General features: G+C 52.1%; 1 protein-coding gene and 2 pseudogenes across 6 annotated transcripts; 1 reads left to right on the forward strand and 2 right to left on the reverse strand.

Annotated features, from left to right (window-relative positions):
- Window positions 1–1,145: 1,145 nt before the first annotated feature.
- On the reverse strand, window positions 1,146–22,019 carry ZNF467 (zinc finger protein 467). 6 transcript variants are annotated; one of them, XR_009551258.1, is made up of 6 exons: window positions 21,795–21,816; window positions 20,138–20,216; window positions 19,290–19,406; window positions 18,581–18,694; window positions 7,753–11,226; window positions 1,146–7,666 (listed from the first exon to the last, which is right to left on the reverse strand). XR_009551258.1 is itself a non-coding variant. In XM_060196775.1 (5 exons), the coding sequence occupies exons 2-5, from the start codon at window positions 20,169–20,171 to the stop codon at window positions 9,767–9,769; spliced, it is 1,725 nt and encodes a 574-aa protein (XP_060052758.1). In that variant the 5' UTR covers window positions 20,172–20,216; window positions 21,862–22,019; the 3' UTR covers window positions 1,146–9,766. The 6 variants fall into 6 exon arrangements, 5 of the variants coding, with proteins under 5 accessions (XP_060052758.1, XP_060052757.1, XP_060052756.1 ...); XM_060196775.1 differs by lacking the exon at window positions 21,795–21,816 and adding an exon at window positions 21,862–22,019 and having other exon boundaries at window positions 1,146–11,226; XM_060196774.1 differs by having other exon boundaries at window positions 1,146–11,226; window positions 19,302–19,406.
- Window positions 22,020–28,981: 6,962 nt separating this feature from the next.
- Window positions 28,982–52,035, forward strand: LOC103125044 (SCO-spondin-like; annotated as a pseudogene).
- LOC132540042 (U6 spliceosomal RNA) lies at window positions 34,711–34,803 on the reverse strand (annotated as a pseudogene).
- Window positions 52,036–70,268: the final 18,233 nt, after the last annotated feature.

The raw sequence follows: 70,268 nt of genomic DNA on the forward strand, positions 1-70,268 counted from the left end.
TTTTGTTGTTGTTGTTGTAGTTATTATTGTCGTCGTTGTTAGATAGGACAGAGAGAAATGGAGAGAGGAGGGGAATACAGAGAGGGGGAGAGAAAGACAGACACCTGCAGACCTGCTTCACCGCCTATGAAGCGACTCCCCTGCAAGTGGGGAGCCGGGGGCTCAAACCAGGATCCTTAGTCGGTCCATGTGCTTAGCGCCACCTGCACTTAACCCACTGCGCTACCACCCAACTCCCCTGGAGGCTATTTTTTCCCCTTTTGTTGCCCTTGTTGTTTATCGTTGTTGTTGTTACTATTATTGTTGTTATTGCTGTCGTTGTTGGATAGGACAGAGAGAAATGGAGGAGGGGAAGACAGAGGGGGAGAGAAAGACAGACACCTGCAGACTTGTCTCACCCCTTGTGAAGCAAACCCCCTGCAGGCGGGGAGCCGGAGGCTCGAACCAGGATCTCGAACCGGGATCCTTGTGCCAGTCCTTGTGCGCTTAACCTGCTGTGTTACCGCCCCGCCCCCGAAGTCACACTTCTAACTACCTGCTGTGTGATGTCTCCCAGCCTGTGATCTTGGTGCCAGATGCCAAGGCTTGATGCTGATTGCTCAGAAATCAATACCCAAGAAACAAAAGTTGATAAGAGGAAAGTGGGTTTATAGGGGGTGAGAGGGGGAGTAGCCACCTGAAAAAATGAAAGACTTGTGCCCCCAATACCACCTCACTCTCAGACTGAGCTTTTGGAAGTTACAGGGAGGGGGTGGGGCTGACACCATCCAGTGGAATAAAGAAGGTTTCATCAACAAATGGTGCTGGCCAAAGTGGACAGCCTCGGGTAGGAAAGGTGAACTAGAGCATGACCTACCACCACTCACCAAAATCAAACCAGATGGATCAGAGACCTGGGTCGTAGATCAGAAACTACATAGGGAGCCAGGCGGTGGCGCAAAGCACAGGGACCAGTGTAGGGGTCCCGGTTCGAGCCCCTGGCTCCCCACCTGCAGGGAAGTCGCTTCACAGGTGGTGAAGCAGGTCTGCAGGTGTCTGTCTTTCGCTCCCCCTCTCTGTCTTCCTCTCCTCTCTCCATTTCTCTCTGTCCTAACAACAACGACATCAACAACAACAACAATGATAAACAACAAGGGCAACGAAAAGGCGGAAAAAAGCATTTATTTATTTTTTTTAAAAGAAACTACATAAAAGAAAACATCAGTGAAACATTGCAAGATCTTCACATCAAAGATGTGTTTGGAGACTCAGCCCCGTGGGCGTGGGAAATGGAAACAACAGTAAAGAAATGGGATTCTGTCACACTAAAAAGCTTCAATAAGGCTGGGGGATGGCGCACTTGATAGAACACACATATTACTATAGGCAAGGAGTCAGGTTCAAGCCCCTGGTCCCCACATGCAGGGAGAAAAATGCAGTGGAGCTGTGTTGCAGGTTCCCTCCATATCATCTATCTATCTATTTATAATCTATCTATCTATCTATCTATCTATCTATCTATCTATCTCCTTTTTCCCTTTCTATTTCCATCTTAAAAATAAATAAATGTGGTCCGGAAGGTGGTTCAGTGATAAAGCTTTGGACTCTCAAGCATGAGGTCCCAAGTTCGATCCCCGGCAGCACATGTAACAGAGTGATGTCTGGTTCTTTCTCTCTCCTCCTGTCTTCCTCATAAATTAAAAAAAAAAAAATTAAAAACACGGGGAGTCAGGCGGTAGTGCAGCGGGTTAAGCACAAGGACCCGCGTAAGGATCCTATTTTGAGCCCCCAGCTCCCCACCTGCAGGGGAGTCACTTCACAGGCGGTGAAGCAGGTCTGCAGGTGTCTGTCTTTCTCTCCCCCTCTCTGTCTTCCCCTCCTCTCTCCATTTCTATCTAACAACGATGACATCAATAACAACAGCAATAATAACTACAACAACAATAAAAAACAAGGGCAAAAAGGAAAATAAATAAATACATATAAATTTTTTTTAAAAAGCCCTGCATGCAAACTACACAAGGATAAGCAGGCATCCCAATACTTGGGAAAAGATATTTGCACATCACACATCTGACAATCGACTGACATCAAATATCTATAAAGAACTGATACAGCTCAACAGAAGAAATAAATATAACCCAATAAAAAATGTAACGGGCTGAGCAATGACACGGCAGGTTGAGCACACATGTTGTTGTGTGCAAGGACCCGGGTTCATGCCCCAGGTGCCACCTATAAGGAGAAAGCTTCATGAGCAGTGATGCAATGCTGTCTGTGTCATCTTCCTCTCTCTCTCTTTTTAAATTCTATTTATTTATTAATAGATAGAGACAGAAAATTTGAGAGGGGAGGTGGAGGAAGAGAGGGAGAAAGACAGAGAAACACCTGCAGCCCTGCTTCACCACTCATGAAGCTTTCCCCCTGCAAGTGAGGACCAGGGGCTTGAACCCAGTTCCTTGCGCACTGTAGTGTGTGTGCACTTAAACAGATGCACCACTGCCTGGCCCCTCTCTCCTTCTCTACCTCTCCCTTTCCTCTCAGTTTCTGTCTCTACTGTAAGTGAATAAAATACTTTTCTAAGTGGGTCAAAGAACTAGACTTTGTTGTTGTTGTTGTTGTTTTTATCAGAGCACTGCTCAGCTCTGGCTTGTGATGGTGTGTGGGGGTTAAACCTGGGAGTGTCTGCCTCCACTAAAGAGACAGTTTTTTCAAGAAGAGATACACATGGCCTGTAGACATATGAATAAATACTCTACTTATCATTAGAGAAATGAAAAATTAAAGCTACACTCGGATTCCATCTCACGCTTGTGAGAATGGCCTATATAAAAAAATAAAAGGGAGTCAGTGGTAGCACAGCGGGTTAAGCACAGGTGGCGCATAGCGCAAGGACCGGCTTAAGGATCCCGGTTCAAGGCCCCTGCTCCCCACCTGCAGGGGAGTCGCTTCACAAGCGGTGAAGCAGGTCTGCAGGTGTCTGTCTCTCTCTCCCCCTCTCTGTCTTCCCCTCCTCTCTCCATTTCTCTCTGTTCTATGCAACAACGGCGACATCAATAAGAACAATAAAAATTTAAAAAATAAAATAAAAACTGGAAATGACAGGAGTTGGAGAAAAAGGTGTGGTCTGGGAGATGGTGCAGTGGATAAAGCACTAGACTCACAAGCATGAGGTGCTAAGTTCAATCCCCTGCAGCACACACACCAGAATGATGTCTGGTTATTTCTCTCTCTCCTCCTATCATCTCTCATGAATAAATAAATAAAATTTAAAAGAAAGAGAGAGAAAGGAACTCTTCTGCTGGTGGGAATGCAAATTGGTGAACCCTTTTTAGAAGACTATAGAAAGAATCCTTAAACAAATAAAAGTGGAATTATCGGGGGTGGGAACACAGCTGGTTAAGCGCATGTGGCACAAAGCGCAAGGACTGGCGTAAGGATCCCGGTTTGAGCCCCCGGCTCCCCTCCTGCAGGGGGGTCGCTTCACAGGCGGTGAAGCAGATCTGCAGGTGTCTATCTTTCTCTCCCCCTCGGCCTTCCCCTCCTCTCTCCATTTCTCTGTCCTCTCCAAAAACAACGACAACACCAACAACAATAACTATAACAACAATAAAAAAAAAAAGGGCAACAAAAGGGAAAATAAATAAAGTGAAAAATGGAGTCTCTCCCACTCACTTACAGGCCTCTGTGAGGAAGCCCCAGGAAAGGAGCAGAGAGCTTTGGGGAAGCATTTGCATCTTGATGCCCCTCCCAACCTCTACCCACTACTTTGTGCACAGGGGGCATTCTCAGACCGGAGGTGGGCCAAGGCTGGGCCACTGTCAGGCTCTGAGAAGCAAAGGCTTTCTCCCAGATTTCCATCCATTTGCTTCAGAAACACAACCCCAGGTGCTGCCAGCCCCTGCCACTTTCTCCTGGCAGCTGGGTGTGTGTGGGGCAGGCGGAGGGGGGGGGGGATTAGCAGACTCTGTGAATTACCAGCCTGGGCATGTTCCCTCTACCAGTGATGCCTGCTTCAGATGCCACAGTCCGCCCTTACTGAGGAAAGGAGGTTTCACTCTGCCTGGAAAGCCCTGAACCATTAAAAATGCCAGTTAGTTGAGAAGCCAGGAAAAGAACTAATAGAACTCAGGACGAGGATGCTTATTTAAAGTTCCTGGTTCAATCCCTTGTACCATGTGCCAGAGTGGTGCTCAGGCTTCTTTCTCTGTCCCTCTCTCTGTTTGTCCTCTCTCTCTCTCTCCCCTTTACTTCTTATATAAAATAAACTGAAGCGTGGCCAGGTGATGGCACACCTGGTTGAAGGCACGGTTTTAGCGTGCAAGGACCTGAGTTCCAGTCCCCAGTCCCCACCTGCAGGGGGAACGCTTTGTGAATGGTGAAGCAGGGATGCAAATGTCTCTCCATCTCTCTTCCTCTCTACCTCCCCCTCCTCAATTTCTAAAAGTTCCTATCCAATAAATAAAGATTAAAAAATCAAATCAAATAAACCCAAGCAAGATCTTTAAATGACACCCAACAGTGCCCTTCGCACAGAGTGACTACAGAGTGACCCAGTGTGCCAGCCACCTCTGGAATATTCCGCATCAAGTACCCAAGTCCCCTTTCAGACAGTCTGTGCTGTTTCTCAAGACTCAGCCGCCCACAAGTATGACTGACTCTCTCAGGCACTGGGGTGGGAGTCTCTAATCCTTTCCTCTGAGATGGACAAGAATCAGTCCGGTGAGCAAACATGACCACTGGGGCCCGGCTGGTGGAGAGCCGCACCCTGGGGGGTGAGGTCTTGGCAAATCACCTCACCTGCTCAGAGACACCCCCTTCCCACACCTCTGCGGGTGAGATTCAGTATTCTCCATCCTTCCTCGCCAGGAGGCTCCTCTTTATAAAGGGACAGGCTCTGGTGAAACGCATGTCAAAACCACAGCGGGGGAGTCGGGCCAGAGCACAGCAGGTTAAGCGCACGGGGCACCAAGCGCAAGGACCAGTGTAAGGATCCCGGTTCGAGCCCCCGGCTCCCCACCTACAGGGAGTCGCTTCACAGGCGGTGAAGCAGGTCTGCAGGTGTCTGTCTTTCTCTCCCCCTCTGTCTTCGCCTCCTCTCTCCATTTTTCTCTGTCCTATCCAACGATGAAATCAATAATACCTACACCAATAAAACAACAAGGGCAACAAAAGGGAATAAATAAATATAAATATTTAAAAAAAAAACCACACCGGGAGGCCACCCCACACCTGTGGGCATGGTGAGGACTGGAGAGACTGGAGTCCATGTGCACTGCTGGCAGGGCGTTGAGTGATGCAAGCCCAGTGGGAAACAGTATGGGACTGACTCCGAACATTAAAAATCAAACTGCCATTGGGCCACGGGATAGTTTGCCCAGTAGAGTGCAGGCTTTGCCATGCACCAGACCCTGAATTTGAGTCCTGGCATATGGGAGCACCAGGGACAGCACCAAGAAGAGTCGTAAAGGGAGGAGCAGTGCTATGGTCTCTCTCCATCTCTCTTTTCCTCTCTCAAAAGAAATGGAGTCTGGCGGCAGCACAGCGGCTTAAGCCCAGGTGGTGCAAAGCGCAGGGACCGGCGTAAGGATCCCGGTTCGAGCCCCCGGCTCCCCACCTGCAGGGGAGTCGCTTCACAGGCGGTGAAGCAGGTCTGCAGGTGTCTGTCTTTCTCTCCCCCTCTCTGTCTTCCCCTCCTCTCTCCATTTCTCTCTGTCCTGTCCAACAACGAGTGTCATCAACAACAATAATAATAACCACAAGGCTACAACAACAAGGGCAACAAAAGGGGGAAAATTTGGGAGTCCGGCTGTAGTGCAGTGGTTAAGTGCGTATGACACAAACTGCAAGGACCGACGGAAGGATCCCAGTTCGAGCCCCCGGCTCCCCACCTGCATAGGCAGTGAAGCAGGTCTGCAGGTGTCTGTCTCTCCCCCCTCTGTCTTCCCCTCCTCCCTCCATTTCTCTGTCCTATCCAACAACGGCGACAATAATCTAACAACAACAATAACTACAACAACAATGAAAAACAACAAGGGCAACAAAAAGGGAAAATAAAATTTAAAAATTAAAAAAAAAAGAAATGAAGGAGAATGTTGGACAGGGAAGGCTGTTCAGTGTATTGTTTATGTGTGATGTCCTGGGTACACTTCCTGGTGCCGCATTAGAAAAAAAAGTACCACCTTATCACCAGGTTAGAACTGCCACAATTGGAGTTCAGAGAATGGGAGTACACTGGGCATGGCTTCATCAACAGAGATGCTTCAGGAAACCTTGGGTGGCAGAGGGGGTGATCCCCAAGTAGACAGGAGACGCTGTCTTTTCTTTTGCTGCTGCTGATTTGAATTCTCCTCCTCCTTCCACCACTTCCTCCCACCTCCTTCATTTTTGCATGACATAAAAAAGTTCTTTGAGATAAGTCATAACAAGAAGAAGTATACACCACCCCACCCCCACCCAGCATTGTTATCAGCTGAAAAAAAAGCATTCGGTGAAACCAGTGTGTTTAAAATAACACAGAAAGACTACACACTTCAAAAGGCTTATAGAACTTTGGGCTTCATGTGGCAGGGGAGTCAAGGGTGGGCATCCACCATCCACCCCACCCACCCCCTGCACTGAGATGCTCTCAATGCAATGTGACAGGTACTGCCACACCCAGCTGGCAAGATGCTGTCTTTTGTTCACCAACATGCTTCAGTACCAGAAGGCAACAGATTCCTGGTCTCTTTGAACCTTCCATCCCCACAAAAGCCTTGTAGCTGGGCTCCATCCATGAATTCCCAGGTCTTGGGGACTGAAGCAAAGCTAACCCAGCAGAGACTGTACCTTACCAGGAGTGAAGCCCTAGGTTTGGGCTCCAGCATCAAAGAGCACCATGGACAGCACCAAAGAAAATTCTGAGTGGTGAAGGAGAACTGGGAATTGTCTCACCCTCCACCTTTCTATCCTCTCTGCCCCCCCCTCCAAAAAAAAAAAGACAAAACCAAGAATGAAACAGCTGAGCTGTGGAAACTGCTCAGTGGAGACTGTGGCATGCATGTACAAGACCATGGGTTTATTCCTTGGTGAAGCACGAAATAAACAATGTATCCCCCCCCAAATAATAATAAAATAAATTTTTAATTGGGACCAGGTGGTGTCACACCTGGTAGAGCACAGATGTCACAATGTGCAAAGACCCAGGTTCAAACCCTTGGTTCCCACCTATTAGGGGGAACTTCACTAGCTGTGAAGCAAAGCTGCAGATGTCTAACTCTCTCCTTCTCTATCTCCCCTTCCCTCACAGTTTTTTTCCTCCAAAACATGACATAAAACAGATCCTCTAAAATAAGTAAATGAATTAAAATAAAAATGTATCTCCCATATGTAGACATAGCAAATGGATGCTTTACTTCTGAGAGCGTTTTTACACACCTCTCTGTGGTTCCAAGGGGGAAATGGTGGCAGTGCTTTGACACAGGTAACTGTACCTGGGGCAGCTCACAGGGGAAGAGTGGGGGGGGGGGGCATGGAGACGGCAATGATCAGAGAGACGACCGCTGCCCTGCTCCCAAGCTCCACCGTGGGAACAGTCCTCGGTCTCCCACTCCACACACTACATTTTCAGCATCGTCATCTGTTTAGATTACAACCAGCTTTCACTTTTTCGTTCCTTGCAAGCAAGCTCAGAAGACAAGGATGTGCCCTGGAGAGGAGGCAAGAGAATGTGGAAATCCTGGCACGTGGCAGTGCTCCCCCAGGTCCACTGCAGAAGCTAAAAGTTGTTCTTACCGGTGAATTCCAGACTGTTTCTGTTTCAACAGAAACACTGGTGTGGCCTTTTGCGCATTTGATTTTCAGAATCTGGAGTCGCAGTCTCTGTGTCTTAAGAGGTAGAGTAGGTGACTTCAGAGTGAAGAGGGGGAGGGCTGCTAGACAGAGCTACTGGCTGTTAAGACTGACAACAAACTCTCCGCTGCAAATTCAAAAGGACTTGGACATTCTCTTTTTAGAGAAAGGAGGCGTGACAGAGAAGACACTCTGACACTGCTCTATGATGCACAGAGCTCTGCCCCTGCGCTGTCCATGGTGCTGCGAGAGGAGCCGCTCCCACAGCCCTGTCCTACCTATCTATGGGGCAAGTTTTCCCTGGGTGCTGTCCACGGTGCTGAAAGACCCCATGGCCCTGCCCTACCACCCCTAGGACTCTGGGTGCTATCCATGGTGCTGAGGAGTGGGCCATTATATAGCTCAGTGGCAGCACACTGGACTTGCATGCAAGACTGACTCAGCTAAGTGGTGCCCTTGTTGGAAAAAGGGCGAGTCAGCGGGCTCAGCAGGTGTTTTGCCACCTGTGGGGCCCAGCCAGGTCCAAGCCCTGGCACCACATGGGAGGTGCTATAGCAGGGCAGGCAGCTTCAGAGGTGTGGTCCATCTGCTCTCTCTCTCTCTCTCTGAATGAAAAAGTGACACCAAGTGGTGGAATTGTGGTGATGCATGAAGCCCCGATTATACACATACATACACACATACACACACACACACACACACACACACACACACACACGAGAGGCAAACCTTGCCGGTCCAAGCCCAGCAGCCTAACTCTCCCACTTTTGCTGCCAGGCACCTCTCCCACTACTGCTAAAAGTTTCTGAATTAAGTGTCCAACAGAAAGATGGGACTGACTGGAAAGTGCAGTGGGAATGTCAGCTTCCTCTGCCAGGAAGGTGTTTCCGCAGGCAGGCAGGCAGGCAGAGCTGCCCTTGGGGGAGCCACAGAGAGGCAGAGGCACACAGCACCGGAGTCCTCTGAGACAGGGTCTCCATGGAAGTGGCCAAAGGGCTCCCGCACAATTCTAGCCTCCCCCACGCTGCAGGGGACACCGATTTCTGAGCCAGAGCAGGAACTAGGGGCAGTAGTAGTTTGGCAAATAGCTGAACTATGAACCTTCCAATGGTATGGTGTGACAATCTTGGAATGCACGGTAACACTGAACATCACAAGGCTCACCAGTTATGAACATCACACACTGTATCACTGACGAAGAAGGAAACATTGACCACGTCGACGCTCTATTTAGGGGCTGGGAGCGGGTCCAGCAGGCAGAGTTCATTCCCTTGCAGTGCCCGAGTCCTGTGGCGCACCGCATGGCAGCACCACAGACAGCACCAAGGGGGGGGGTGGCTCTATGGATGGTGGAGAGGTGCTGTGGACCCCTCTGCCTCTCTCCACCCCCTCAGCACCGCATAAACCTCACCCTTTTAGAGTGGACCCCCTTTTCGAAGAATGTGTGGATGCCCGTGAGAGCTTTGGGTGTTGTATTGTATTTGGACTCGGCAGAGTCGCTGACCAGCAGCTGGCTAAGTGTCACTCACTCAGGACACCAGGGGTATGGGCGTCTGTGTGCTAATGGAGGTGGGACAGTGGGAGACAAACATCAAGGGACATACTCCCCCTGACCCTTCCCCCCCCAAGAAAAAAATCATAGCTCTGGATCAAATTCTAACCGAACCTGGAGAGCTCAGACAACCTCTCTCAACCTGGGGCCTGGAGAAGTCCAGGGAATGTCTGCTGAGTCCTGGGGTCTCTGAGGAGAGGGGTCTTCCAAGGGTTCAGGTCTGAACGATGAGCATCACAGGTGCCCTCTCTGCACGGTCTTTGTCACTGAATGTTACTGCTGGCTTTCTTTCTTTCCTTCTTTCTTCCTTCCCCCAGCAAAAGAGAAGGAAATTGGTCAGCCTGGGTAGCCGTTAGGTGACCAAGGCCCAGGTGTTGGGTCACGAGGGTCCGTGGAGGATGAGGCTTAGAAGAAGAGAGAGGTGGTCGTTGTCACCTCGGTGGTGGCAGCCCAGCTGGGGCCTAGGAGGTCTGGGCCGTGGACACGCTGGTGGCGAAGGAGGTGCGTCTTGCGGCTGAAGCTCTTGGTGCAGTGTGCACAGGCGAAGGGCCTTGAGCCGGTGTGGGTGGCCTGGTGGCGTGCCAGGTTGGTCTTGGAGCTGAAGCTGCGGGCGCACACTGCGCAGGTGTGGGGCCGGCTGCCCGTGTGCACCGCCTGGTGGCGGCCCAGGTGCGACTTGCGGCTGAAGCGGCGGCCGCACTGCGCGCAGACGAAGGGCCTGGCTCCTCCGGGCCCCCCCGGGTGCGCCCCCAGGCCTGGCCTTGGGCCCAGGAGGAGGAGGCGGTGGCCACACTGCGCACAGGGGAAGGGCCGCTCGTCGGGGGGCACCCGCCGGGGGCGAGTCACCTGCTGCCCGAGTGCCGAGCTCCGTCCACACCGAGGGCAGCAGGTGGAGGCGCGCCCAGTGGCCGGAGCGCCCTGGGACGCCGTGGGGGCCGAGCCGGGGCCGCAGCCCGAGTCTGGGGGGGCCTCGGTGGGCTCCAGGGCCGCTCCCAGGGCGCACTCGCCGCAGCCCAGGGCCGGGTCCAGGCCGCACTCGCCCAGGGCGCTGTCCGGACTCACCTTCCAGCCGAAGCAGCTCCCGCAGTGCGCGCAGGTGAAGGGCTGGGGCGCGGATGCTGCGGGGCTCCCCGGCGTTGCGGGGGCGCGCAGGCCAGCCTCGTGGACCCTCTGGTGCCTTAGCAGGTGCTGCTTGTGCGTAAAGCTGCGGGCGCAGAGCACGCACTGGAAGGGCCGCTCGCCGGTGTGGATGCGCTGGTGGCGCACCAGGTGAGTCTTCTTGCGGAAGCGGCGGCCGCACTCGGCGCAGGGGAAGGGGCGCTCGCCCGTGTGCGTGTTGAGGTGCGCGCCCAGGTGGATCTTCTGGCTGAAGCGCTTGCCGCAGTGCGCGCAAGGGAAGGGCCGCTCGCCCGTGTGGGTGCGCAGGTGGCGGGTCAGGTGCGCCTTCTTGCGGAAGCGGCGGCCGCACTCGGCACAGGGGAAGGGGCGCTCGGCCGTGTGCGCCCGCAGGTGCAGCAGCAGGTGGGCGCGCTGGGCGAAGCTGCGGCCGCAGTCGGGGCAGGCGCCCGGGCCCTCGCCGCGGTGCAGGCGCTGGTGGAGCCGGAGGGTTAGCTGGTCCCGGAAGCGCCGCTCGCAGTCCCCGCAGCCGAAGGGCTTCTCCGGGGGGGACGGCAGGGGGGGACCCCACTCGTCCAATGGCCCGGGGCTCCCCGGCTCCAGCTTGTAGGTGGCAGCTGGAGACCCCAGGTCTGGCGCGGGGAAGGGACCGCTGGGCAGTGCGGGCAGGTGCTGGGGCCACTCCATGTCCTCCTCGGCCTGGGGGTCCTCCTCCTCCACCTTCACCTTCCGAATCATCCATTCCTCCCCTGGAAAGGCCAAACCAGACACGTCCACCACGTGTCACGCTGGCTACTGCAGTCTTTACTATTATTGTTGTCTTAGTTTTCCTTTCTATTAGACTTGATAGGATAGAGAGAAATTGAGAGGGGAGGGAGAAACAGGGAGACAGACACCTGCAGACCCATGCCTCACTGCTTGTGAAGAGTCTGCCCTGCAGGTGGGGAGTGGGGGCTGCAGGTCTTTGCACGTGGTATTACATGTGCCACCGCCCAGCCCCCTATTATATTTCACCAGACCACTCACTGCTCTGCTCTGGCTGATGGCAGTGCTGGGGATTGAACCTGGGAATCCAGAACCTCAGGCATGAACATTTTTTGCAGAACCATGAAGCTGTCTTCCCAGCCCTGCTTTCTTTTCTCTCTCTCTCTCTTTTTCGCCTCCAGGGTTATCACTGGGGCTTGGTGCCTGCACTAAGCATCCACTGCTCCTGGAGGCTATTTCTTCCGTTTTATTGGACAAGACAGAAAGAAATTGGGGGCGGGGGGGGGGGAGGAGATAGACAGGTAGAGAGTCCTGTAGACTTGTTTCACTATTTGTGAAGCAACCCCCTGCAGGCTCGAACCTGGATCGCTTCGGGGCTCCTTTTGCTTGTACCATGGGCAATTAACCTGGTGTGCCACCTACCGACCCCCTTATTTGTTTTCCTTTTTAAAAAATCTTATTTTTTAATTTATTTATTGAATAGACAGCCAGAAATCAAGAAGGAAGGGGGAGAGAGAGAGAGAGGGAGAGAGACAGAGAGACACCTGCAGCCCTGCTTCACCACTCGAAAAGCGTTCCCCCCGCAGGTGGGGACCAGGCTCCAACTTGGGTCCTTGCTCATTTTAACACTTGGCTTCTTCTGCTTGTTTTGTTTTTTTTAAAATATTTATTTATTTATTCCCTTTTGTTGCCCTTGTTTTCTAATGCAGCTCTGGGGAATGAAACCATACCTAATACCTCCAAGTGGCCTCCCTGAGCACATTTTTTAATTCTGTTTCCTTGGAGAGAGAAAGAGATGAGGGAGAGACAGAGGAAGAGAGAGATCAAAGCATGGCTCCACCATCCCTGGAGCTCCTTGGAGCTGTCTGTCCATGGTGCTCTTTCTTCCCTGTGGTGTTGGGGATTGAACCCAGGGCCTCAGTGCTATGTAAGGTCTGTGCCACCATCCCGCTGAGCTGTCACCCAACCCTGTGCCAGGCCTATCTGCCAACATGAACACCACTTCCTGGATCCAGGCACTGTGTGCTCTGCAGCCAGGAGGGAGAAAGCCATCCCTTCTTCTCCTCCCCTCCCTCCTTCCCTTATCCTCCCCTCCCTCCTTCCCTTATCCTCCCCTCCTTCTACCCCCCTCCTCCTTTTTCTTCTTTCCCTACTCCTCCCCCCCTTCCTCTTCCTTCTCTTCCTCCTCTCCCAGGAATTCCTCCCAGGCTGGCCTGAGGCCTCCCCTCCCCCCTCCTCTGTGAGCCTAGCTTCCTCTTCCACCCTCTGCATAGCGGCGGGAGGCTCTAGGGAGGATCCTGACTCTCTCCTGGGGTGACAGGCCTAGGGTGGGGGCCCCAGTGCAGCCTGTCCTGGCAGCCTCCTTCCTCAGTCCCCGTGGAGAGTGGAGCGGTCTCCCCTCTTGTCTCACAAAGCAAGGCAGCAACACCAAGTTCTGCAAACACCAGAAGCTGAGCTTCCCAGGCCCACCTGTCTCTTCCACATCCGGCTGAGCCTCCTCCCACCCACTGCTGGCCTTGGAGCCGGCACTCACTTCTCCCACTTCCCTTGCTATTTAATCCCTGCGGCTGTCAGCCTGGAGGCCTAGACTCCTTCCTGCTCCCCGGAAGCTCCCCTGGTCTGCTATTGTTGTTGTTGCTGTTGCTATTATTATTCACAGAGCCCTGCTCAGCTCTGGCTTATGATGATACAGGGGACTGAACCTCAGGCATGAGGATCTCATCATGTTTCTTGCTTCTGCAGCCAGGCTGGAATTCTACTGTGAGGAAGGGGAAGATGGGAGTTCACAGAACTTGGGAGACCAGTGAATGAAGCCAGCCTGGGGGAGACAAGGGGGGGGTCCTCTGGGGGAGCAGCTTAGACTTGGGGTGCTGGGGAGTTTCGCCCCCTTGGACACTGCACACCCACTGGGGTCCTCCTCTGCCACTGACCAGCTAACGTGGCTTAGGCGTAGTCACTTGGGCTCTTTGGAACTAAGTCAGGTCCTCTGCTTAGCTCTAAGGGCTGGTCTGGTCTGTGGCTCCTGACCCTCGCACTGCATCACAAAAGCTCTGAATACACTTTGCAAAATGCACCTGTAGGAACAGACAGATCTACGAATCTAATCCATGAGTCTATTCCCTGCTTGAGAGCTTCCAAAGTGACTCTTCTCTGCCCACCCACCCCCTCCTTTTTTTTTTTTCTTTTTTAGAGATTTAACATTGATTTACAAAATTACAAGATAACAAAGGTTCAATTCCACACCATTCCCACCACCAGAGTTCTGTGTCCCCAGTCCCTCCATTGGAAACTGCAGTGGTTCTCCCAAGGTCACAGATGGTGAGCTGCCTATGATTTCTGTAACTATCTGCATGTCTATTTACATAGATTTTGGTTCTGCCCCCTTTTCCCCTATGGTCTTACTTTCTCTTCCTTTCTAAGCCATACCAACACCCATTACTGCTTCTGAATGTCCTTCTTTTTTTCCCCCTCTTCTCTCTCTGCATCCTGATGGAATTGGGAGTTGAGAGCCCTCTGGTCATCTTCCTCTGGCATTTCTCCCCCTCAAGCTGTATGGACCCAAATTCCCATAATGACTCTTGCCTGAGAACAACTAAACCAGGTTGTGAGAATCCCTTGGCGGGCTCGAAGTCTGCCTGGCACTTAAGATTTGTTCCTAGAGCCTTTTCCCAACCACCAGCTCCAAAAGACCACTTGTCACATGGGGAAATGGTGCCCCTTTCCATCCTGAGAGCCTTCGACTCAAGAACCACCCAGAGCTCTGGGACTTTATAGGAGAGGCTTGCCCCTGCCTGACAAGCCCAGGTGTGCCTGCCCTTCTCATCAGCCTTGAAGCTTTTTCCTTACTGATCTAATTTTATTTTTCTAATGTTTCTATAGGTGTTAATGGTTTACTATGTAGTGAAAGGGTAAAACTTCTTATTTCTCTGAAAGTTCTCTGCAGAACACTCGAACCCACAAGCTGGGTGCTTTTACATACCTCTCCCTCTCTTCAACACACACACAACAGGACAGAGAGAAATTGAGAAGGAAAGGGGAGTTAGAGAGAGAGAGAGACACCTGCAGCACTGTTTCACCATTTGTAAAACATCCCCCTGCAGGTGGGGAACAGGGGCTTGAGCCTGGGTCCTTATACATGGTGACTTGGGTGCCCAAGCAGGTACATTACTGCCTGGCCCTCCACACGTCTCTTTCTCTCTTTTTTTTTTAACATTATTTTATTTATTTTAGTTTTGAGAGAGATGCAGAGCGAGAAAGACAAGAGAGAAATACCAGAGCACTGCTCAGCTCTGGCTTACAGTGGTGTGGGGGTGGGGGATTGAACCTGGGACTTTGGAGCATGAGAGTCTCTTTGCATAACCATTATGCTATCTACACCCCCACACACACACACCGCCCTCACAGGTCTCTTCTAACCCCACTGCCACATCAGCTTTCCTGCCACCAAAATATTCTCAGCCTCAAATGTCTCCCTACCCACCATGAACCCTCTTCAAAAAAAAAAAAAATCCCAATGCATAAGGACCTCTTAGGTAGACACTTCACTGTCACCTGCTTTTCTTTTAAAAATTTATTTTACTTCATCTTAATGAGAAAAAGAGATACACAGAGACCAGAGCTCTGCTCAGCTCTGGCTGATGATGGTGCTGGGGATTGAACCTGGGATCAGAGCCTCAGGCAGGAGAGCCTTTTGCAGAACAATTATGCCTACTTTTAGTTCTTTATTCTAGTTCATATCAGCATCATCTCAATTGGACTTTAGCTTCTGGACAGCAGGCAACTGTTTTTTATTTTTCCTAAGATTTTATCTATTTATAAGAAAGATAGGAGGAGAGAAAGAACCAGACATCACTCAGGTACATTGGTTGCCGGGGATTGAACTCAAGACCTCGCACTTGAGAGTCCACTGCTTTATCCACTGTGCCATTTCCCAACTATGACATCTGTGTTCTATTTCTTATTTGTCATATAAAAACAACAACTGCAGGGAGTCAGGTGGTAGCGCAGTGGGTTAAGCGCACATGGCGCGAAGTGCAAGGACCAGGGTAAGGATCCTGGTTTGAACCCCCGGCTGGCTCCCCACCTGCAGGGGAGTCACTTCACAGGCAGTGAAGCAGGTCTGCAGGTGTCTGTCTTTCTCTCCCCTTCTCTGTCTTCCCCTCCTCTCTCCATTTCTCTCTGTCCTATCCAACAACAATGACATCAACAACAATAATAACTACAACAATAAAACAACAAGGACAACAAAAGGAATAAATAAATAAATGTATTTTTAAAAGCTGCCGGGAGTTGGGTGGTAGCTCAGCGGGTTAAGTGCAGGTGGCACAAAGCACAAGGGCCCACATAAGGATCCTGGTTCGAGCCCCCAGCTCCCCACCTGCAGGGGAGTTGCTCCACAAGCGGTGAAGCAGGTCTGCAGGTGTCTGTCTTTCTCTCCCCCTCTCTGTCTTCCCTTCCTCTCTCCATTTCTCTGTCCTATCCAACAACAACGATATCAATCATAATACAACAATAAAACAAGGGCAACAAAAGGGAGTAAATAATAAAGATTAAAAAAAAAAAAACTGCCACCATCTACTGTGCACAGGTAGACACACAGCCTCTCCACAGTCAAGAAAGAAGAGACTCTCGGAGCCCAGGCAGTGGCACACCTGGTTAAGCGCACAAACTTGCGGTGTACAAGGACCTGGCTTTGGGCTCCTGGCTCCCCACCTGCAGCGGGAAATGCTTCACGAGCGGTGAAGCGGGTCTTCAGGTGCCTCTCTTTTTCTCTCCCTCTGTATCTTCCCTTCCCCTTCAATTTCTCTCTTTCCAATCAAATAAAAAAAATAGGAAAGGAAAAAAAAAAGAATAAAAAAGCTATTGGGAGTAGTGGATTCATAGTGCTGGCACGAGCCCCATCAGTAACCCTGGTAGCGCGCACACACACACACACACACACACATACACACACACACACTTCTTGATTACAAGTAATCCTGGAGTTGAAGCTTGAGTTCAAGGTGACCCAGCTAGAAAGTAAAAGCGCCAAGCCCCACACCCCCACACCCCCACACACTACCTGTCACAGCCCAGACCCACGGTACGAAGACACATGAACACACACACACACACACATAAATAAATGAGCCTGTGATCAATGACGCCACTCAGGCCAAAGGAGAAGAGGGTGATGGCCGTGGAAGGAGGTGATGATGGCACTGTGGACACAGAACCCTGTCTGCTTGCCCTGTGTGATGGGTGTAGGTTGGAGGGGGTCAGTTAGTACAGCAGGTTTAGAACACTGATGGGGGAGAGTCAAAGTCACTGGAGACTCTGGGAGGAGAGGAGTGTTTGGGGGAAGACACCAGGAACAGGACGGTCTACACCCCATGTCTACAGGGAGATCGTAATGAAGGTATCACCAGCCATGTCCTCAGAGTGGGTGGGGGAGAGGAGGGAAATGCTGGGAAGGTCTAGAAGGTGCTGAGGTGAGGGCCAGCCCTTCCTCCTCCCCTTGTCTACAGGCCTGAAGCCAAAAGGTGTCGGCCTCTGGTGGGGCTGCCTCAGCACATCAGCAGACACACAGACAGACATGCCTCACCAGACAGGCCGACATGCAGAGATACCTCCTCACACAGGCAGGCGATCACTGAACATACAAACGTGTCCGTCAGGACGTGGTGAACAGTTCACTGTATGTATAGATGACGTTCTTCAAGTTTGGGAGCTACTCTCTGCCCTGGTCCAGCTTTCTAGTCCTCTCCTTTTTTCATTTTATTAGTGACTTAATATTGGTTCACCGAATTATAAAACAACAGGAGTCTAATTCTGCACCGTTCCCAACACCAGACTTCTGTGATCCCCACTCCCTCCACTGGAAGCTCCAGCATTCCTCCCAGGACTGCAGATATGGGTTAACTGTTATTTCTATAATTATTCACCTAGATTTGTATATATTTGCACAGTTATTTCCACCACCCCATCTCCTCTTCCTTTCTTTTTTCTTTTTTTTTAAAAATATTTATTTATTTATTCCCTTTTGTTGCCCTTGTTATTTTATTGTAGTAATTTTTGTTGTTGTCATTGTTGGATAGGACAGAGAGAAACGGAGAGAGAAGGGGAAGACAGAGAGGGGGAGAGAAAGACAAGACACCTGCAGACGTGCTTCACCGCCTGTGAAGCGACTCCCCTGCAGGTGGGGAGCCGGGGTTCGAACCGGGATCCTGACGCCGGTCCTTGCGCTTTGCGCCACGTGTGCTTAACCCGCTGTTCTCTCTCTCTCTCTCTTTTTTTAATTTTCCATTGTATTATTCTTTTTTTTAATTTATTCCCTTTTGTTGCCCTTGTTGCTTTATTGTTGTAGTTATTATTATTGCCATTGTATTATTCATCTCTTCTTTCCTAAGTCACACCTACACCTATTACTACTTCTGAATGCCCTTCCTTTTTCCCTCTCCTCTCTCTGGGTCCTGATGGAATGGGGATTCAGAGTCCTCTGGTCATCCTCCCCCCATCATTTCTCCCCCACTGGGAAAAATAAACCAAAATTCCTTTTTGGGGTACAGAAGATGGGAGTTCTGTAACTGAGTCTCTGCTGGACATGGGTATTGGCATGTGGATCCATGACCTCAGCCTGTGACCTTGGGAGAACTACTGCGGTTTCCAATCGAGGGGACTGGGACACAGAACTCTGGTGGCGTGAACATTGTGGACTTGTCCCTGTTACCTTAGGATTCTGTGAATCTATATTAAATCACTAATAAAACATTATGCCCCTCGAGACAGGCAGATACGCAGCTCTGTCTAATCACATGGTGTAGCTCTGTCTAATCACATGCTGCAGATATGCAACCTCGACTCAACAGACAGAACACGGACATGCCCTCGTCACACGTGCCTCTGCAGGGAGGCCTGGGAGGTGGCACAGTGGCTAGCGCCCTGGATGGGGGAGCCTGGGCTCCTGAGTTCAATCCCTGCCTCACATGTGCCAGAGTGAAGTTCTGGTACCATCTGTCTCTCACTCCCCCAGTCCCTCTAGTACATCAAGACTTATTTTTAGAAATGTAGCTTGCAGGGCCTCTGCTGACTCTCCCCAAACCTCCGACCTCCAGGGGGATGAGCCCGGGGAAGCCTCACCTGGGCAGGAGTCTGCAGGCTCTGTCTTCTGTGGTAGGTGCACCTGGTCATCTTTGCAGGGAGCCCCGGCTTGCTCTGAGGGCGTTCCTTCCTCCGATCCAGGGACCTCGGAGCCTGGGAAGAGAAGAGGCACCCTCAAGATGTCTGCAGATACCTCTGGGAGACAGACCTCTGGGAGGCAGGGACCTTAGGACCTGCAGCCCCACCTGGGACCCCGTCCCAATTTGCACCTGCAAGGACTGAGCTCCTAGCTGCCAAGGGCAGCCTCTCCTGCTGGATCCACAACTAAAGAGCTGAGGCTGGGGTGGGGGGGCGCTGCTCTGGGGACACCGGTGCCAAGGCAAAAGCCACCAGGCCAGACACACACCTGCCTTGGGCATCTTTCCTGGGAAGGGGGGGCTGCTTAGTGGCCTTCTCTGGAGTTTTGTCTGAATTGCCAGTGAGAGAATCAGATTCCCTGCACCCCTGCACGCTGAGTATGCCCCACCCCACCCTGCCTCCACCCCCATTATATGCTAAGACTGTCACGTGTTTGTGACTTTGTTCCCACCCGGCTGAAGCCCCTGGAAGGCAGGGATCTTTGTTCAGACACTGAAGCAATCCAGATGCCAAGGACAGCAATGGACACTGAGAAGGCACTCCCACAGCCGGTGATGAAAAGCAGGGAGACTCCACCCTGAGTCTCTCTCTCACTCACTCACTCACTCACCTGAGCACGCACCCAGCACTGTCTCTCCCCTGGGCAGGGACGCCGGATCCTGGGCATGATGGGAGTCTGACTTCGGTTCACTTTGGGGGGCCATCTCCGGCTGCCCCACAGACAGACCTGCAGCAGCAGAGGGAGGGTTCCAGAAAGGCATGCAGCACAGCGCAGGTTGGCTTTGACCCCATCAGGGAATAGGGAACAGAGGTCTTTTCTCACGTGCTCTGCAAGGAAGTGCTCCTGGCAGCATGTGGACAGGGGACAGCCAGGCTCCCCAGTGTGCAGCCAGGTCTCAGCCTCAGCCTCACACCCCCAGGAGGAGGGGTCCGGTGGTGGCACACCTGATTGAGTGCACACTTTACAGTGCACAAAGACCCAGGTTTGAGCCCCCTTCCCCACCTGTAGGGGGAAGGGCTCTTCATGAGTGGTGAAGCAGGGCTGCAGGGGTCTCTCTCTTTATTCCTGTCTCCCTCCTCCCTCTCATTTTCTGTCTGTCCAAAACCAAATTAATACAAACAAGTAGCCTAAACATAGGTAAATAAGTAAATCAAAAGAAAGGAGGCGAAAGAAACAGGCCCTAGGGCTCTTGGGTCTGCAGGTGGGCAGTCTGGGAGCAGCCCCAACCTGGACCAGGTCTGGCACGCCTCCCCTCCCCCCAGGAAGAACCTTCCAAAGGGGCTGCTCTCAAGGGGGGGGGCGGGGCGGGGGCGGGGTGGGTTCAGGGTTGCATCCCTGTGTGGCCAGAGGATGCTCCATTGTCTGCAGGGTAAGGGGGTCTAGCCCGAACCCAGAAACCACCCTTGGAGCCCCAAGTTCCTTTACGACTCCCACTACCCCCATTGCCCTCCACTCACCCAGAGAGCGGATGGCCTCCAGAGTCTCTCTCATGGCGATGCGGGGGCTCCTCGGGAGAAGGGGGCTGGGACCCGGACCCTAAGGAAAAAGTACACCCGGGTTCAGATGACAGCTTCCAGCGGCCCACCCCCAAGCACAGCGCGCCCCCAGACTCAGAGGAGCGGCGGGCTCAGAATGCAAAGCGTCCTTTGAAGGTGGCACATGGAGGAGGTCTCAAAGCCTCTGCTGCCGGCTCGGAAAAACTGGGGCGCCCCCCCCCCCCTTATACTCACACACACCTGGCAGGCTTCTCCTAGCCAGCCCCGCCCATCGCGCCCCGCCCCTCCCCTCCCCTTTGAATTTCCCGGGGTGGGGGTGGGGGGTGCTGGGGAGGAACCCGGGAGATTGTGCAGGGGGAGGTGGGGAACTTCTTTCCCCCAGGCCTAGCAGCTGTCACCGGCTCAGACCCGAAACTGGAGCCCCTGGGGGAGGGGGGAGGGGAGAGGGCAGTGTCACTCTTGGGTGACCGGAGGGGGAAGGCCGGTGGCAGAGGGCTCCTGCAGCGAGTTGGGAGCCGCTCTGCCCCCCCCCCGGCAACGCACCCCGAAATCCCGGCCCCCAAATCCTCAGTCTTCTGCGCTGGGCTTCCAAGCAGGACTCCCCTCCCCTCCCTGGCCCCTCCCGCGGGATCCCTGCCTCTCCCCCTCCCCCCACCGTCCGGGCCGCCGGCCCCTGCCTTCCGCACTCCGCACCCGCCTAAGCTGGCAGGCACCCCAACTCCTCCCCTGCCCCGCCCCGCCCCCTCCCCCACCCTGGTGGCCACCCTCTCCCTCACTGCCCCTCCCTCTTCCTTCCTCCCCTCCCTTCCCCCTTTCCCTTCGCCTCTCCTCACCCGGTTCCCTCTCCTCCCCTCCCCTTCCCTGCACCCCTCCCTGCCCTCCCCCTGCAGCGCTCCTTCCCCTCCGCGGCCTGCCCCCCTCCCCTTCTCTCTCCTCCCTTCCCCCCACCCTTCCCCTCTCCTTCCTACCCCTCTCCTCGCCTTTTCTCCCTACCCCTTTCCCTCTCTTCCCCACCCCTCCCCTCCCCCAGCTCTCCCTCCTTTCCCACCCCTCCCCCAGCTCTCCCTCCCTTCCCACCCTCCCCCTCCTCCTCCCCCCAGCTCTCCCTCCCTTCCCACCCCTCTCTTCTCCTCCCCGCAGCTCTCCCTCCCTTCCCACCCCTCTCTTCTCCTCCCCCCAGCTCTCCCTCCCTTCCCTCCCCTCCCCCACCGGCTCCCCAGAACCGCTCTTCCCCTCCCCCTTCCGCTCCAGCTCCCCCAGGTCCCCGGTGGGGGGGGATCGGGGGCTTCTGGGCTGCCGGGCTCCCTCGAGACCCCCCCCCGGCGGCCCCTCCCCCACCTCCACACCCCTCCGCGCCCCCAGTTCTGCTCCCCAGGGACTCTTCACCTTTCCTAAGTCGTCCTCCGGGCCGGACACCCCCACCCCTAGCCTCCACTTCCCTCTCTGGACTGCTCACCTGTGCTCCCCTCCTGCCCCACCCCGGGGTGGAGGTCCCCTGGGTCCTGAGGCCCTCCCCGCACCCCTTCCGCGCCCTCCCCACGGACCCCCCACTCCTCCCCACTGCGCCCCCTCCCCGTGCACCCCCTTCAGCCCCTCCCTGTCTCCCCTGCGCCCCCACCTTGGGGCTGTCACCTGCGGGGCAGGCGGGGGTCGGCCGTGGGGGACTGGGGCTCCGGGACGCGTACCTGGCGGGCGGGGGGCGCGCGGGGATCCCCCGCGCCCTCAACTCGGTCCCTCGGTCCCTGCTGCCGCCACAATGGCGCCTCCGCCTGCAGCCTGGGCTCGGACCGCCCGCCGGACTGACAGACAAACAGACCCGCAGACCCACCGAAACTTGCGGGGGGGGGGACTGGAACCACGGGAGGGCGGAGAAGGGGGGGCGTCCAGAGAGCGAGGGTCCTCGGAGTAGGAGCGGCCCCGGAGTGGGGGGTCCTGTAGTGGGGGTTCCCGGAGTGGGGAGGGTCTCGGAGTGGGGGGGTCCCGGAATGGGGAGGGTCCCGGAGTGGGGGGGTCCTGTAGTGGGGGTTCCCGGAGTGGGGAGGGTCTCGGAGTGGGGGGTTCCCGGAGTGGGGAGGGTCTCGGAGTGGGGAGGGTCCCGGAGTGGGGGGGTCCTGTAGTGGGAGTTCCCGGAGTGGGGAGGGTCCCGGAGTGGGGAAGGTCCCGGAGTGGGAAGGGTCTCGGAGTGGGGGGGGTCCTGTAGTGGGGGTTCCCGGAGTGGGGAGGGTCCCGGAGTGGGGAAGGTCCCGGAGTGGGGAGGATCTCGGAATGGGGAGGGTCCCGGAGTGGGGAGGGTCCTGGAGTGGGGGGGTCCCGGAATGGGGAGGGGTCCCGGAATTGGGAGGGTCCCGGAGTGGGGAGAGTTCTGGAGTGGGGGGCTTTCGGAATGGGGGGTCCCGAGTGGGGAGGCTGCCGGAGTGGAGGTGGGTTCCCGGAGTGGGGGGGTCCCTATGTGGCGAGTCCCGGCGTCGGGGTTCCTGGAGGGTGGTCCCGGCGTGGGGGTCCTTAGACTAGATTCCGGAGTTGGGTGGTTCCGGCGTGGGGGTCCCGGGGTGGGCTTTGTCCCGGGGGAGGTGCTCCCGAAGGTGGGGTCCCCGGAGTGGGGGGATTCCGGAGCGCGGCGGGCGGGGTTGGTCCGGAGGGACGGCGGCCGGAGTCGGAGAAGCGAAGGGAGAGCTCGGGAAGCGGGGAGGGGAGGAGGGGAAGGGAAGGAGGAGTGGGGGAGAGGAGGGGAGGAAGGAGGGAGGGTGTCGGCAGGCGGCGAGGGAGGAGCCCCGGGAAAGGTGGGGCGCGGAGGGAGGGGCGGCGAGGAGTTGGGGGGCGTGTGGGGGAGGGGAGCCCAGTGCGCTGTACGTGCGGGCTCTGTGTCTGGGCTTGGGGTTTTTTGGGGGGGTGGGTCTCCCTCTGCCTCTGCTTCAGGCCTCACTTCTTGCTGTTGGCAGGGTCCCTCTGCCCCCATGCTGCCTCAGTTTATGTCTCCCTTCAGGTTTGCCACCTGGGCACCCCCCCCCCCACACACACACACACACTTCTCTGCCCTGTCTGAAATGTGGGGTTCACGCCTCTAAGTTCCTTTGGTCCCCAGCTTCCTCCTGCTTGCCCTCCCCCCAGGGTGCTGGGAATAAACTCAGCATGTGAGGGCTGGTTGACTAGGTGGGGGTGCTGGAGGGTTGGGGGGGGCATCCTCAGAGCTGGCTCCCAGGTTTATAAACGCTGTCCTGTCCCCAAGATGCAGGGACAGAGGAGCCTGGCACCATACAGGGACGCCATTAGCACTTGGTGTATGGGATGAGGGACAGGGGAGCCCCTGGGGACGGTGGGGAGGGGACACCAAGTGGACTCCCAGGCTGATGGGAGCTTCTGCACAGGGCTGTGAGTGGGGGTGGGGTGTGTGCATGCTAACACCTGTGCTTCCTGCCCAGGTGAGCCCCCTCGTGGGGCTGTGCCCTGGCCTGACTGGCTCTTTCCCAGGGGACCCTCTGCCCCCTCAGCGAATGGCCCAGGGCCAAGGCACTGGCCCCCTGGCCCAGGTGTGCAGCCTCCTGCGATGTTAGAATGGGTGGGGACAGAGTCTGAGATCCGCACCCCTACACCACTACTGGGCATCCTGCAGCTGGTAGCCGGATATAGTCACACACACACACACCCCCCAGACCTAGAGCAGCTGCTCCCTCCCAGCCGGACTCTGGGATTGTGCCCTCAGGTTGCTTGGCCCCCGGGGCTGTGTCTACTGCCCAACTTCCCAGCCTGGTGCCTCCTATGGGGAGGGGGCGTCTGTAATCACCCCCTGCCCTGGCTTCTTGGTTCCAGACCTTGTCATCCCTGGGCAACTCCACAAAAACTAGGATGAACCCAGCTAGCCACAAATAATCAGCCCCAATGGGGTCACATGTTTCCCCCACCCCCAGTCTCCAAGCACCAGCCATTCCAGAAAGTGGCTCCTGCTGGCTGACTCCCACTACCTGAGAGAATCACAGAGGCGGGATTGAAGGGGTTAGGGACTGACAAAGGAGACCAACGGGCTGGTAAGAGCCCACACCCTCACTGCACACGTGGTGTCAGGACTCAGCACAGCTGGGCTGGGTCTGTACCCCAAATCCCCCAGCTCCGCGGGAGCAGGACACAGGAACCTGAGATGTGACCTTCCTCAGCCAGGGAGACACACAGGAGAAAACCGCACCCCCACCCACCCCCACATACATATACACAAACACACACCCAGCCCTCTGACAACAGGCAGAGGGGCAGAGGAAGGAGAAGAATGGCCCTGCTGTCTGCTTGGCACACAGGGGACACTGAGGCAGGACTCGGTCCTGTGTTACCATGCTGCAGAGCCCCTGAGACGTCTGCTCTCACCTCCCCTCACAGTCATAACACACAGTCTCAGCACCAGCACCCAGGCCTGGACCACTGTTCTGGGAGCTGTCTCCAGGTTCAAGTCCTCAGATTGTTTTACTATTATTATTTTTTTTATTGAGGAGGTTAATGCTTTACAGTGCAATCACTGACATGTGCATACAATTTCATTATGTACTAGGCCTCCAAGGTTAGCTTCCTCTCCTCCCTCCTCAAAGTCCTTTGCTTTGGTCCAATATATCATGCCCAGTCCATGTTTCTCTCTGTGCTTTCCCTCCCCTGTCATTTTTAACGGTTGAGTAGTATTCCATCATGTATATATTAACACCTTTTTAAAAATATTTATTTATTTATTTTCTCTTTTGTTGCCCTTGTTGTTTTTTTTATTGTTCTTGTAGTTCGTATTCTTGTTGCTATTGAGGTCGTTGTTGTTGGATAGGACAGAGAGAAATGGAAAGAGAAATGGGAGACAGAGGGAGAGAGAAAGATAGACACCTGCAGACCTGCTTCACCACCTGTGAAGTCACTCTCCTGCATGTGGGGATCCGGGGGCTCAAACCGGGATCCTTACGCCAGTCTTTGCGCTTTGGGCCACATGCGCTTATCCTGCTGCGCTACGATCCGACTCCCATATTAACACCTTTTTTAAGTGTCTGGAGAGGCCACCAGGTTCCAGATGCTACCATGATGCCAACTGGACTCCCCTGGGCAGATGACCCCACGAATGTGTCCTGGAGCCCTGCTTCCCCAGAGCCCTTCCCCACTAGGGAAAGAGAGAGACATGCTGGGAGTATGGATCCACCTGTCAATGCCCATGTTCAGCAGGGAAGCAATGACAGAAGCCAGACCTTCCACTTTCTGCATCCCACAATGACCCTGGGTCCATACTCCCAGAGGGATAAAAAATAGGAAAGCTAACAGGGGAGGGGAGGGGATGGGATAAGGAGATCTGGTGATGGGAATTGTGCAAAGTTGTACCCCTCTTATCCTATGGTTTTGTCAGTTTGCTTTTTATAAATAAAAAAATGTTTTTTAAAAAAAGGCAACAAAAAGGAAAATAAATAAATATATAAAAATTCTAAAGCAGAAAATTAAAAAAAAAAAAAGCCACTCATTTGATGTTGGACACCTGGGTTGCTTCCAGGTTCTGACCATTGCAAGCTGTGCTGCTATGAACATCGGTGTCCACAGAGAGATCTCTTCTGGTAGGGGGTTTCTGTCTCTTTTGAGTAAATCCCCAGAAGAGGAATTGCTGGGTTGTAGGTTAGGTCCATTCCTAGTGTTCAGGTAAGTCTCCAAATTGCTTTCCACAGTGCAGGGACCATTTTGCACTCTCACCACCAGGGAAGAAGTGTCCCTTTTTCTCCACACCCTCTCCAACATTGGTCACCCCTGTCCTTTCTGATGTATGCCATTCTCACCGGTGTACAGTGGTAGGTATCTCAGTGTTGTCTTTATTTGCACTTCTCTGATGAGCAGACTCTGAACGCCTTCTCGTATATCTGCTGGCCCTCTGGATCTCTTCCTCGGTGAAATGTCTGCCCATGTCCTGGCCTCATTTTCTTTTCTTTTTTTTTCCTTATTTTTAAAAATATTTATTTATTTTCCCTTTTGTTGCCCTGGTTGTTTATCATTGTTGTTGTAGTTATTATTGTTGTTGTTATTGATGTCGTCGTTGTAGGATAGGACAGAGAGAAATGGAGAGAGGAGGGGAAGACAGAGAGGGGGAGAGAAAGACAGACACCTGCAGACCTGCTTCACCGCCTGGGAAGCGACTCCCACTACAGTTGGGGAGCCGGGGGCTCGAACCGGGATCCTTCCATCGGTCTTTGTGCTTTGCACCACATGCGCTTAACCACTGTGCTACCGCCTGACTCCCTGGCCCCATTTTCTAACCGGGGTTGCCTGGTTATTTATTTATTTATTTATTGGTTGTCTGGTGTTTAGTTGTCTGAGCTCTTTATGTCTTTTGGTTATTGATCCTTTATCTGATGTAAGTTGTGGAAAGATCTTCCCCCATGCATTTGGGTGTCTTTCTGTTTGGATGGTGCTACCTTTTGATGTGCAGGGTTTTTTTTTTTTTTTTAATTGGGATTAATTAATTAGTTTACAGTAAATACAGTTGTTGGTACATGGGTATAACTTATTGGTTTTCTGAAAAACACTCTCATCCCCCACCTAGGGCCTCCTCCACCATCATGTACCAAGATTTCAGACTCTTTAAAGAACCCTTCAAGTCTAGAGTCAGGCGGTAGCGCAACAGGTGAAGTGCACATGACAGGAAGCTCAAGGACCCATGAAAGGAACCCGGTTGGAGCCCCCGGCTCCCCGCCTGCAGGGGAGTCACTTCATGGGTGGTGAAGCAGGTCTGCAGGTGTTTGTCTTTCTCTCCCCCTCTCTGTCTTCCCCTCCTCTCTCCATTTCTCTCTGTCCTATCCAACAACGACGACATCAGTAACAACAACAATAGTAACTGAGAAAATAAAAAACAAGGGCAACAAAAAAAGGAAAATAAATTAATAAAATGGATAAATATTTAAAAAAAAAAAAAAAGATCCCTTCAAGTTTTAGTTGGCCTATTTTCAGTGAATAAGACCATATGGTTCACTTGTCACTGGAGCCTTGGTGACGGGTGTAGAGACAGACATATACAGACACACACATGTAAGTGTGAAGCGGTTCTCTTGGCAATGTATAGAATATTGCAAACCAGTGGTGAATCAATGGAATTTACTTTAAGGATTTTATTTATTTATTAATGAGAAAAATAGGAGACGAGAGGGAAAGAACCAGACATCACTCTGGTACATGTGCTGCCGGGGATTGTATTCTGCTTGAGAGTTCAGTGTTTCCATCTCCCAGACCACTGAATCGGTAGAATTTTAACTGGAAAAAAGTGGGGGTTTGGAGTTGGGGAGCACACCAGGTTAAGCCCACATAGTATGAAGCACAAGGACACATCCCCAGCTCCCCGTCTACAGGGGGGTGGCCTCAGACGCGGTGAAGCAGGTCTGCAGGTGTCTATCTCTCCCCCTCTCTACCTCCCCCTCTTCTCTCAATTTCTTTTTTTTTATATTTATTTATTTATTTTCCCTTTTGTTGCCCTTGTTGTTTATCATTGTTGTTGTGGTTATTATTGTTGTTGTTATTGATGTTGTCGTTGTTGGATAGGACAGAGAGAAATGGAGAGAGGAGGGGAAGACAGAGAGGGGGAGAGAAAGACAGACACCTGCAGACCTGCTTCACCGCCTGTGAAGCGACTCCCTTGCAGCTGGGGAGCCGGGGGCTTGAACCAGTATGCTTAAGCCAGTCCTTGCACTTCACGCTACGTGCAGTTAACCCACTGCGCTATTCCCAACTCCCTCCTCTCTCAATTTCTCTCTTTCCTATACTATATATGTGTAAAAAAAAAAAAAAAAAGGAAAAATGGCCTTCAGGAGCAATGGATTCATTGTGCTAGCACTGAACACCAGTGATAACCCTGGAGGAAAAAAAAAGGAGAGTTTGGAAATAGCAGAAGCTCTGAGCATCTGACTGTAGCTGAGTACACACACACACAGATACGGACACACACACAAACAGACACACACACACACACACAGATACACACAGACACACAGACACACACAGAGACACACAGACACACAGATACAGACACACACACAGACACACACACAGATACACACATAGACACACAGACACACACAGAGACACACAGACACACAGATACAGACACACACAGACACACAGACACAGATACACACGCACACAGATACACACACACAGATACAGACAGACACACACAGACACACACACAGATACAGACACACACACACACACACACACAGACACAGACACACACACACAGATACAGACAGACACCCACACAGACACACACACAGATACACACACACACAGACACACACACACAGAGACACACACACAGACACACACACACAGACACACACACACAGTTGGGTGGTCGAGCAGCAAGGGAAGGGTTTCCAGGGAGGGCCTGGCCTCCTGGGGGCTATGTAATGTGTGGACCAGTCTAATCCAGTTTGCGGTAGCTGGCACCCCAGGGCACCGGGCTGTCTAAACCCCACTAACCTCAGGTGCCCACGCCTCAGCTGCCGGGACACACAGCCTGGAGCAGACACCTGCCACTCTCAAGTTCCACATCCAGCCTTCCTGAGGGCCCTGGGAGGCACCATGCTGCTCTCTGAGCTCCTCTTTGGGGTGGTATGGGCGCTGACCCAGGGGTAAGGAGCCCACTCTGCTGCCCCTCTAGGCAGTGGGGGCCCCCTCCCTGCACCCCTCTATCCCCACCCTCTCTTCCCCGGGAGGGGGACCCCTGCACGTGGCTGTTGGGTGGCGGAGGGGACAGTGGCTTCAGCTTCACCACCACCCGTGTGCAGGCAGATGGTGACAGCAGGCGGATGGTGTGAGCGGATGGAGACAGTCCTGGTAGAGGAGGAGGTGACCCCCAGACAGGATGACCTGGTGCCCTGTGCCAGCCTGGACCATCACAGGCACAGGGGCTGGCATGGTCAAGGGGGCCTCTGTGCCATCTGCAAGTGAGTGCAGGCCAGGGGAGCATTCTGGGAGTGGGTCTGGGGGCTACACTGGGGGGGGCGTTGAGAAGGGCAGAGAGCAGCTGGTAGGGTGGTACAATGGGAAAGCAGAGGACTGGCATGTGGGGCCCCAAGTGTAATGCCCAGCACTGCATATGCCAGAGTCATGCTCTCTGTGTGTGTCTTTTTAAAAATGTATTTATTTATTTTTCCCTTTTGTTGCCCTTGTTTTTTTTTATTGTTGTTGTTGTGGTTATTATTGTTGTTGTTATTGATGTCTTCGTTGTTAGATAGGACAGAGAGAAATGGAGAGAGGAGGGGAAGACAGAGAGGGGGAGAGAAAGACTGACACCTGCAGACCTGCTTCACCACCTGTGAAGCAACTCCCCTGCAGGTGGGGAGCTGGGGGCTCGAACCGGGATCCTTATGCTGGTCCCTGCGCTTTGCACTACATGTGTTTAACCCACTGTGACTGCTCGATTCCTTCTGTCTTTTTTTTTTTTTTGAAGTATTTTATTTTATTTTTATTTTTGAGAGAGATGCAGAGAGAGAAATATACAGAGAGAAACACCAGAGCACTGCTCAACTCTGGTTTATGGTGGTGGTGCTGGTGGTGAGGGGAATTGAACCTGGGACTTCGGAGGCTCAGGCAGGAGAGTCTCTTTGCATAACCATTATGCTATCTACCCCCACTGCCATCCCTCTCTTTATTTTTATTTTTTTTTTAATTTTTTATTTATAAAGAAGGAACATTGACAAAACCGTAGGATAAGAGGGGTACAACTTTGCACAGTTCCCACCAACAGACCTCCGAATCCCATCCCCTCCCCTGATAGCTTTCCTATTCTTTATCCCTCTGGGAGCATGGACCCAGGGTCATTGTGGGATGCAGAAGATGGAAGGTCTGGCTTCTGTAATTGCTTCCCTGCTGAACATGGATGTTGACAGGCTGATCCATACTCCAGCCTCTCTCTTTCTTTCCCTAGTGGGGCAGGGCTCTGGGGAAGCAGAGCTCCAGGACACATTGGTGGGGTTGTCAGTCCAGGGAAGTCTGGTTGCATCCTGCTGGCATCTGGAACCTGGTGGCTGAAAAGAGAGTTAACATACAAAGCCAAACAAATTGTTGACCAATCATGGACCTAAAGGCTGGAATAGTGCAGATGAAGTGTTGGGGGGCTCTCCATTTTAGAGTTAGCTAGTAGGCGTATTTTAGTTATATTTCAAAGGGCCTGTAGCTATACTAGTGGGGATATTTTTGTTTTTTATTTTCTCTGAGCCTAAAATCTGATATGCAGGTGGATCCAAGTTATTGTCCGGGGAGATGATGTCATGGTTGGATCTTCTTCTTCTAGTGTTTGCCCTTCTTCCGTAGCCAGTCAACAGCGTCAGGTTGAGCCTGATGTCAAGTTTCGAGACCTCCTTTGAATCTGGAGAGGTGGCAGTCGTTGACTATGTGGGTCATAGTCTGTCTGGAGCCGCAGGGGCAGTTCGGGTCGTCTCTGGCTCCCCAGCGATGGAACATAGCGGCGCACCGGCCATGGCCTGTTCGATAGCGATTGAGGAGGGCCCAATCGTAACGTGCTAGGTCAAAGCCGGGTTGACGCTCGCAGGGGTCTGCGATGAGGTGTTTGTTCTTGACCTCAGCTGACTGCCAACTCTGTTTCCAAGAGACTGGAACAGAGAAGTTCAGTGTAGGCGTAGGGGACCAGATTGGGTGACGAGACGTCAAGCGTTGGACAGGGTGGGCGAAGATATCCACGTATATTGGCAGGTCCGGTCGAGCGTAGACATGGGAAATGAACTTAGATGATGCCGCATCCCGACGAATATCTGGCGGGGCGATGTTGCTAAGAACTGGCAGCCATGGAACTGGGGTGGAACGGATGGTTCCAGAAATGATCCTCATGGAGGAATATAATTTGGAATCGACCAAGTGGACATGGGGGCTACGGAACCATACTGGGGCACAGTATTCTGCAGTGGAATAGCATAATGCCAGAGATGATGATCGTAGTGTGGAAGCGCTCGCGCCCCATGAGGAGCTGGCCAGTCTTGCAACGATGTGATTCCTCGCGCCCACCTTTGCTGCAGTTTTTATGAGATGTTTGTGAAATGACAGAGTGCGATCGAGAGTAACGCCAAGATAGACTGGCTGGGCTTCATGCTGGATTCTCGTATCGCCAAGCTGCACATTAAGCTCACGCGAGGCCGAGGCATGGTGTAGATGGAAAACAGATGATACTGTTTTTTTTTGCAGTGCTAGGGATTAGTCGCCATTTTTTACAGTAATCAGATATCGGAGACATGTCTTTCATGGTTGGATAAAGGACCAGAAAGCCGGATCAGGGAAGAGAGTAGCTCCCTAATATGGGAAAGGAGTATAAATATTGTTGACTGTAAATCCCATCGATTTGATGTGATCTGGGACCTTCTCTGTCTTTCTTAAATGAATTCTTCTAAAAAGAAGGTTAGGGAGATGGTTCACTCAGCAGAAAACATACTTTCCAAGCCTTAGGCCCTGGTTCAAGCCCTGGCACATACAGGGACACCAAAGATGACACTCAGGGAGATCCACGGACTGGGTGCAGCTGTGGTGCCTCTCCCTTCTCTTCTACCCCTTCTAAGGGCCGGGCAGTGGTACACCAGGTGAAGCGCACATAGTACTAAGCACAAGGACCTGCACAAGGATCCGTGTTCAAGCCCCTGGTCCCCCACCTCCAGGGAGGAAGCTTCACAAGTGGTGAAGCAGGGCTGCAGGTGTCTATCTTTCTCTCTCCCTCTCTATCTCCGCCTCCCCTCTCAATTTTTCTCTGTCTGATCCAATAAACTGAAAAAATGGCTACCAGGAGCAGTGGAATCGTAGTGCCAGCACTAAGCCCTAGAGATAACCCCGGAGGCAAAATAATAATAATTCTTTTATCCCTTCTCTGGCTAAGAAATAAAGAATGAAAAAGTTTGGGGAGTCAGGAGGTAGCGCAACGGGGTTAAGCGCATGTGGCACAAAGTACAAGGGTCAGCTTAAGGATCCTGGTTGAAGCCCCGGGCTCCCTACCTGCAGGGGAATCGCTTTACAGGCGGTGAAGCAGGTCTGCAGGTGTCTATCTTTCTCGCCCTCTCTGTCTTCCCCTCCTTTCTCCATTTCTCTCTGTCCTATCCAACAACATTGACACCAATAACAACAACGATAACTACAACAATAAAACAACAAGGGCGGGAGTCGGGCGGTAGCACAGTGGGTTTAGTGCACGTGGCACAAAGCGCAAGGATAGGAATAAGGATCCCAGTTCAAGTCCCCGGCTCCCCACCTGCAGGGGAGTCACTTCACAGGCAGTGAAGCAGGTCTTCAGGTGTCTATCTTTCTCTCCCCCCTCTGTCTTCCCCTCCTCTCTCCATTTCTCTCTGTCCTATCCAACAACGACGACATCAATAACCACAACAATAATAACTACAACAACAGAACAAGGGCAACTAAAAGGAAAATAAATAAATAAATAAAACAACAAAATAACAAGGGCAACAAATGGGAATAAATAAATAAATTAAAAAAAAACTAATGAAAACGTTGGTCCAGGGTTATTGCCCTGCGGTCACACGAGAGAACCTTTCCTGTTTTCTTTCCCTGTTACTATGTTACAAGTATATATACACATTTCTGACAGTAGGATTTCTCTCGTTCACTCTCTGTCTCTCTCTCTAATTGCTACCATTATTATCATCAGGGCAGTGTCTGCACAATGAATCTACAACTCCCTGCATCCATTTTTTATCTTTACTTTGACAAGACAGACAGAAATTAGGAAGTGTGTGTGTGGGGAAGGGGGATGAGAAAGAAGTAGAGACAGAAAAGATATCTGCTTCACTGCTCTTGAAGCTTCCCTCTGGCCCCTTCAGGTGGGTTCTCGGGGGCTAGAACCCTGGTCCTTAGGCATGGTTATATATGTTTTGTTTTTTGTGTTTTTTTTTTTGCCTCCAAGGTTATTGCTGGGGCTCAGTGCCTACACCATGAATCCACTGCTCCTGGAGGCCATCCCCCCCTTTTTGTTGCCCTTTGTTGTTGTAGCTTTGTTATGGTTATTATTATTGTTGTTGATGTTGTCCTCGTTGGATGGGACAGAGAGAAATGGAGAGAGGAGGGGAAGACAGAGAGGGGGAGAGAAAGAGAGACACCTGCAGACCTGCTTCACCGCCTGTGAAGCGACTCCCCTGCAGGTGGGGAGCAGGGAGCTGAACAATATATGTGCTTAACCGGGTGTGCTGCCACTTGACTCCTCACGTTTAAAAGAAACTGGACGAGGAAGTTCACCCAGCAGCAGGGAACTGTGCACATGTGAAGTCCCAGGTGTACACACACACACACACACACACACACACACAGGCATGCACAGAGCAGAGAGCGTGGGCTGGGGGTGAGCAGTTGCATGGCACTGCTGTTCTGCACAGGGCAAGGTGTTCACACCCATTTACCTTCCCAAGACCCAAGACTCGTCTCACTTGGCACGTGGGGGACGTTACACCTGGCAAAGGACAACAACAGAAAAATGCCACTCAGGTGCCCAGTCGTTCTTGAGCACTGGGTTGAACACTAGCAGATTTTCTTTCTCTTTTAACTAAATTTTTATTGGGGGGGATTAATGGTTTATAGTAAATACGGTTATTGGTACACGGATAAAATTTCTCAGTTTTCTGTATAACACCCTCACCCCCAGCCCAGGTCCTCTTCCACCGTCAACACCAGGACCTGAAAGCCCCCCACCCCCAGTGTCCTTTACTTTGGTGCAAGACACCAAACCCAGTCCAGGTTCTGCTTTGTGTTTCCCCTTCTGTTCTGATTTCTCCACTTCTGTCCATGAGTGAGACCATCCCATCTTCATCCTTCTCTTTCTGGCTGATCTCACGTCACAGGATTCCTTCAAGTTCGTCCAAGATGAGGAGAAGAAGGTGACTTCCTCATTCTTAATATCTCAGTAGTATTCTTTTTTAAAAAAATATTTAAAATATTTATTTACCCTTTTGTTGCCCTTTTTATTGTTGTTGTAGTTATTATTGTTGTTGCTATTGATACCGTTGTTGTTGGATAGGACAGAGAGAAATGGAGTGAGGAGGGGAAGACAGAGAAGGGGAGAGATAGACACCTGCAGACCTGCTTCACCGCCTGTGAAATGACTCCCCTGCATGTGGGGAGCCGGGGGCTCGAACTGCAATCCTTATACAGGTCCTTGCACTTTGCGCCACATGTGCTTAACCCGCTGCGCTACCACCCGGACTCCCCTGAGTAGTATTCTATTGTGTATATAGACCACCGTTTTCTCAGCCACTCACCTGTTGTTGTACTCCTGGGTTGCTTCCAGGTTTTGGCTATTACAAATTGTGCTGCTATGAACAGAGCTGTACACAGATCTTTTTGGATGGGTGTGTTTGGTCCTCAGGCTATATCCCCGGGAGAGGAATTGCAGGATCACAGGGTAGGTCCATGTCTAACCTGAGAGTTCTCCAGACTGCTCTCCACTGGAGTTGGAACCATTGACATTCCCACCAGCAGTGCAGGAAAGTTCCTTTGTCCCCACAACCTCTCTGGCATTTGTTATGACTGATATGTGACATTTTCACAAAAATATGGAACCTTCATGAGTTTGTGTGTCATCCTTGTGCGGGGGCCGTGCTAGCCTTCTCTGCTTTGTTCCCATTTTATTTTTTTTTTAATTTTATTTATTTATTTCCCCTTTTGTTGCCCTTTTGTTGTTGTTGTAGTTATTATTGTTGTAACTGATGTTGTCATTGTTGGATAGGACAGAGAGAAATGGAGAGAGGAGGGGAAGACAGAGAGGGGGAGAGAAAGACAGGCACCTGCAGACCTGCTTCACCGCCTGTGAAGCGACTCCCCTGCAGGTGGGGAGCCGGGGGCTCAAACCGGGATCCTTGCGCCGGTCCTTGTGCTTTGCGCCACAGTGCGCTTAACCCGCTGCACTACCTCCCAACTCCCAGGTCCCATTTTAATATATGTGCTGTTGCAGTGAGCACCACTCACAGATTTTTTCTTTTCCTACTTTCTTGGGGTCACCTAGACTTCCAGAATCCCTACCTTCTGCACGGAACCGGCTGGGGAGCGCCAACTGCACCTTGGGTAAGCACCCGGACTGGCCAAGCCCTGGGGTTCTGCACGGGGAGGGAGGCTGGGGACAGGCTGCCTGACTCTGCCTCTTCTCTACCTCTACCCATCGCAGGCATAGCAGAAGCCAGCCCCAGGGACCACTGCTATGCCGCATGGCAGTGCCAGCTTCGGGCAGGTTTAGTAAATGCATCTGCAGGCAGCCTGGAGGAGTGTTGTGCCCGGCCCTGGGGGCACAGCTAGTGGGATGGCTGTGCCCAGGCCTGTCTGAGCTGCCCCCCGCCAACACCTAGCAGGTGCGTGCACAGGCATGACCTGGGAACAGGTGAAATCTGGCTGAAACTACCCAACCTGACCCCCACACCCAGAGACTCATGCTGGTGTCTCTCCCCCAGGCGGTGCCCCCTCTCCCGCAGCCCCTGCAGCCCCTGGCAGGCACCGTGGCCCAGCTCCGGAGACAGCAGTCACGGCCCTTGGCCACCTGTGCCACCTGGTCGGGCTTCCACTACCTACCGCACCTTTGATGGCTGCCACTTCCACTGCCTGGGCCGCTGCACCTACCTGCTGGCAGCATTAGCCGAGTTCTCCTGGGCCGTCCAGCTCACACCCAGGCTAGTGCCCCCAACCTGGGCTTTGTCAGCAGGTGAGTGAGGGACAGACACAGGGCAGGGGGCTGGACAGGGTGGGGAAGGGCCCCTGTGAGCACTGCTTCCACTCACATCTCCCCAGGCCTGGGTGACCATGGGGTCTGAGGAGGTGATGGTTCAGGATGGCGTTGTCTCTGTGAATGGGCAGCGGGTACCTGAGGAGGCCTCTCTCCTACTTCATGGTAAGGGGGCCATGGGAGGCACAGAGGATGTCTGGCATCCCGTGTTCTTCTCTGGGACCCTCCAGCCTTGCCCAGGGAGAGAGCTGCTGCTGTGGGGATTCACAAGTGACGGAGGCAGAGGAGGGACCAGGTGGCTGTGGGTCTAGTTCCCCCAGCTCCGCCCTGCACTACGCCCCCAAGGACAAGGCAGTCTACTTGGCCACTCCGGGCCTCAGTTTCCCCATATGCCATGTCGGGGGGGGGGGGTGGAGATAGACCAGGCTGCCAAGGATCCTGACTTGAGCCTCCGGCTCCCCTACCTGCAGGAGGGTCACTTCACAAGTGGTGAAGCAGGTCTGCAGGTATCTCCCTCTCCCTCTCTCCCTTCCCCTCCCCTCTCCATTTCTTTCTGTCCTATCAAAACAAACAAACCAAAAAACGGCCACAGGAGCAATGGATTCATAGTGTAGTGCAGGCACTGAGCCCCAGCGATAACCCTGGAGACAAAAAACAAAAACAAACAAACAAAAACAAACACCAGGGCTCCAGGCTGCCAGGAGACTCTGCAGTCAGGCTGAGGAGTTGGCCTGGGTCTAGGGTGTGAGTAGTGGGGTTTCATGTCCCTAGGTGTGTGTTGCATGTGAGTGTTCTGTGATTTATTCTCTGTTTCCCTGTTTTATTGGGGGGTGTTAGTTATTTACAGTCTAGTTTTTGACATGTGGGTAATATTTCTCATTTCGCCATGACAGGTGTCTGCAGAACACTCTCACCCCCCAGCCAAAGCTTTTTCTCCGCCATCAGGCAGCAGAACCACAAAGCCCCTTCTCCCCCAAACCCCTCTTTCCCCTTCCTTCCCCAGAGTCCTTTACTTTGGTGCAATACACCAAGCACATTTCAAGTTCTGGGCTTGTGTTTCCCTTTCGGTTCTTATTTCTCAGCTTCTGTCTGTGAGGGAGATCATCCCAGATTCACTCTTCTCTTTCTGGCTCATCTTATTGAACATGATTCCTTCAAGCTCTATGCAAATGAGGGGAACACAACCGAGGTGTCCAGCAACAGATGAGTGGCTAAGAAAGTGGTGGCCTATATACTCAATGGAATACTACTCACCTATTAAAAATGAGGAAGTCATCTTCACCTCATTTTAGATGGAGCTTGAAGGTTTATTTCTTCTTTCTCTCTTAAAAAAAATTGGAGCAAGGACTGGCATAAGGATCCTGGTTCAAGTCCCTGGCTCCCCACCTGCGGGGGGGAGTCGCTTCACAGATGGTGAAGCAGGTCTGCATGTGTCTCTTTCTTTCCCTCTCTCTGCCTTCCCCTCCTCTCTCCATCTCTCTTTATCCTATCAAACAACAACAACAACAACAACAGTAATAACTACAACAATAAAAACCAACAAGGGCAACAAAAGAGAAGAAATAGATATTTAAAAAATTTTAAAAAATTGTTGGGGGTAGGAGGTGATACACCTGGTTGAGCACACCTGTTATAATGTACAAGGACTTGGGTTCGAGCCTCCAGTCCCCACCTGTAGGGTTGGGGAAGCTTCTCAGTGCTGCATGTATCTGTTTCTCTTCCTCTCTCTTTCTTTCTATTGTTGTAATTGTTATTGTTGTTGTTATGGATGTCGTCGTTGTTGGATAGGACAGAGAGAAATGGAGAGAGGAGGGGAAGACAGAGAGGGAGAGAGAAAGATGGACACCTGCAGACCTGCTTCACTTCCTGTGAAGTGACTCCCCTGCAGGTGGGAAGCCGGGGGCTCGAACTGGGATCCTTATGCCGGTCCACGTGCGCTTAACCCGCTGCGCCACTGCCCGACTCCCTTCTCTCTCTCTCTATCTGTCTCTATCTCCCCTTCCCTCTTGATTTTTCTCTGTCTCTGTCAAATAAATAAGTAAAATATATATTTATTTATTTTGGATAGAAACAGAGAAGTTAAGAGGTTAGGGAGAGGTAGAGAGGGAGCGACAGACACTGGCAGCCCTGGTTCACTGCTTGGGAAGCTTCCCCTTTGCAGGTGGGGAGTGGGGACTTGAACCTGGATCCTTGTGCATGTCTGGTGTGTGACCCCCCTCACCCCTGTGCAGGGTTGAGCCTGCAGCGGCAGGGGGACTGGCTGGTACTATCAGGGGGCCTGGGAGTCGTGGGAGTCGTGGACAGGACCTCCTCCACCTTTGTTTCTGTGGCCCATGAACTGTGGGGACAGACTCAGGGCCTCTGTGGGCTCTACAATGGCCGGCCTGAAGGTGAGTGGGGGACCGTGCAGGGAGGGGAGACAGGTGTGGCCCCCAGACACTTCATCTCTGCTGTCCCTCCCCCCACCCCAATGATTTTGTGGGGCCAAGCGAGGGCCTGCCTGGCGGTGTTAGCAGCCACCTTTGGGAATTCCTGGAGGCTCCCCAACTCTGAGGTGAGCACCCCCCTACCCAGCCTGGACTCCTGACAGACTCTCAGGGGAGGGGAAGCAAGGAAAGGCAGGTTGAAGGGGTTCAGGGGGAGCTCAGTGTCAGTATAGCCCACAGCCCAGGCAGCTCTGAAGAACTAGTCAGATGAGGGGGCTGGGTGGTGGCACACTCGTTAAATGCACATAGTTTGAAGTGCAAGACCCATGCAAGGATTCCTGTTTGAGCAGTGAAGCAGGCCTGCAGGTGTCTATCTCTCTCCCTTTCTGTCTCCCCCTGCCCTCTCAATTTCTCTCTGTCCTATCAAATAAAATGAAGAAAAAAAGTAAAGGTCACCGGGAGCAGTGGATTCATAGTGCTGGCACTGAGCCCTAGTGATAACTGTAGAGGCAAAAAAAAGGGGGGGGGAGTAGGGCGGTAGCGCGGCGGGTTAAGCGCACATGGCACAAAGCACAAGGACTGGTGTAAGGATCCCAGTTCAAGCCCCCAGCTCCCCACCTGCAGGGGAGTCGATTCACAGGTGGTGAAGCAGGTCTGCAGGTGTCTATCTTTCTCTCCCCCTCTCTGTCTTCCCCTCCTCTCTCCATTTCTCTCTGTCCTATCCAACAATGATGACATCAGTAACAACAACAGTAACTACAGCAACAACAAGGGCAACAAAAATAAATAAATATTTAAAAAAACCTAGCCAGGTGTCCAACCTCCTGCCTGTGGACAGGGTGACCTCAGGGTGACCTGGCTCTGCACCTTCCCCCCACCCACCCCCACACACTCACTTAGCTGTCCCCCTAACCTCCCTGCCCCAGGACACTTGACCTGGTGGGTCTGCACCATGGGGGTGCAGTGGCCACTGTCCTGGCATCCTGGCTAATGTGCCTTGTGCCCCTCAGCCTGGGTGTCAGGACGCGGTGGAAGCTGCCCAAGGCTGTGAGGAGCCCCAGAGGGACGCAGAGATGCCTGTGGAGGCCAGCCAGCTGCAGCCTGAAGCCCAGGATGTGTGCCACCTGCTGGTGGATGGGCCCTTCAGGGAGTGCCATGCCCAGGTGCCCCGGGCGCTGGGGTGGGCATGGAGGTGGCTGAGGGCTGGCAAGCTGCTCTTGCCTGCAGAGTGAGGTCGGTCCGGGGCCACTGGTCCATCAGGCTGCACTCACCCTATTCTGTTTCCCCTCTTCTTTCCTCTCTTTTCCTTCCTTTCTTTCAAAATTTTATTTTATTTCAAATATTTATTTATCTTCTGGATAGAGACAGAAATTGAGAGGGATGAATGAAGTAGAGAGGGAGGGGAAAGAGAGAGAGAGAGACAGAGAGAGGGGGGGGCCCGCAGCCCTGCTTCACCACTTGTGAAGCTTCTCCCCTGCAGATGTAACCTGGCAGCTTGAACCTGGGTCCTTTCAAATAAATGGTAACAGGCGCAGTCAGCCAGGTGTACCATCACCCACCCTGCCCCTGGGCCGGCTTCTTAAACACTTTTTTTTTTTTTTTTGCCTCCAGGGTTATCGCTGGGGCTCGGTGCCTGCACTATGAATCCTCTGCTCCTGGAGGCTATTTGTCCCATTTTGTTGCCCTTGTTACTGTTATTGTTGTTATAGCTGTTGTTGTTGCTGGATATGACAGAGAAAAATCAAGAGAGGAGGAAAGACAGACAGACACCTATAGACCTGCTTCACCACCTGTGAAGCGACTCCCCTGTAGATGGGGAGCGGGGGCTCAAACTGGGATCCTTACGCTGGTCCTTGCGCTTTGTGCCACGTGCACTTAACCCGCTGCGCTACCGTCCAGCCCCCCTTAAACTCTTTTTGAGAGAGTGAACGGGAGGCAGGGAGGATCAGGACACCGCTCAGCTCTGGGCTCTGATGGTGCCAGGGGTTGAACCTTGGTCTCTGGGGCCTGAGGCATGCATACCTGTGCTGAGCTCCCTGGTCTGTCCTGGGCTTTTTCTTTGGGGTGTGAAAAAGCCCTAGATGTGGGGTCTCTGAAATCTTTTCCAGAGGTGCCCCTGCTAATTTACAAACCAGGCTGGAAAGAATCGAGAACTTGGGGTGGGTGGGTGCTGGTGAGTGTCCGGGTGTGTGTGTGTGTGGGGGGGGGCTGGTGGGCTGAAGGGCTCTTCTTTCTCTGCAGGTCCCCCCTGCCGAGTACCATGAGGCCTGCCTTTGCCTACTGGAGCTGGAGGGCCTGAGGGGTTTAGGGCTGGGGTCTGAGGATCCTGGGGCTGGGGGTTGGGGGGCCTGGGGCTGGAGGGCCTGAGGGGTTTAGGGCTGGGGTCTGAGGAGCCTGGGGGGGCCTTAGGCTGGGGGTTGGGGGCCTTGGGCTGGAGGGCCTGAAGGGTTTAGGGCTGGGGTCTGAGGAGCCTGGGGCTGGACGGCCTGGGGCTGGGGGCTGGTGAGCCTGGGGCTATAGGGCATGCAGCTGGGGGCTGGGCGGCCTGGGGGCTGGAGGGCCTGGGGCTGGGGGCTGGTGGCTCTGGGGGCTGGTGGGCCTAGGGCTGGGGCCTGGGGTTCCTGGGTTTCTAGGGCCTGGGACACTTAGGGCTGGGGTCTCAGGATCCTTGGGGCTTGGTGCTGGGGGTACTGGGGTCTAAAGGGTTTTTAGCTGGGGTTTGGAGGGTCTAGGGCCTCTGGGGGGTGCTGCTGGAGTGCCTGTGGGCTGTGGGGTCCGTGGGCAGAAGCTTTGTGGCTGGGGGTCCTGGGGAACATCAGGCTGGGATCTAGGGAGCCTGTGGGGTCTTGTGCTGGATGCTGGATGGCTTGGGACTGGGGGTTGTGAATGGATGGCCTAGACCTAGGGGCTGGGAATCTGGGGGGCTTGGTGCCTGTGGGCCAAAGTCTAGCAGTCGGGAGTCTGCAGGTCAGGCGCCAGTGACCAGGGTCTGGAGGCGCCCTCTCCTCTACCTGCCTGTCTGCCCATGAAACAAACTTTTGTTGGGGTCATCCTGCTTTAACTACTCTAACCTAGCTGGGGAGTTGCGGCGGAAAGTGAAGGAAGGAAGGAGGTCTCGGGGTTCTGGTCTGGGGGGGGGACGTGCCCCTCCAGGCTGATGCTGAGCCCTCCCCTCCATCTACGTCCCGGGGGGCCTCTGGCTCTGCGAGGAGCCAGGAGCAGTGGACGCAGCGCCACTGCCTCACCTTCGATGGGCGGAGCTTCTCCTTCCCCGGCAGCACAGCTGCCCTCACAGCCCGGTGCAAGTGACCAGGGTTAACCTCCCTCCCCAGCCCCGGGGGCGTGGGTGGGAGCGAGGTCTGCCCCAGCAGGGGCCCTCGAGGGTGGGGTGGGGTTTGGAACAGGACAGTCTTCAAGGGGAGCAGAAGAGGGCCCTGGAGGGAGCAAGTCACAGCTCACTGGCCCTCTCCGCTGCCAAGTCTCCACCTTCGGTTCCGCCTCAGTGCTGGGGAGCAAAACAGAGCCCCCTTTGACACGAGAGACAGGCGGGGGCGTCCCAGGCTACTTCGCAAAGCCTCCTTTCTCCACAGGGCCCCGTGAAGCTGAGTAACTTCCCCAAGTGCAGGCCCAGGTCACGTTCAGGCGTGAACACCTGGCACGCTCAAGCACGGGCACACGGCCTTAGCATGCACGCACACATGCCACGCACCCGAATGCACACAGAGCCAGCCCTCATGTACACAGCACACGGGCTCATGAGTGGCACACAGGGCTGAGCAGGCACACCGCGTACTCACACACACACATCACATGCATCCAACATGCGCGGATAAAGGATGCCCGCTCACACAGTGCATGCACGGCACATGTTTGCACACATGTTGTAGATTTATCATGAACACTCTTACCCTTAGGCTTGGTGTGTTTGTACAGTGACACATGTCATGTACAAACAACACAGCGTTTTTTAAAATTTATTTTCCCTTTTGTTGCCCTTGTTTTTCATTGTTATTGTAGTTATGATCATTGTTGTTATTGATGTCGTCGTTGTTGGATAGGACAGAGAGAAATGGAGAGAGGAGGGGAAGACAGAGAGGGGGAGAGAAAGACAGACACCTGCAGACCTGCTTCACCACCTGTGAAGCGACTTCCCTGCAGGTGGGGAGCTGGGGGCTCCAACAGGGATCCTTATGCTGGTCCTTGGGCTTAACCCACTGTGCTATCACAGTACTCCCAGCAACACAGGTTTAACACACAACACACACAGATCGCACATCTGTGCACAGAGGTCTAGCATAAATGCACACATACATGTGTGTGTGTGACATGGTACAAGCTCATCACAAATAGACTCAGCATGTGTGTACACACAACCTGCTTGTTATGAGCATGTAAAATATACACTTGCACACGACACACAGATGTGTGGCACACTGAGGTTAAAACACCCCTTCTCATGGGAAGGGGAGGAGGAGGCATCTTACCCCAGCACACAACATACATGGCCACGAAAACACAGAGAGACACTCCCATGTAGACAGCTGGTGGAGCTCAGCCCTAAGCTCAGAGTGGGGACTGGCTGGAGGCTGGGGGCTGCCTTGAGGTGGGCCTGCACCCAGCCTTGCTGCCCCACCCACACACCTCGATTCTCCCCAGGACTCCTCCGAGGGCCAGCTGCTGATCTCGCTGAATCTGAGAGCTGCTTCTACTCCCTGTCTGTCTCCCTGGGGGACACCCACATCTAGCTCAGGGACTCAGGTAGCCCCAGCTCTCTGGCACACACTCCCATGCCTGCTGTCTGCTCTTTGCTTGCTCTCCCTGTGGGTCCCTGGCTCGGCCAGGTCCTTCCATCCACACTGCCCTTTGATTTCCGAGCCCCAAATCTCTCCCCAACCCTGTCCCAAGCAACCCAATCTCCCTCCAACATTCCATCTGTAGAGCAGACACACACAGTCTGGTGGAGATTTCCTGAGGTGTCTTGCACCCCATCCTCAGGGAAAAGGAGTCCACGGCCTGAGAGAGGACTGAAGCAGACAGCCCCCTTCCCAGGCCCTAGCCAGTGGTCCTGGTTCCTGAACCCTCTTCCCTTGCACCTGCCCCTGGCTCCTTTTGGCCTCCTCCTCTCCTCCTCTGCACTGGCTCCAAAGGTTTTTCTTAGCAGGTGCTAAAGGCTGGCCCTTGAACCAGGTAGGGAGTACATGCTCAGGTGGGACTGGTGACCTCTACGGGAGAGGGGGCTTCCCTCATTCAGTGAGGGCAGTCTGCCATCCATCCAAAATCCTTCACAGTGGATGTACTTACCTCCACCCTCAGGGGCCCAGCCCAGAGCCCCGTGCAGGGCCCCTCACACACCCCCTCCCCCCATTCCTGGAGCTGTCCTGGTGGACAGGCAGGATGTGGATCTGCCCTGGAGTGGGCCTGGTGGCCTCAGTGCCACCCGAGGCTCCTCTACCTTCCTGCTTCAGCGCTGGCCTGGGGCGCAGGTCCTCTGGGGAGTGGCGGAGCCAGTGGCCTACTGTGGGACTATGTAAAAGCTTGGCGGAGCTTAGGGGAACTCTCCCATCCCTGGATGGAGGTCTGGAAAGACACCCCACTTGTTAGCCTCTCTCCTTACAGAGATGAGCCAAGAGGGAAAGTCTCCCAGACTCAGTTTCTCCTTGTTAGTCTCTCAAGCTCACAGAAAGCCTACAATCCCCACACTTAGTTCCCCCTGCTAGCAGGCCAAATGGCTGCCTGCTTGAGGGTTCACTCAAAGTTCACACATTTGCTATATATTCATCTTTTGATCATAAAGGAGAACACACTCTATCATACACCCCTGCCAGTACCAGGCAATGAGACCCCATATTCTATTTCCTTGTGTCTTTGATATCTGTGATTTACATCAAGTTTTATTTTTCTTCTTCTCTCCCTCACCTTACTGGTTTAACCCCTATGCTTTTCTCAAATACCTTTGGAATATTAACTTGCCTGCATCATGGAGACTAACTGTCTTGACCTTTATGTATCTCATCAATTCTTGTCATACCAACCCCTTTTCATGGGGGCAAGCTGACCTTTAAGAAACCTGTCATTTCTGACATATGTGAAAAATGTACTTTGTTTAACTCAGGATAAAAGCCTGTACCCATCTTCAAATAAACAAATGTTCATACCAGAATATCTCCCCATGCCTCTTTGTAATTCACGCAGCCACTAGAGCTGGTGAGGAAGGGTCAGAGGCTTACACACACACACCCTTAGAGCCACTCCATGTGAGCCCCAGCGGCCTACATCACCCTGGAACCCCCTTATGGCCACCAGGCGTTTGGGGAGGAGGTGATGGAGGGCATGTGGCTAAGTGAGGCCCCTGGCGAGCCTGGGTGTGACTGTCCCACCCCATCCTGTGCCTCAGGTGCTGGGTCTGTGTGGCACCTTTACCTGGAACCAGCAGGATGACTTCCTGACCTCTGATGGCGATGTGGAGACCAGTGTCTCAGCCTTCGCCAGCAAGTTCCAGGTGGCTGGCGAGGGAAGGTGTTCCCCAGAGGACAACGCCCCGCTCTCCCCCTTCCTCGCCTCACCTACCCTTAGCACCACACTTTTGTAGAGGCAGCTTGTGTCGTCCTGCAGGGCTCAGCCTTCCAGGTAGCCAGTTTGAGGGTGCTCGCCCCCCTCTATAATTTGCAAGAAGGGGGGTCGTTATCTTCCTTGCCTCCCTTCTGGGTTGGCTTCTCTCTGCCTTGACGTCCAGGGCTTCTGAGCATAGGGAGAGGGGTGGGTGGCAGCGGGGACCAGAGGACTCGGGGACAGGGGGTGGGTGGGCTGGGCTGACCCATGGCGGGGTGGGCTGACCCATTTCCTGTCTCCCTTCCAGGAGTGCCACGGGCTGGTAGACAGTGAGATATTCCATCACCTCTGCCTGCCTGCAGTGTGCGGCTGTGCTTTGAGCAGGGACTGCCTGTGCCAGGTGCTGGCCGCCTATTCCAGCAGCTGTGCCTTGGAGGGGGCGCTGCCTGGCTGGAGAAACCACACCCTCTGCCATAAGAAGGCCCCGCCCCTTTCATGATGGCCACGCCCACAACACCGCCCATACATACTTACCACGCCCACACCATTTAGGCCACGCCTACAGAGGCACCAAGCGCGTACTCATTCGTCACACCCTCAAGCCCCGCCCCCGACACCTACCACAGTCATTTGCCACATCCTAAACCCCGCCCCACATTAACCACACCCACAAAGACCACGCCCCCTTGTGGTCCCTTGTAGGGAGTCCAGTGGAGCGCAGGGCCTGGGGAGTGTCTTCAGCGGAACCCCTGACCCTGGCAGATGTCCAGCTCTCCCTTTTTGGGGCTGTGTCCCTGACCTGCCCGAGTCTCTGTGTCCAGCTGTCCAGTGTCCTGGAGGACAGGAGTGCCACGAGTGCGGCCTCAACTGCGGGGAGCCCGAGGCCTGCGGGCACCTGGGCAGCTGCGTGGCCGGCTGCAACTGCCCCCCAGGTCTGCTGTGGGACCCCGAGGGCCAGTGTGTGTCCCCCGCCTTGTGCTCCTGCCAGCTGGAGACCCAGCGTTACGCCCCTGGCAGCGCCACCCAGCAGAACTGCAGCCGCTGGTAAGGGCTCTGGCCTTGGAGGGGCAGCAGGGGAAGATGGGGGGTGGGCATGGCACAGTCTGTTTCTCTCTCTCTCCCTCCTCCATTCTCTCCATAAATAAATATTAAACAATTTTTTTTATTATCTTTATTTATTGGGTAGAGACAGCCAGAAACCTAGAGGGAAAGGGGAGATAAAGAGGGAGTGAGACAGAGAGACACTTGCAGACCTGCTTCACCACTTGCGAAGCTTTATCCCTGAAGGTGGGGCCTGGGGGCTCGAACCCGGGTCCTTGTGCATTGTAACCAGTGCACTCAACCAGGTGTGCCACCATCCAGCCCCCTATAAATAAATATTTTTTATTCCTTCTGCTTTTTTAATAGGATAGATAATTTGAGAGGGGAGGAAGAGACAGAGAGGGAGAGAGAAAGAGAGACACCTGCAGACCTGCTTCACTGCTAGTGAAGTGTCCTCCTTGCAGGTGGGGAGCGGGGCTAAGGGGCCTGAACCTGGATCCTTCCTCATGGTAATTTGTGCACTTAACTGGGTGTGCCACCACCTGTCCCCTAAATAAATCAATCTTAAAAACACTTCTCATTAGGCTGGGGAGACAGCATAATGGTTCTGCAGGTGACTTAAACCAAAAAAAATTATTTATTTAAATGAGAGGTACAGAGAGAAGGGAGAGAGACCAGAGCCCAGCTCAGCTTTGGCTGATGGTGGTGCTGGGGATTGAATCTGGGACCCTGGAGCTTCAGGCCTGAGGGTCTCTTTGCATAACCATTCTGCAATCTCCCCAGCCCTGCAGAAGACTTTCAGGCCTGAGTCACTGAGGTCCCAGGTTCATTTCCCAGCACCACCATCACCCAGAATTGAGCAGGGCTCTGGACTCACACACACACTCTCTCTCAAAATAAAATAAAATGAAACAAAGTAAACAGTGAGAAAACTCACCTGTCTTGAATATCCATAAAGCACTTCTATGTGTATTCTGTAATTTTACTTTCTCTTTTTTTTTTTTTTTCCTCCTCCAGGGTTATTGCTGGGCTCGGTGCTTGCACCATGAATCCACCGCTCTTGGAGGCCATTTTTCCCCCCCTTTTGTTGCCCTTGTTGTAGCTTCGTTGTGGTTATTATTATTGCCCTTGTTGACGCAATTCGTTGTTGGATAGGACAGAGTGAAATGGAGAGAGGAGGGGAAGACAGAGAAGGGGAGAGAAAGATAGACACCTGCAGACCTGCTTCACCGCCTGAGAAGCGACTCCCCTGCAGGTGGGGAGCCGGGGCTCGAACCGGGATCCTTACGCTGGTCCCTGCACTTTGCGCCACATGCGCTTAACCCACTGCGCCACTGCCTGACCCCCTTACTTTCTCTCTTGAATAGCCTTGTCAGAGAAATGGGGAAACCTTCCTCACTTTGCATAAGGAAGCTGAGGCTCTTCTAAGCTAGACAACATACAGGAGCACCCAACTTGTTAATGATAGAGGACCCCACGTGATCCCTGAATCCTCTCGGCCCACAGGGCTGAGGAGCCCTCCTCTCTGGGATCCAGAGAAGGGCTGTATTGCCATGGGTCACCTCAGGCATTGTTGGTGATGGGTGGCAGTGAAATATAAAGCAGGACAAAATTTTTAGTAAGCTAAAACCAAAAAGTAGGAATAGAGAGGATGAGAATAGGGACCTAAGAGTGGAGAGAAGCTACGAAGTCCATTCTAGGTATGTTCCTGAGGACCCAGGACTTGAGTGATCTTTGCTCGAGTTTGTCAGCTAACATGGAGGTGGACCAAAAGTTATCGTCTGGGAAGATGGTGTCAGAGTTGAGAATAGGACTAGAAAGCTGGATCAGGGCAGAGAGTAGCTCCCAAACTTGATAGGGCCGTTTGCCATCCAGCCTAAAGGACTTACTTACATACCCTCTACCCCCACTGAGCCCTTTATGGTGCCCAGTACTGTCCTGCCAGGCCCTGGGGCCTTCTGCTCCCCAAGCCAGCTGCTGGCCCCCCAGCTCCACAGCCAGCCCTGCTTCGTGGAGGTCTGCCCAGGTACCCAGCGCCCCAGTCCCCCAGCTCTGCAGTCCCTGACAGAACACCTGGGCTGAGTTCCCATCAAAGACCCTACTGGGGGTGGGTTCTGGGTGGTGGCACACCTGGTTGAGCACACATGTTAGTGTGCAGGAATTGGGATTCAAGCCCCTGGTCCTCATCTGAAAAGCTTCACGAGTGGTGTAGCAGGGCTGTAAGTGTGTTTCTGCCTCCCTCTCTATCTCCCCATTCCTCTTGATTTCTGGCTGTCTCTGTCCAATAAATAAATATAATAATAAAAAATAAATTATATAAATTTAAAAAGGGACCCTCTCATGGAAGTTCACCCTGCCCAATCATTGGGGTATCTGTGTCCAGGCTCCTTTGGGGGGGATACCCTCTGCTGTCACAACCTCATGCCTTCAAGGGTGTCTAGGGAGCTGTCCTGGCCAGCCCCAGCTCACAGCAGGCGGGCTGTGCTGCTTGTTCTGGGCTCCGTGCAAAGATCTTTCCTTCCAGGATCCACAGAGGTAGCTCTCATCTGGTCTCTGTATGTGCCAGAGCCAAGTGTCCTCACCCCTTCTACCCCCTCCCTTTTTATTATGATTAGTAGTGGATTACCAAATTGTCAGCTGATAGTGTCTAGTTTCACACCATAGCCACCACCAAGATTTTGCTTCCCTATCCTCCCGTCTCCCAAAGATAACAACCGCCAGAGTTCTCATAAGTCTTAGGAACAGTTTTATTTATTTATCTTTCTTTTCCTTTTATTCTTTCCTCCACCCTTTCTTTCTCTCTCTCTCTCTTTCTTTCTTTCTTTCTTTCTTTCTTCCTTTTGTTTCTGTAGTTCAGTTCTCTAGAGTCCCCATATGAGTGAGACTGTCCGGTAGTTGTCTCTCATCGCTTTACTTATTTTACTAAGCATTTCACCTTCAGACCCAACCATTTTGTCCTAAAGGACACAATATCATCTTTTTGATTGCAGAGTAATATTCCACGAAGTACTCATCCCATAACTTTTTAGCCAGTCATCTGATGATGGGCATCTAGGCTGCTTCCACTCCTTGGTTCTTGCGAATAATGCAGCTATGAGCACAGGCAGGGTTGCATGTGTCCCTGAGAATTAATATTTGAGTGTCCTTTCGATAAATACCACAGAGTGCTATTATTAGATCATCAGGTAATTCCGTTTATGGTTAGGACTCTCCAGACTGTCTTCCAAAGAGGCCGCCCCAGTTTGCATTCCCACCAGCCGTGAGCAGAGCTCCCTTTTTCTCCACAGCTTCTCCAGCACCTGTCATTTCTGGTTTGGTAACGGAAGCCCTTCTCTCAGGTGTGAGTTGGATTCTCAGTTTGGCTTCAACCTACATTTCTGTGATGATCAGCCAAGGGGAACATTTCTTCATAGACAGTCTTCATTTTTAATTCTTAAAAACACATTTTGACTAACAGTTACAAGATCTTAAGATGAACAGGGTAGAGTCCTACACCACACCCACCACCGGAGCTCTGTGTCCCCAGCCTCTCACCTCTCACTTGTCACACTTCTAACAAACACTATGCTCGCTTCTCCTCCTCTTCCTCCTCCTTTTTAAATCCAAGTCTATGTGTGTGAGTTCTCAAGATTCCACATGTGAGTGACACCATCTGGTTTCACAGTGTAGTTTTTTTTTAAACTTTTATTTATTTATTCCCTTTTGTTGCCCTTGTTTTATTGTTGTAGTTATTATTGATGTCATCGTTGTTGGACAGGAGAGAAATGGAGAGAGGAGGGGAAGACAGAGAGGGGGAGAGAAAGACAGACACCTGCAGACCTGCTTCACCACATGTGAAGCGACTCCCCTGCAAGTGGGGAGCTGGGGGCTCAAACCGGGATCCTTATGGCGGTCCTTGTGCTTTGTACCACCTGCGTTTAACCCGCTGCGCTGCCGCTGACTCCCTACAGTGTAATTTTAACCTGCATCTCTCTGATCACAAGTGAAGGGAGCATTTCTTCACAGACAGTTTTCTAAAGAGAAGAGATGCATAAGGGGTGGGGGGTGGTGGTGCACCCGGTTAAGCACTCAAGGCCCTGGGTTCAAGCTCTCACTCCTCGCCTGCAGGAGGGAAGCGTCACAAACAGTGAAGCAGGTCTGCCGGTGTTCCTCTTTCTCTCTGCTTCTCTCTCCCTCCCTCTCAATTTCTCTTTGTCCTATCAAATAAAATGGAGAGGGGAAAAAAGGGCGGGGAGGGGGAGAAAATGGCCACCACAAGCTGTGGATTCTTAGCGCTGGCACTGAGCCCCAGCGATAACCCTGAAGGCAGAGAGGGAGAGGGAGAGAGGGGGGAGAGAGAGAGAGGGAGAGGGAGGGGGGGAGAGGGGTGAGAGAGGGAGAGAGAGAGGGGGGAGAGGGGAAGAGAGAGAGAGGGAGAGGGAGAGAGGGGGGAGAGAAAGAGAGGGAGAGGGAGAGAGGGGAAGAGAGAGAGAGGGAGAGAGGGGGGAGAGGGAGAAGGAGAAGGGGGAGAGGGGAGAGAGAGAGGGAGAGGGAGAGAGGGGGGAGAGGGGGAGAGAGAGAGGGAGAGGGAGAGAGGGGGGAGAGAGAGAGAGAGGGAGAGGGGGGAGAGGGGGAGAGAGAGAGAGGGAGAGGGAGAGAGGGGAGAGGGGAAGAGAGAGAGAGGGAGAGGGAGAGGGGGAGAGGGGAGAGAGAGAGGGAGAGGGGGGGAGGGGGAGAGAGGGGGGAGAGGGGAAGAGAGAGAGGGAGAGGGAGAGAGGGGGGAGAGAGAGAGGGAGAAGGAGAGGGGGAGAGGGGAGAGAGAGAGGGAGAGGGAGAGAGAGGGGAGAGGGGGAGAGAGAGAGGGAGAGGGAGAGAGAGAGGAGAGGGGGAGAGAGAGAGGGAGAGGGAGAGAGGGGGAGAGAAAGAGGGAGAGGGAGAGAGGGGGGAGGGGGGAGAGAGAGAGGGAGAGAGGGGGAGAGGGGAAGAGAGAGAGAGGGAGAGGGAGAGGGGAGAGAGAGGGGGGAGAGGGGGAGAGGGAGATGGGGGAGAGGGAAGAGAGAGGGAGAGGGAGAGAGGGGGGAGAGGGGGAGAGCGAGAGGGAGGGGGGAGGAGAGAGAGAGGGAGAGGGAGAGAGGGGGAGAGAGAGAGGGAGAGGGGGGAGAGGGGGAGAGAGAGAGAAGAGGGAGAGAGGGCAGAGAGAGGGACAGGGTGAGGAGAAAGGGGGAGGAAGAGAGATAGAGGGAGAGAGAGGGGGAGAGAGAGAAGGAGGGGAGAGAGAGAGAGGGAGAGAGGGACAGAGGGAGAATGAGGGAGAGAGGGAGAGAGAGGGGGGAGAGAGAGAGGTAGGAGAGGGGGAGGAAGAGAGATAGAGGGAGAGAAAGGGAGAAGGAGAGAGAGGGGCAGAGAGAGAGGGAGAGGGAGGGAGGGAGAGAGAGAGAGAGAGAGCCTAGGACCCACAGATCTGTGAACACATGCTTTCACACTCCTTTCTGGCCACCTGTGTGCTGCCACCAGGGGCGCCCTGCCCCAGGATTAGCCCCCCATCCCTTACTCCCCACCCCCACCCCTACCCCCCCATCCCCTACCCCCCCACCCCCACCCCTTCCTGGGCAGGCTTCCTGGGCTGCAACAGCAGCTGTGATGGCCTTGGATTCTGCCTCTCTCTTACGCACCCCATCCTCCCCTCCCACAGTGCCGGGGGCCTGGGCTGAGTGGGGGGCCTGGGGGCCCTGCAGTGTCTCCTGTCGGGGAGGCCACCGGAGTCGTCAGAGGAGCTGCATGGACCCCTTACCCAAAAATGGAGGCGCCCCCTGCGCCGGGGTGGCCCAGGAGAGGGTCCCCTGCGGCCTGCAGCCCAGCCTGGGGGACACAGGTATGAGGGTGGGGCAGCCTGGCATGGAGCCCGAGGGGTGAGGGCCACGTAAACCCCCCATGTCTGTCCCCCAGACTGCCGGTGCGCCGCTATGTTCCATCGCTGGGGAGCCAGAGACGACCCGAACTGCCCCTGCGGCTCCAGACAGACTATGACCCACATAGTCAACGACTGCCACCTCTCCAGATCCAAAGGAGGTCTCGAAACTTTACATCAGGGCAAACGCCAGAAGAAGAAGAAATTGGTTCTGCCCCAGCCTTGGGGACGCATCCTGCCCGGGAGAGGCCTCCCAAGATGATCCCTGCAGCCCTCCCCCATGTGTCCAGGTGTTGGTCATTATGCCAGGTCTCCTGCACTGCTTGACGCTGTGGTCTATTTCCATAATTATTGTTTTGCCTGAGACCCGCCCTGCCTGCAGGGTATTGCTTTAATCCCCACTGGTTAGATGCAAGTTTGTTACCTTCACTCTCTTTTTTTCTCTCCACCCCCTTTCCTAGCCATTTCCTTTTCCGACCTGCCACTTCCATTTCAGAAGATATTGAGGCATTTTCTCTGATCCATAAAGGCGTTGCATTGTGTTCCACTCAGCCACGAGAGTTCCTGGTTCCTCTCTCACGTTGCTGCGTAAGTAGCAGCCCAGGTTGACTCCGGTCGAGTTCTCTCCCCCATGATGCAACCCGACATTCAGGTGTGGCCCCCAAACCCCGGTGGGGCTGGCACCTGCTGGGGAAAAAAGCTGGAGGGTGCAGAGCCCTCCAAGAAGGCCAGCCTGCAGCCAACAGGGTGTCCCTGGCTGGAAGATGTTTGCCGGTGTCCTGCCCGGGCCGTGTGTTGGTAGAGGCTGCATCCGTGCTAAGTCTCTGCTCCCACCATCTCTGGTCTCTCCCATGTCCCCTCCCTGATGTACCTTTGCCCTCGTCTGTGACCTTGAACTTGATCCTTCCCGACAGTGTCCAGCCAGTGTCTGGGGGCCCTGGTCGGCCTGCTCAGTCCCCTGTGACAACGGCATTCAGCCCTGAGGACGCAGCTGGCTGGGTCTGGGACTTTCTTGTGCCCCGCTGACCTCTGTTCTGCCCGGCCCAGTGCTCTGGAGACATTCTGTTTTGCTCCATGGAGGAGTGCCTTGGGGGGGGGCAGTCGTGCCCTGTGCCTGGCACAGGGCCCTGGGGTGGAGTACACGGGCATCTGCACCCCCGGCTGTGCCTGCCCCCCAGGCCTCTTCCTGCACAGTGCCAGCTGCCTGCCCCGTGCCCAGTGCCCCTACCAGCTGCAGGGCCAGCTCTACCCTCCGGTGGCCTCGGCCCCGCTGGATGCAACAACTGGTAGGACCGATCGATGGGTGGCTCTGAAGTGGGCAGGAGGGGCAGCCCAGCCTGTCCCTGGTGCTCAGGCCTGGGGACACAACACAGGGTGGGGGGCAGGCCCGAGGCCTCCTGCTGGCGTCCACAGGGACCGGGAGGCCCGAGGGAGGGCTGGGGGGCTCAGAAGGGAGCTAGAGTAGGGAGGGGGGCTTCTCTCCTACCTGGAGCCTTTAAATTTATTATTTATTTTTTAAGATTACTATAGTCCTTTTTTAAAAAAATTTTTTTTAGAATTATCTTTATTTATTTATTGGATAGAGACAGTCAGAAATCGAGAGGAAGGGGGAGGCAGAGAGGGAAAGAGGCAGAAAGACACCTGCAACCCTACTTCACCGCTCAGAAAGCTTTCCCCCTGCAGGTGGGGGCTGGGGGCTCGAACCTGGGTCCTTGCACATTGCAACATATGTGCTCAGCCAGGTGCACCACCACCCAGCCCCTACTATAATCTTTTAAAAATTTTTATTAGTGATTTACAAAATTATAAGACAATAGGGTTATAACTCCACACCATTCTTTTTCTTTTAAAAAAATATTTATTTTCCCTTTTGTTGCCCTTGTTGTTTTTCATTGTTGTTGTTATTGATGTCATCGTTGTTAGATAGGACAGAGAGAAATGGAGGAGGGGAAGACAGAGAGGGGGAGAGAAAGACAGACACCTGCAGACCTGCTTCACCACCTGTGAAGCGACTCCCCTGCAGGTGGGGAGCTGGGGGCTCAAACCAGGATCCTTATGCCGGTCCTTGTGCTTTGCACCACGTGTGTTTAACCTTCTGCGCTACCACCCGACTCTCACTCCACACCATTCTTACCATCCAAGTTCTGTGTCCCCATTCCCTGCATTGGAAACTGTAGTCGTTCTCCCAAGGTCAGATACGGGCTGAGTCCATCTATAGCTAAATCAATATTGCACTTTTTTTTTTTCCTGCAGTCCTGCCTTCATTCCCTCTCTAATTTTCACCTATACCTAGTATTACTTCCGGGCGTCTTTCCTGTTTTCCTCTACTCTCTCAGATAAGAGAAACGGTGCCTGGCTTCCTGTGGTGTTCCCAGATTCGCTTCCCTTTCATTGATGGCATAAAAACAAAGGTCTCTGGGTCTTTAGAAATTTTTTTGGAATATTTTTTCTTTTTTCTTTATTTCTTTATTTCCTTTTGTTGCCCGTGATGTTTTATTGTTGTAGTTATTATTGGTATTGTTATTGATGTCATCGTTGTTGGATAGGACAGAGAGAAATGGAGAGAGGAGGGGAAGACAGAGAGGGGGAGAGAAAGACACCTGCTTCACCACCTGTGAAGCGACTCCCCTGCAGGTGGGAGAGCCGGGGGCTGGAACCGGGATCCTTACGATGGTCCTTGTGCTTCGCACCTCCTGCGCTTAACCCACTGTGCTACCGCCCGACTCCCTGGTCTTTAGATTTTTTTATATGGATAAATAATATGACTAAAAATGAAACAGGACTAAAAAATGTGGATGGATTCAGATTTACAACATAGAGTAAAAAGAGGCCACATCATGGTGTGTTACTATTCATTCATTCATTCCATAGAGACAGAGAGAAATTGAGAGAGGAGGGGGAGGGCTGCAAGTGTTTATCTTTCTTTCTCCATCTCTATTTTCCCCCTTCTCTCTCAATTTATCTTTCCTAGCCAGTAAAAATAGGAAAAAAAAAAGTAATAAATGGCTACTAGGAGTGGCGGATTTGTAATGCTGGCACCAGCATTAACCCCAGCAACAACCCCGGTGGTAAAAACAGACTTTCAGATCCATCACTCTCCGCTCCAAGTCAGGATCACCAGCAGAGGGCGCGCTGGTGACTTTCTTCTCTTGATCGGTTTTTATTTTTCCCCTTATCTTTGTCACCCTCTGGCTCTCCCCACTTCTTTCCTCATCCTCTCTCTGCCTTTTGAGCCTTGAGTTCTTCCTCTGGGACAGTCCCACACTGACACGTGGCTTTAAACCCTCTGAAGTATGACAGTGGACGCTGGTTGGTGCCAGCCGTCCTCCCCGGGACCCTCAGCTCAGGCTCTGTTCTTTCTAGTCCCCGCTGGGCTTTGGGGTTCTGACCAGCTTCACATCCACACGCGGAATAGAGTCTGTGAAGGGGACCCACGGCTGGATCTGGGATAGGGTCGGGAAAGCCTCTGACCATCTGGATTGGGGGAGGGGGTTGCAGCAGGAGACTAGGCTAGGATTTGAGGCCACGTTGGGGACTTTGCATGGGAACCTTACCCACTGGCCTTATCCCCCAGGCCCTCGGGTCTGTCTTCTGTACTGTGGGTTCTGTGGTCCTGGACCTCTCCTCTGGGGAGGGGACAAGGGATCAGGGATGAGGGCTAAGGGACAGGGCTGACGGGCTGGAGAGGTGGTGTGTGGCTCGGAGCCTTGCCCAGGTACCCTTGTGCCCAGACCCTATAGAGATGCCCTGCTGGTGGCAACACCCATTATGCCAAAGGACTTTCACTTGCAGGCTGATACCAGAACTCACCTAACTGGTTTTTCCTTCTCTATAACTATTTTGCTTAATATTCTAATGTACTGGGAGCCACTTTAAACTTCTCGGGTTACTTGTATGTGTATATATATATATATATATATTTATTATTATTATTTTACTATTATTATTTTACCAGAGCACTGCTCAGCTCTGGCTGGTGGTGGTGCAGGGGATTGAACCTGCGTCTTTGTAATCTCAGTCATGAGAGTCTGCATAACCAGTATACTGTTTACCCCCACCCACTTGTATCTTTGTAGTGTATGAAATTTATTTACATTCCTATAAAGAGAACTGTATATTCGCTTTAAACTCTGAAGACATACATGTGTGTCTTCTGCAATATGTTTTTTTTTTTAAATTATCTTTATTTATTGGATAGAGACAGCCAGGAATTGAGAGGGAAGGGGGAGGTTGAGACTGAGAGAGACAGAGAGACACCTATGGCCCTGCTTCACCACTTGTGAAGCTTTCCCCTTGCAGGTGGGGACTGGGGGCTTGAACTTGAGTCCTTGCTCACTGTGATGTGTACATTTCACCAGGTGTGCCACCCCCCGGCCCCCTGCAATATGCTTCTTACTCCACATACATGTACGTGTAATCTAACTGTGATGACCCCAATGTCCTAGGGGAGGGGGCGGCAGTGTGCTTAGAATGTGGGGTCTCCTTTGAAGCGTTGGTGTGGAGAGGTGCATTGTCGTGAGGGGCCACTGGCTTGGGACCTTGGTGTGCAGCTTGGTTGGTGGTGGCTGGGGGAGCTAGGGTTCCTGGGGGGCTGGAGGCCTGGGACTAAGCTTCCTTTGCCATGCTCCCTGGCAGTGCCCTGCGGCTGGAGCCCCTGGACCTTGTGGAGTCCATGCAGCCACAGCTGCAGTGTGGGCATCCGCCGTCGTTTCCGGGCAGACACCGTGCCCCCTGTCACCAATACGGGTTCCCCTCCCAAGAGGTGACCCTGCTCTGGGTGCAGGAGGTGAAGCTACAGGTGTGAGGGGGACTGGGGGCCCTGGGCATGTGGGGTCCATAGGGAGGGTGTCCACGCCACCTGTCCAGCTGCCTGCCATGAGCCGGGTGCCTCTCCAGATCCTGATGGGGAGTAGGGCCCCTGGTCCCCATGCTCCATGCCGTGCGGCAGAGGGCTCCGGAACCGCAGCCGAAGAGGCCACCCTGAGGGCCCTCTGGACTTCTCACCCTGTGGCCTGCAGGCCTGCGCAGGTGAGGAAGCCCACCTGGGAGGCTGAGGGTCTGTGAAGCCCTGTCACCTCCCTGCCACCTCCCTGCCACTCCCCCTCCCCCAGGGCTGGGAGCCTCTGGGGGTGCCTGACCACTGAGTCTATTTCTGTGTCCCCAGGGCCAGAGCCTGGCATGTGTCTGTCTCCAAGGCAAACAGTGGCAGGACTGTGCCCAGGTCCTACCTCCTAAGCAGAGTTTGACCTCTAGAGAAGGACTCATCAGCCTTCAGCCGGGCTGCTACTGTCCGCCTGGAGTCCTGCTGCGGGTGAGTCCTCCCCCCTTGGCTCCCCGGGGCTCCTGGTGGCTGAGAAGGGACAGGCAGGCCACAGGGGGAGTGGAGCCAGGGGTGGAGCCAGGGAAGCCAGGCAGAGCTGAGAACAGAGGACAGAGAACAGGTGTTCTGCCCTGCCCTGCCCACCTTGTGCAGATGGCACTAGGTGAACCACTTGTGTGTCACCCCAGGCCTAAGTTGTTTTTTTAAAATTAAAAAAAATTTTTTTTTTTTAATTTTATTTATTCCCTTTTGTTGCCCTTGTTGTTTTTTATTGTTGTAGTTATTATTGTTGTTGTTGGATAGGACAGAGAGAAATGGAGAGAGGAGGGGAAGACAGAGAGGAGGAGAGAAAGACAGACACCTGCAGACCTGCTTCACCGCCTGTGAAGCGACTCCCCTGCAGGTGGGGAGCCGGGGTTCGAACCGGGATCCTTATGCCGGTCCTTGTGCTTTGCGCCACCTGCGCTTAACCCGCTGCGCTTAACCCGCTGCGCTACAGCCCGACTCCCCTTTAAAATTTTTTTTATATTTTATTTATTTATTTTCCCATTTGTTGCCCTTGTTGTTTTTTTTTTTATTGTTGTTGTAGTTATTATTGTTGTTGCTTTTGATGTCGTCATTGTTGCATAGGACAGAGAGAAATGGAGAGAGGAGGGGAAGACAGAGAGGGGGAGAGAAAGACAGACACCTGCAGACCTGCTTCACCACCTGTGAAGTGACTCCGCTGCAGGTGGGGAGCCGGGGGCTCGAATGGGGATCCTTATGCCGGTCCTTGTGCTTCATGCCATGTGCACTTTACCGGCTGCCCCACCGCCCGACTCCGGTTTTTTTTATAAACTATTTTAATGTTTTGTTTATTTATTTACTTATTGGGTGTGAACAGAGAGAAACTGAGATGGAAGGGGAGAGAGAGAGGGGGTGAGACAGACACCCGCAGCCCTGCCTCACTACTTATGAAGCTTCCTCCTTGCAGGGGGGGACCAAGGGATTGAACCCAGGTCCTTGCACATGATAACAGGTGTGCTCAACCAGGTGCAGCGTCACTCAGCCCTAGAAGCTGTTCTTTTTTTTTTTTTACGTTTCTGCTAGCGACTTAATATTAATTTATATAATTATGAGATAAAAGGGGTACAATTCCACATCATTCCCACCACCAGAGTCTGTGTCCCCATGCCCTCCACTGGAAACTGCAGTGGTTCTCCCAAGGTCACAGATATGGGCTGACTATTATTTTTGTAACTGTATAGATATATGTTTGGCCATTTTCTCTATGGTCCTGCCTTCTCTTCCTTTCTGAGTCACACCTACACGGTTACTACTTCTCAATGTCCTTCCTTTCTTCCTCTCCTCTCTCAGGGTCTGGATGGCATTGGAGTTCAGAGGCCTCTCGTCATCTTCCCCTAACATTTCTCTCTCTCTGGGGGTATGGGCCAAAATTCTTTTTGAGGTTTAGAAGGCAGGAGTTCTGGGTTCTGGTTTTTGTAATTGAGCAGCTGTTTTTTTTTTTTAATTTATTTTTATTTGATAGGACAGAAAGAAATTGAGAGGGAGGGAGTCGGGCGGTAGTGCAGCGGGTTAAGCACATATGGTGCGAAGCTCAAGGACCAGTGTAAGGATCCTGGTTCGAACCCCAGGCTCCCCACCTGCAGGGGAGTCGCTTCACAGGCGGTGAAGCAGGTCTGCAGGTGTCTGTCTTTCTCTCCCCCTCTCTGTCTTCCCCTCCTCTCTATATTGCTCCCTGTCCTATCCAACAACAATATCAGTAACAACAATAATAACTACAACAATAAAACAAGGGCAACAAAAGAGAATAAGTAAATAAATAAATATTAAAATTTTAAAAAAAGAAAAATGAAATTGAGAGGGATAGACAGGGAAGGAGAGAGACAGAGAGATATCTCCAGCACTGCTCCACCACTCATGGGTGGGGATAGAGGGCCTGAATCCTGGTCCTTTCACATGGTGATGTGTGTTCAAGCAGACACACCACTGTCTTTCCTAGGAAACTGCTCTTTAAGCATCTCCGTAATACAAGTTTTTCCCCAACTTCCTGTGCCTGAGGATTTGTTTTTATCCCATTGGGGAAAACATAGCTACTCTTGCTTTTCTTTCTTCCTTTCTTTCTTTCTCTCTCTCTCTCTCTTTCTTTCTTTCTTTCTTCCTTTCATTCTTTCTTTCTTTCATTCATTCTTTCTTTCTTTCTTCCTCTCTTTCTCTCTCTTTCTTTTGTGTGTGTTTTGTGACAGAGACAAAGGGAAATTGAGGGTGGAGGAGCTAGCATAATAGTTATGCAAAGAGACTCTCATGCCTGAGGCTCCAAAGTCCTGGGTTCAATCCCCGAGAATACCATAAGCCAGAGCTGAGTAGTGCTTTGGCTTAAAAAGAAAGAAATCTTGAAAGAGAAATTGAAAGGGAAGGGGGAGGTAGAGAGGGAAAGAGAGAAATACCTGCAGCCCTGCTCTGCTACTTGTGAAGCTCCCTCCCCCAGCAAGTGGGGAGGGATGGGGGATTGAACCCAGGCCCTTGCATATGATCATGAGTACACTCTACTCTGCCACTGCCCAGCCCCCAGCATGGTTTTTCTTAGACCTTTGCTGTGTGACTTGCACTCTGCACTTTCCCCTAGTCTAGTCCACAGCCTCTGACAACCCAGTCTCAGCCCTGCATTTTTTTTCCCTCTGGGATTATCCCTGGGGCTCGTTGCTGCACTACAAATCCACAGCTCTCAGTGGCCATCTCCCCCTGGGTTTTCTTCTTTTCTATTTTCATTTGATAGGACAGAGAAAATTTGACAGGGAATGGGGTATAGAAAGGAGGAGAGAAAAACACCTGTAGACCTGCTTCACTGCTTGTGAAGCTTTCCCCCTGTAGGTGGGGCTCAGGGGCTCGAACCCAGATTCTTGTGCCTGGTGACATGTGAGTTTAACCGGGTACACCACTGCCCAGCCCCTGCGCCCTGCACTTTTAAGTATTCTCTCTCTGCAGAAATTGGGGGTTCACATCCTTGCCATGTGACCCTGGAGCTGATGGGGTGTGGGGGTGGTATTCAGCATGGAGCCTGAGCAGGGGGTGTTGAGCCCTGAGCAACTGTGAGGGGCCCAGAAATCAGGAGCTGACAGAGGGTCTCTGTTTGCAGAACAATGTGTGTGTGTGTGTGTGTGTGTGTGTGTGTGTGACTCCAGGACTGTCCCTGCACCCATGGGGGCCGCCTCTACCCCCACCCAGGCAGCACGGTGCTGTGTCCCTGTGAGAACCAGTGAGACCCCCTCCTGGCACTCACATGGGTGGCCTCCCAACAGAGTAAGCCAACTGGTTTCCCATACTAGTGAGTGTTGCTGAGGAGTTATTCTGATGCAGTCTCCGCCCCCAGCTTTTTCTATGCCCCGCAAAATCCTAGAGTGCCCCCTTTCAACCAATCCTGGCCCCTGGTTGTCGCCCAATAAAAAGCCCCCTCACCCCTCCCCCCTCTCTCTCTGGGCTCTCGGCTCTCCCTCTCTGAGGTCTCGCTCCCTGCTCTCCCCCGTGGTCGGCCATTGCCGGCTGGCTCCACGTGGTCTGAACCAAACCTCCCCCCCCATCCTATAATAAAGATTTGTGTACCCCTTTGCTCTGGACGTCCGCTCTCTTCTCCGCGGTGCAGCCCGACACCAGACCGCTGCAACAACAAGTGAGACAGCTACACAAACAGACAGAAACCAGGGGATAATTCATCTATGAACAAATCCACCTTTTGTACAGGAGGCAGGGTTTAAATAGCAGAACGGAACAAAGGACATTTTTCACAGGTGGCATGCCAGGCTAGCTTCTCAGGAGAGAGACCAGGAACTCATGGCGGCGTGGTAATACCATTTTTTATTCATGCGGGAGCTCCAGAGTTGGGTGTGAGCACAGTGGGTTAAGCCACGTGGCACCCTACTGCCATGGCCACCTCCCACTCTGCATGCCAGCCCTTCTCCAAGTCAGGACGCGGGAGAGAAAAGAGAGGAAGAGAAGAAGAGGAGACAGTGAAACCAGGAACAGAAGTGGGCTTTATAGGGTAAAACCAGAAGTGGCAAGTCAGGAACGGAGATGGTTGGGAAAGGGGATGGAGCGGGAAGGTAGAAAGATTCCATAGCAATGGTTACTAGGGTTTTAACTGGTGGGATTAATGTACCCTGCAAACAGGGCGGGTCTCGAGGTAGAAAGAAGATAGATCAGGCAAAATAATGATTATGTAAATAGGCCATAGTATCAGCAGTGCAGCAGGGGGGCCTGACTTAATGGCCAACAGTGTCCATGATGATGGGTTTCTAAAAGGTCAGAACCCTCATGGTGGAGGATCTAAGGAATGAAGAGAATTGATAGAGGGAGAGGAGAGTTCAGGATGATTAATTGCTGTGGGGAAAGAGTGTTAATGAACTAAAGGTATTTAGAAAAACATGGTAATTATACCAGCAGGGAGAGCTAAACACAGAAAGGCGGAATATTGATACAAGAAGTAGTGATCAAAGAACAGGGAAATAGAGTGTGGGCCTTACTATTATTCTACTGACAAGGCAGGATGATGGAGTATAGCTTGTATGTGATCAAAGATGGTGAACTTATAGTGAAATTTAAGCAGGCAACCATTTGGTTTGTAACAAGGGAATGAGTTAAGTGTTAGGGGGTATAGGGCTTTGTGAAGCTTGGGAGACTGACAAGAGGAAACTGAGTCAGGAAAGCTTTTCCCTCCATGCTCCCTCCCTGAAAGGGAGAGGCTGACAGGTGGGTGTCTTTTCAGACCTCCATCTTTAGGATGGGAGTTCCCCTATGCTCTTATCATGCTTTCACAATTATCCTACAAACCCCCCCCCCCAGACACTGGTCTCAGACTCCCAGGACCTTACTGTTATATCTCTCCTCCCTTGTGTGTGCTGGGTGCTGATAACCTTTCTCCACTGTGCTTGAGTCTGCACCCACCTGATGGCACTCCAGTGGAGGGGATCAGCCAGGGCCAAGTCTCTGATCCTCCCTCACCAGCTCTTAGGGACTGCATGATTCAGAAAGGAGGACTCGGGGAGTATTCTGGTACAAACAGTCATTTATTTGGAGATAGGTACAGGATTTTATACTGAGTTAAACAAAGAACAGTTTTCACATATGTCAGAAATTACAGGTTTCTTAAAAGTCAGCTTGCCCCTATGGTAGGGGGCTTCTATGACAAGATCTGATGAGATACATAAAGGTCAAAACATTAGTCTCCATCATGCAGGCAGGTTAATTATCCAAAGGCATTTGAGAGAAGCATGGGGCTAAACCAGTAAGGTTAGGTAGAGAAAAAGAAAAAAACAAAACTTGATGTAAATCATAGAAATCAAAGAACACAAGGAAATATAATTTGGGGCTTTTCACTGTCTGGTGTATGATAGAGCGTGTTCTCCTTTGTGATCAAAAGGTGATGTGTATGTGTGAACTTTGTTTTTTTTGTTTTGTTTTTTCCTTTTTTTATTTCTTTATTGGGGAATTAATGTTTTACATTCAACAGTAAATACAATAGTTTGTACATGCATAACATTCCCCAGTTTCCCATTTAACAATACAACCCCCACTATGTCATTTATCATCCTTCATGGACCTGTATTCTCCCACCCACCCACCCACCCCAGAGTCTTTTACTTTGGTGCAATACGCCAATTCCATTTCAGGTTCGACTTGTGTTTTCTTTTCTAATCTTGTTTTTCAACTTCTGCCTGAGAGTGAGATCATCCCATATTCATCCTTCTGTTTCTGACTAATTTCACTCAACATGATTTTTTCAAGGTCCATCCAAGATCGGCTGAAAACGGTGAAGTCACCATTTTTTACAGCTGAGTAGTATTCCATTGTGTATATAGACCACAACTTGCTCAGCCACTCATCTGTTGTTGGACACCTGGGTTGCTTCCAGGTTTTGGCTATTACAAATTGTGCTCCCAAGAACATATGTGTACACAGATCTTTTTGGATGCATATGTTGGGTTCCTTAGGATATATCCCCAGGAGAGGAATTGCAGGGTCACAGGGTAGGTCCATTTCTAGCCTTCTGAGAGTTCTACAGACTGTTCTCCACAGAGGTTGGACCAATTTACATTCCCACCAGCAGTGCAGGAGGGTTCCTTTGACCCCACACCCTCTCCAGCATTTGCTGCTGTTACCTTTTCTGATGTATGACTTTCTCACAGGAGTGAAGCAGTATCTCATTGTTGTCTTGATTTGCATTTCTCTGACAATCAGAGACTTGGAGCATTTTTTCATGTGTTTCTCGGCCTTTTGGATCTCTTCTGTGGTGAATATTCTGTCCAAGTCCTCCCCCCATTTTTGGATGGGGTTATTTGTTGTCTTGTTGTTGAGTTTGGCAAGCCCTTTATATATGTTGGTTATTAAATTCTTATCTGATGTATGGCATGTAAAGATCTTCTCCCATTCTGTGAGGGGTCTCTTGGTTTGGGTAGTGGTTTCTTTTGTTGTGATGAAGCTTTTTAATTTGATGTAGTCCCATAGGTTTATACTTGCCTTAGTCTTCTTTGTAATTGGATTCGTTTCATTGAAAATGTCTTTAAAATTTATGCGGAACAGAGTTCTGCCAATATTTTCCTCTAAGTATCTGATAGTTTGTGGTCTAACATCCAAGTTCATGATTCACTTGGAATTTACTTTTGTATTTGGTGAAATACAGTGATTCAGTTTCATTCTTCTGCATGTTTCAACCCATTGTTTCCAACACCATTTGTTGAAGAGACTCTGCTTTCCCCATTTAATAGTCTGGGCCCCTTTGTCAAAGATTAGATGTCCATAGGTGTGGGGCAGATGTGTGAACTTTGAGTGAACCTAAAGCAGGCAACCATTTGGCCTGCTGCTAGCAGGTAAACTAAGTGTGAGAGGATTGTAGGCTTTCTGTGAGCTTGAGAGACTAACAAGGAGAAACCGAGTCTGGGAGACTTTTCCCTCTTGGCTCATCTCTATAAGGAGAGAGGCCAACAAGTAGGGTGTCTTTCCAGACCTCCATCTAAGGATGGGAGAGCTCCCCTAAGCTCTACCAAGCTTTCACATAGTCCCACACCCACCCGCCCCCCAGCCTTATGAATCTCTCTTCTCATCTGCTTGAGTCTGGGGGAATCCCAGTAACACAGCTCCACAGCTGGAGGACTAGGGTAGTGGTTCATCCTTTCACAGTTCTAGAATCAAGGATCTAGAGACCCAGGGGTCTCTGGGAAATTCCTCCTGGGGTGGAGGGTGTCTCTGGCACTCACATGGGTGGCCTCGCAACTGGAGGTAAGCCACTGGCTTCCCTGTGCCAGCTCAAGAGATTGTGCAAACAAAAGGAACACCAGGGGAAATTTCAGGTATGACCAATCTGCTTTAGTAAGCAAAAGGCAGGGTTTATATAACAGAGTGGAACAAAGAACATTTTTCACATATGTCAATGATGAGGGGTTTCCAAAAGGTCAGTACCCTTATGGTGGAGGAGCTAAGGAATGACGAGAGTTGGTAGTGGAAAGGTCAGAGTGATTAGTTACTATGAGGCAAGAATGCTAACTAACTAAAGGTATTAAGAAAAACATGGTAATTAAACCAGCAGAGTGAGGGAAACAGAGAACAGCAGAATATTGATGTAATACGTAGTGATCAAAGAATGAGGAAATAGTGTGTGGGTCTTACTATTATGTTACTGACAAGGCAGGGTGATGGAGTATAGTTTGTATGTGATCAAAGATGGTGAACTTATAGTGAACTTTCAAGCAGGCAACCATTTGGTTTGTAACAAGGGAATGAGTTAAGTGTTAGAAGTTGTAGGCCTCTGTGAAGCCTGGGAGACTGACAAGAGGAAACTGAGTCAGGAAAGCTTTTCTCTCCATGCTCCCTCCCTGAAAGGGAGAGGCTGACAGGTGGGGTGTCTTTTCAGACCTCCATCTTTAGGATGGGAGTTCCCCTATGCTCTAGCATGCTTTCACATTGCCCTACAGCCGCCCATGCCCCATGCTTGCTGGTAGCCCTGAGCACTCCTTGGCATGTGGCCTCACCCTCCAAGCTGCCATGTGCCATCTCTCTCCTGCATCTCCCCTGTGTCGGGTTGCATCACGGGGTGAGAACTCAACCAGAGCCAACCTGGGCTGCTGGTTACTCAGCAACATGGGAGAGGAACCAGGAACTTGTGGCTGAGTGGGAACACAATGCAATTTTTTTATTGATCAGAGAAAACGCATTTATATCTTTTGAAACAGAAGTGGCAGGTCGGAAAAGGAAATGGCTAAGAGGGGGTGGAGAGAAAAAAAAAGTGCGAAGGTAGCTAGCTTCCAGCTGTTGTGAAGGTTCTAACCAATGGGGATTAAACCAATCCCTGCAGGCAGGGTGGGTCTCAGGCAAAACAATGATTATGTAAATAGACCACAGCATCAAGCAATGCAGGGAACCTGGTGTAATGACCAACACCCCTGTACTTGCTGATCCTGGGTCTAGCTCCCTCCTCACCTAAGGACCAGTCTTATGGGATCAGGATCACCTGAATGACCTAGTTCTAGTTTGATCACCTCTCCCACCAAAGAGAGTCACACCATAAAAGAGGGCTTCTACCTGTGAATTGTTTGGGGGGTGGGTGACTGTTCTACCTGTATCTGCTCCCTGATTCCACAGCTCATTTTCAGCTCCCGTGTTTCGGGGCTCATCACTAACTGCACCTCCTCCTGGCCGTGTGAAGAAGATGAGAGGTGACCTCCTGCCTCTGTCCCCTGAACACCCCCAGTGGCATTGGAGCAGAGGGAGGAGGCATGGGAGAGTGGGGTGCAGGGAGGAGGGGTGTTCTGCCCAGCTTAAGGGGACTACCAGGGACCCTGAGATCCATCATGTCTCAGGGCTGAGAGAGAATAACTTCATACATCCTCGCTGGTGGTCTGAAGAGATCTGGATGGACACACACAAGACCTCCAAAGATGGGGCAGTGTTGGGTCTGCCACCCATACCAGAACTCTGACAGAATATTTATTCACAAAATTATGCATGACTTCTAAAAAGGGAACAATGAAGGTCAGAGGTTTTTCTTCAAGTAAACAAACACCAGCCAAAACCTGGAAGCAAGCCAGGTGTCCAACAACAAATGAGGGGCTAAGAAAGTTGTGGTCTGTATAGACAGTGGCATACTACTCAGCTGTTAAAATGGTGAATTCACCTTCTTTCCCTCATCTGGGATGGAGTTTGAAGGAATCCTGTGAAGTGAGATCAGCCAGAAAGAGAAGGATGAAGATGGGATGGTCTCACTCACGGACAGAAGTGGAGAAATCAGAACAGAAGGGGAAACACAGAGCAGAACTTGAACAGGGTTTGGTGTCTTGCACCAAAGCAAAGGACTCTGGGAGTGGGGGGCCTTCAAGTCCTGGTGCTAATGGTGGAGGAGGACATAGACTGGGGCGGGGGAGTGTTTTGCATAAAATTGAGGCATTTACACCATGTATCCATAATTGTATTTACTGTAAAACAGTAATCCCTCAATAAAAAAAAGAAAGAAAGGAGAATGGAGGGAGTCGGGCAGTAGCACAGTGGGTTAAGTGCGCGTGGCATGAGGTGCAAGGACTGGCGTAAGGATCCCAGTTTGAGGCCCCAGCTCCCCACCTGCAGAGGAGTTGCTTCACAGGTGTCCGTCTTTCTTTCTTTCTCTCTCTTGTCTTCCCCTTCTCTCTCCATTTCTCTCTGTCCTATCCAACAACAATGACATCAATAACAACAACAAGGGCAACAAAAGGAAATAAATAAATAAGTAAATAAATAAAAAGAAGAAAGGATGTATGTAACAATAGGTGTTAATTTATACATCACCCAGATAAAGTTCAGGATACATTCCTCTGGGTGAAAACATCAAAGTACAGAAAAGGATACTAAAAACTGAATTACAGGGGACTGGCAGTGGCACACCTGGTTAAGTGCACGTAGCACGAAGTACAAGGATCTGGGTTCAAATCCCAGATCCCTACCTGCAGGGGGTCTGCTTCACAGTGAAGCAGGTGTCCAGGTGTGTCTCTTTCTCCCTTTCTCTCCCCCTCCTCTCTCATTTTCTTTTTTTCCTTTCTAATAAAATGGAAAAAATGGCTGCAAGGTGTGGTGGATTTGTAGTGCTGGCACTTCTTCTTCTAGCATTTGCCCTTCTTCCGTAGCCAGTCAACAGCATCAGGTTGAGCCTGATGTAAAGTTTCGAGACCTCCTTTGAATCTGGAGAGGTGGCAGTCGTTGACTATGTGGGTCATAGTCTGTCTGGAGCCGTAGGGGCAGTTCGGGTCGTCTCTGGCTCCCCAGCGATGGAACATAGCGGCGCACCGGCCATGGCCTGTTCGATAGCGTTTGAGGAGGGCCCAATCATAACGTGCTAGGTCAAAGCCGGGTTGACGCTTGCAGGGGTCTGTGATGAGGTGTTTGTTCTTTACCTCGGCTGACTGCCAACTCTGTTTCCAAGAGTCTGGAACAGAGAAGTTCAGTGTAGGCGTAGGGGACCAGATTGGGTGACGAGACGTCAAGCGTTGGACAGGGTGGGCGAAGATATCCGCGTATATTGGCCGGTCCGGTCGAGCGTAGACGTGGGAAATGAACTTAGACGATGCTGCATCCCGACGAATATCTGGCGGGGCGATGTTGCTAAGAACTGGCAGCCATGGAACCAGGGTGGAACGGATGGTTCCAGAAATGATCCTCATGGAGGAATATAATTTGGAATCGACCAAGTGGACTTGGGGGCTACGGAACCATACTGGGGCACAGTATTCTGCAGTGGAATAGCATAATGCCAGAGATGATGATCGCAGTGTGGCACTGAGCCCCAGGGATAACCCCTGGAGGCAAAACAAAACAAGCAACATGAATTACACATGCTGTTGCTAAAAATCATCACATCAGGTACACTCTTTGATACCATAAGAAATACTGAGTCTGGCAGTTGGGCAGTAGCACAGCAGGTTAAGCGCAGATGGTGCAAATGCAAGGACGGACGTAAAGATCCCGATTCGAGCCCCCGGCTCCCCACCTGCAGGGGAGTCGCTTCACAAGTGGTGAAGCAGGAGGTCTGCAGGTATCTCTCTTCCTCTCCCCCTCTCTGTCTTCCCCTTCTCTCTCCATTTCTCTCTGTCCTATCCAACAGCGACATCATCATCAACAACAACAATAATGACTACAGCAATAAAAAATAAGGGCAACAAAAGGGAATAAATAAATATATATTTAAAAAAAGTAAAAAGAAATACTGAGTATAGGGAGTCGGGCGGTAGAGCAGCGGGATAAGCGCATGTGGCACAAAGTGCAAGGACTGGTATAAGGATCCTGGTTTGAGCCCCCGGCTCCCCACCTGCGGGGGAGTCGCTTCACAAGTGATGAAGCAGGTCTGCAGGTATCTCTCTTCCTCTCCCCCTCTCTGTCTTCTCCTTCTCTCTCCATTTCTCTCTGTCCTATCCAACAGTGACATCATCATCAACAACAACAATAATGACTACAAAAATAAAAAATAAGGGCAACAAAAGGGAATAAATAAATATATATTTAAAAAAAGTAAAAAGAAATACTGAGTATAGGGAGTCGGGCGGTAGAGCAGCAGATTAAGCGCAGGTGGCACAAAGTGCAAGGACTGGCATAAGGATCCTGGTTTGAGCCCCCGGCTCCCCACCTGTGGGGGAGTCGCTTCACAAGTGATGAAGCAGGTGTGCAGGTATCGCTCTTCCTCTCCCCCTCTCTGTCTTCCCCTTCTCTCTCCATTTCTCTCTGTCCTATCCAACAACGACATCATCATCAACAACAACAATAATAACTACAACAATAAAAAATAAGGGCAACAAAAGGGAATAAATAAATATATATTTTAAAAAAGAAGAAATACTGAATCTATCCGCAGGCCACCCTTGCATGAGCCCAGATTCCAGGAAGAATGCTGGCCATCAGAATTCACAGTAAAGGACATGTGTCCATCTTCAGTCCTGGGGACTGGTTATTTTTTAACTGGTGACCTACTCCAGACCCTGGCCTCAGTGCAGGGGGTAGCCTGGGGTTTTGCTGTGAGCAGGCCTGATGCTTTTAAACAAATGAATGTACCTGATACCAAAACAAGCGCCCATGTCCTCATTTTTTATTTTACTTTATGTGATGTGTTTTAATTGCCACCAGGGATATCTCTGGGGCTCGGTGCTCGCAGTACAAATCTACCGCTCCTGGTGGCCACTTCTTTTTCCATTTCTGTTTTTATTTCTTTCTATTTTATTTGATAGGGCAGAGAGAAATCGAGAGTGGGGGACATAGAGAGGGAGAGAGAATCACAGACAACTGCAGACCTGCTGCACCATTCGTGAAGCTTTCCTCCTGCAGGTGGGGAGCCGGGGCTTGCTCATGGTGATGTGGTGCTTAACTGGGTGTGCCACCAACTGGCCTTTATTTATTTGCTTATACATTTATTTATATGTTTATTGGGGAAAACTAACAGTTTACAGTCAGTGGTAAATACAGTTGTTGCTACATGTGTAAAATGTCTCAGTTTCTGTAAAAAACCCTCACCCCCAACCCAGGTCCTCCTCCATCATCAGCACCAGGATCTAAAAGCCGCCCCCCACCCCCGCCCCGTCCTTTACTTGGGTGCAAGACACCAAACCCAGTCCAGGTTCTGCTTTGTGTTTCCATGTTCTATTCTTATTTTTCAACTTCTGCCCATGAGTGAGACCATCCCATCTTCATCCTTCTCTTTCTGGCTGATCTCACTTCACAGGATTCCTTCAGGCTCCATCCAAGAGGAGAGGAAGGAGGTGACTTCCTCATTCTTCACAGCTGAGTAGTGGACATGTCCCTACAAAACATGGAGGTGTGGGTGTAGGATTTCTCTTTCTTTCTCTCTTGCCACCTTTCTTTCTTTCTTTCTTTCTTTCTTTCTTTCTTTCTTTCTTTCTTTCTTTTCTTTTCTTTAAAAATTCTACAGCTGTAAACCCCGGCTCCATGCTATGATTGGCCAGTTGTGTTTTGTAACAGAGTGATTTGATTGACTGAATTTTTTGTACGACACATTTTCTTCAGAGTACTCTGATACTTAATTGACCTTATATGGAATCGCTGCATGTGGCAGAGGTTTCTGGAGACATCCAGAAATAGTCCTAAAAATTTGTTTTTTCCTCTTTTGATTTTTTTTTTAAAGTCTTGGAATAAATGTGAAACACTTAGTCTTGAAA

Source organism: Erinaceus europaeus, chromosome 8, assembly GCF_950295315.1.
Source record: "Erinaceus europaeus chromosome 8, mEriEur2.1, whole genome shotgun sequence".
Classification (NCBI taxonomy): domain Eukaryota; kingdom Metazoa; phylum Chordata; class Mammalia; order Eulipotyphla; family Erinaceidae; genus Erinaceus; species Erinaceus europaeus.

What these genes read in the sequence shown, in the direction of transcription:
- ZNF467 (XM_060196775.1), bottom strand. Translation starts at nt 20,171, where the DNA reads ATGAGAGAGACTCTGGAGGCCATCCGCTCTCTGG. An exon ending in GGAGGCCATCCGCTCTCTGG is followed by an intron (nt 19,407 to 20,137) that starts GTGAGTGGAGGG and finishes CTGCTGCTGCAG; the next exon opens with GTCTGTCTGTGGGGCAGCCG. An exon ending in GCCTGCAGACTCCTGCCCAG is followed by an intron (nt 11,227 to 18,580) that starts GTGAGGCTTCCC and finishes TGGCCTTTCCAG; the next exon opens with GGGAGGAATGGATGATTCGG.